Source organism: Ochlerotatus camptorhynchus, unplaced genomic scaffold (assembly GCF_037179485.1).
Source record: "Ochlerotatus camptorhynchus isolate MF236.1 unplaced genomic scaffold, CSIRO-AGI_Acam_v1.1 ptg000428l, whole genome shotgun sequence".
Classification (NCBI taxonomy): Eukaryota; Metazoa; Arthropoda; class Insecta; order Diptera; family Culicidae; genus Ochlerotatus; species Ochlerotatus camptorhynchus.
Window position 1 is genome coordinate 527,430 of NW_027040914.1, and position 62,224 is coordinate 589,653.

General features: G+C 42.0%; 3 protein-coding genes across 3 annotated transcripts; 1 reads left to right on the top strand and 2 right to left on the bottom strand.

Annotated features, from left to right (window-relative positions):
• Positions 1-29,743: 29,743 nt before the first annotated feature.
• lin (protein lines homolog) lies at positions 29,744-46,891 on the bottom strand. Its single transcript, XM_065234016.1, has 2 exons — positions 45,956-46,891; positions 29,744-33,757 (listed from the first exon to the last, which is right to left on the bottom strand). Exon 2 carries the CDS (start codon positions 33,599-33,601, stop codon positions 30,833-30,835), a length of 2,769 nt encoding a protein of 922 aa, XP_065090088.1. The 5' UTR covers positions 33,602-33,757; positions 45,956-46,891; the 3' UTR covers positions 29,744-30,832.
• A 9,203-nt stretch (positions 46,892-56,094) lies between these two features.
• wash (washout) lies at positions 56,095-57,829 on the top strand. The gene is made up of 2 exons (XM_065234002.1): positions 56,095-57,450; positions 57,513-57,829. The coding sequence occupies exons 1-2, from the start codon at positions 56,272-56,274 to the stop codon at positions 57,711-57,713; spliced, it is 1,380 nt and encodes a 459-aa protein (XP_065090074.1). The 5' UTR covers positions 56,095-56,271; the 3' UTR covers positions 57,714-57,829.
• Positions 57,766-58,497, bottom strand: mago (mago, exon junction complex subunit). Its single transcript, XM_065234003.1, has 2 exons — positions 58,113-58,497; positions 57,766-58,052 (listed from the first exon to the last, which is right to left on the bottom strand). Exons 1-2 carry the CDS (start codon positions 58,377-58,379, stop codon positions 57,870-57,872), a joined length of 450 nt encoding a protein of 149 aa, XP_065090075.1. The 5' UTR covers positions 58,380-58,497; the 3' UTR covers positions 57,766-57,869.
• Between the last annotated feature and the right edge of the window lie 3,727 nt (positions 58,498-62,224).

Here is a 62,224-nt window from a genome sequence, read left to right on the forward strand (position 1 = left end):
ATAGTGTACAGTTCATCTTTGTAAGCAACATTTCTTGCAAGATGTTTAATGCTTAATCAACCACTTTAAGGGAACGTTAAATTAATTTAAACAAAATTAAAAGGCCGACAGGCAAATTTGATTAACAAAGCACAAAACATGAAAAAAAAAATTTTTGTCTTGAATTTACGCTGAAAGCGTTTTTGATCCGATTAAACTCGCGAAAAGGCAAGATAATAGCAATATCCATAATTTAATAAGGGACTGAGAAACAGTCGCATTTCTACTCGTTTGCTTCGAAAAACAAACAAAAAATGGCAGAGTTCCCAACTGAAAGAGCTATTCAATGCATTCCAGAGTTCAGAGGCGCGGCCTCAGAATTACCATCGTTTCTATACCAGTGTGATTTCTTCGCTAAGAAATTGCCAGTAGAAGAATCGCATGAACCTTTAATTCAGGTAATTTTGATGAAATTGAAAGATCCGGCATCAGGGTATTTCAAACGCATTTATGCGGAAACATGGCCCGAAGTGAGAACCAATCTCGAAAGAGAATTTGGGACAAATGTTAAACTGGAAGAAATTTTGAATATGCTATTTTTGAGCTTGACACTTGCAAGAAAAACTATAAAGAAGACGAGTGTAAAGATTTTACACAAGTCCATACATTCAATGGAATGGAAATAGATGACCCGTTGGAAAATGATTTTTATCATGAAGAATATAATGAAGAAGGAAGTGAATATGACAACAGAGAAATGTTGGACTTAAATGCTGACATAGACTACGATATTGTCAAATACAAAAATATTAAAATGCTTCAATGACACGAACGATATAATAAAATCTTCGAACAGATCAAACTTGACCATTCATTCGCGACTGCTTCCTACCACCGATGGCGTTTTGCAGATCACCTAGGAATTCACGTACACTGCACGAAAAGGTGGGGAATTTACTTTTCATCCCAATAACCAGTCTCTAGGCTTATTACCCTGGTTGCTTGGAGTTGATTCAGGAACTTTTCACGGCCTTTTACACAATTAACTGTGGGGAGCAGCGAACGAAGTAGAACGAATAATGAACTTCTACTCTGCTGGCACCGCAGAAATCAGAATTCTCTTGGTAAGAATGTTCGAGAGCGCGAGAGTATTCCGTGCTGCCAGATGCTAGGTAGATTTTAGCTCATGGTGTTGTCTTGTGTTGTGCTCTATTTTATAGCTTCCAAGATGATTCAACATAGTAAGGTGTAACACAGCTTTCAAAGAATGATGACGATAGCAATGGCAGGCTTAACACCTGAAATGGCTTCCGTCTACATAGATGATATTATTGTGGTAGAATGTTCGAGCCACATTTATCAAAAGTTCTAACCAATTTTCCAAAAGCTCCAAACAGAAGATATGTAAGAGACACTTTAACAACAACAAAAAAATAAAAGAAGCAAAAGATACATACGAACATATCCTTTACTTAATTGAGGAATACGAACTGCATAATCAGAAAGCACTGTTGAGAGATGCTAGAAACATTTTTGGTTAAATCAAAATGGACACAAGATTAGATTGTGGCAAACATTTAGTTACGTTTAGAACACTAAGCAATGTAGTAGTTGCTGTCGTAAATTTGTACACAAAAGCCAAAAAAAAAATGCAATTTGACTTTAAAACAGCTACGGCTTTGATGCAACCCTATGATGGTTCACCAGGTGGTTTGGAGGCATTCTTAGATGCATCGAATCTGCTGTTAGACCTCACCGAGGCAGAAAATGCTGCAAAAATCCATATAAGAGTGTGTAATGGCAAACTTTATAGTTTATTTCGCAGTGCTGTGATAAATATTCGATTAATTAAGTGTGAAATTGTGCTTTTGCCGCGGTAGAATTGATCCTACGCGTGCCCCGTTTGGATCATGTAGTGGATAAGTAGGAGAGCTTCGCGAAAGGTCAAAGTAAACATTAAACATTAAGCATCTTACATAGCCGTTCCTACCGCGGGGAGCATCAATTCTTGGAAAAAAGCAGACACCGACTTTCCAAGAGAAAAACTATCTGTCTCGCTTTATATGTACATACTGGAGAAAAACTATTGTGTAGAGTTTAAGTAACAAATTCATGTATAATAGGTTTCCAAGAATAAAGAATTGGGGCAGTTGGTCTGATGAGTTATTATTCGAGGTTTGCTAGGTGCGGACGAGCACAGTTCCAACCTCAGGATAAATGATTCATCAAAGAGCTTTTTCCATACAGTAGAAATGGAATTGCACTGTCTTTCATTTTATGAAAAAAAGAAAGACCACGCGAGTTGTTGCTCTACGTTGGGCGCTTCAACACGGGAGTGAAACATGGATGCGCAACGGAGTAGGGCACTTCACTAGGTCCTGAACACTAAAGAACTTGATTGCAAATGCACTACACTTATGCGGACTAAGGCAAAGCTTATCACGGACAATACAAATGTTCTATTCAAGTGTGATTAGTGAGAAATGGAATACGATGACTACTTCTTGTTTTGAAATTAGTACGGAAAAGAAATTAGCTGCAACGAATGGTGCATCTAGGATGATTCATTCTGAATCGGACCGAAATCCCAGACGCGAAAAACGTAAATTTTCTAAATAGTGACAACGATTCGATTGATGGTGTTTTTCAAGAAAATGTGAGTTTTGCGGATGTTGTAAAAAGATCTAGTCGTGCTTAGTACAAGTACAGATAAAAAATATTAGTAACCGTACCAAACCGAATAATCGTAAAACTCGCCCGGTCATTGTAAGTAAACGGAAAAATCCAAACAAGCTTGCGAAGATACTCGTAGGTTTTTGAAAACTCAGTTAAATCCAAAAACAAACAAAATCAGTAATTTTAGAAATGGTAAAGATGACCCCGTCTCTCGATGAGGTCAGGCTAATGGTTTTATCGTTGTACCACTCGATCTAATGGAGGGAGTCGAACCGACCTATGCGTCTCAATATTTCGCTGCAGATAAGGTGTTTGGAAGTGATCAAGAGGCGGAATGGGTGGTCACCCTATCTCTGAAAGAAATATGATGGTTGCACTTTGGTTAGCCATCAACAAAAAACAACCAACGGAAATTATGGCGACGGGATTCTCACCAAGAAGTCCCAACGTAGCAGAAAATATGATCGTCGAAGAAAACTTCATCGGCAAAACTTGTTCCCAACCGACGAGCTTGGCGAACACCACATAGCACCAAATCGAGAGCGCATTGTCAGCAGAAAATGTGCACCCATCCACTTGGACTTGGCGAAGAGTCAACTTCGATCGCACCACGACTGAGTGGTATCATTGTTCAATCCACCAGCGCTACAACAAAGTATCGAAAATGTGGCCCTTCGGAGACGAGGAGACGGTAGAACACAGCAATATCACAACGCACGATGTGATTTCATATTCGGTGGACGGTGGCTTCATCCTAATAGCCATCGTCATCATCATCGCCTGGAAGTGGCGACGTAACACGAGCCGCCTCAAATCCCTGGAGGCAGCATCGAGGCGCAACAACCTCAACGTTTGAGCGGGCGTCATCCGACGCCGCCGAGTCAGCGAGTTTGGTGCACCCGGCACCAAGAAGGACTGCATCGGATCGGTGCGCACGGCACCAAAGGTTTGGATATATAAATATTAGAACTTTGTACAAAAGCGAAATAAATAGCCCCAGTCTTGTTCAGAATCTCAAGTGAGTCGGGTGATTAATCCTATCACAACTCCTGATACGGAATAGGGGTCGGACCTATTCCTCCTAAGTTCTTTGCCAACTCTAGTCTTGTATCCAACGGCCCTTGCGGAAGCGGGGCTAGCAGCGACTAGGTTGTTGCAAAATCAGTGTTAATCTAGCATGCCGATTCCTATGGTCTTGCCTTGAGCATTTCCGCGCTCAGTTAGGTGAAGAACCGTGGGTCTCCCACAACATGCACATTGGTGCTGCCACCCCTCGTAATCTCCTAACGGTAGAAACAGGTCCACAAATGCCAGCCGTAGCAGGGACAATGATTGGATGATTGCCCTGGCTCTTGTCCTTAGCGCCTTGCGCCTAAACCCCAAACTCAGGCGAGAGTATCTGGATACTCTCACAGCCGCCTACAAGACCTCGATCGAGGAATTGATCGGCCGCCGCATCGCCGAGCCATCACGAACAATCCAAATGTTCTATTTAAGTGTGATTAGTGAGAAATGGAATACGATGACTACTTCTTGTTTTGAAATCAGTACGGAAAAGAAATTAGCTGCCCCGAATGGTGCATCTAGGACGATTCATTCTGAATCGGACCGAAATCCCAGACGCAAAAAACGTAAATTTTCTAAATAGTGACAACTGTAATAGGAATTACAAATTATCAGAAGAGGTCGTTTAACCCCAAATAATTATTTACACTTCAAGTGCATTGCACTCTTCAAGTGGCACAACATTGCAATTCGACTCTTTTACCCAGGCGCTTAACGCAACATCATCAAAATACAGATATCAGATTACAAGCATTGCGCAATGTCACTTCGCAACTGCTTGACCCAATCCTTTTCACAGAGTATTAAACTATAAGTGGGACATGCCCACACAGCAATTCTTTTCCCTTTCCACTGACCTTATATACCACACTGATCTAGATATCTGTGTAGAGTTTAAGAATATAAATAGTTCAATTCATTTTCGCCTCGTTAGGGAACCTAGTTATCATAAGAATAAAAATAGTCTTTATCCATCAGTTAGTTGCATCGGTTTCTTTTTAAAAACGTATTCGCGATCCCCGCACTTATAATTAATATATGTATAAAACTACCCTAAAATTTTGGTTTGATTCTAAACATTATAAGAAAATTGGCATGACATTTTCGGTGTCGCAATAATTTCGTGTTCGCCCTTTATATTCTTTCCTTTTTACTCCTGATCTAACCCAACAGTGCATAGTTTGAACGTACCAGTATCGTGATCGCGTACACGTATTGGTATTTGTCTTTATGTTTTGCTTTCTCCTGATTGGTTAATTAGTAAATGGTTGTTCCAGGATTCTCCCACCAGCTAGGAAAAACTTGAAGTAGTACTAGATTAAAGAAGGTTAACTTTAAGTTAGATTCACAATAAACTCACATTATTGGTTTAACATCCAAACTGAATAGTTTTACTACACGATGATGACCGGCGACCAACAAGAAGTTTATATGGCGAATCGTGACAGTGGAAGTCTTTGACTTCATGTGATAGTGAAAAATGAGATTTTTCAGTAGTGACGAGCTACACTGATAATAATAGTGATCGTTGTAATTCTATTCATGTTCGCTAAAATGTACTCCAAATACGTCAAGAGTGACATTAGTGAGGCAGCGCGTCGCGAAGTGCAACTAAACACTCTCCGTCAAGTGTAGTATTTGATTTGCTAACTACAAAAAATGAACTAAAGTGCTATAGAACAACAATGAGTGATTTATGGAATGACATTCTCGAGCGTGTTCGAGTCGAGAGAATTATCGACGAATCTGTAGCAAGATTTAAGAACACAAATGCATACGAAGAATTCATAAAATCAAACATATTGTTTCATGACTTGAGTGTAGACTATGTTGATAACGAAGGTAATGGTGCACAAACGAGAGTAAGAATCTCAAAAATTTACGAAAACAAGAACTCGCGCATAAATAAATCAAAAAAGCTACAACGTTTGAAAAAACTGCTCCGCGCAGAAAACTTGTTACTGGACTGAATGCAAATATAATATTTTGACGCGTGCGAAACCGGTGTACGGTGAAAGATGAACAGCAACCAGAGTGAATGCAATTTAATCCTGAAAAACGATGCGACGTGCGAACCATTAATGGTGTTAAGTGAGCGTATAGTTTTTTTTTCTACACGCTTGTTTGACTGATTTAATTGATAATTAGATTAAAGTTGAAACATTGATTGATGAATTAATATCAGAAATTATTATTAATGAATGACTATGAAAACCTAAAACATTTACATACTTACTTTAAGAAGTCAATTAACACAACTTTAAGAGAGAATACATTAAGGGATAAACTAAAGCAATGTAATGATCTATATAGAAATTTAGAGATTGAATTTTATAAAAACTCGGATCAATTCTCAGACACTGGTTTAAATCTACTTGCAAATAATGCCAACCAATGGTACTTGGAAATCAAAAACATTATTAAATGTAAGTTAGAGAAAATTACATTTAAAACATACATTAATTTCTAAAAACACATTTAATAATTGCGGTGGTGACAATGTCGAACAAATAAGAAGAACAAAGGAGGGTAAATGTCTAATCAAGACGAAGAACGATAGACAAGCTCAAGTTCTGCTTAAGCTAAAAACTATCTCTAGTGATATAAACGTTAAGATCTACGAACACAGAATACTAAACTCGTGCAGAAAAGTTATCACGAATCGCGACCCTTACGTAGTTACGGAAGACGAAATGCTTGAAGTGCTAAAAAATCAAAACGTGACAAAGGTAGAACAGATTAAAACGAAGCGCAACGGCGTGGTAAGTGCAACAAACTCGTTCATCATAACGTTCAACAGTGTAAATGCCCCCAAGTATGTGAAGGTGCTTCGTACGAATTGCTACTAGGCCGTTTTACCCTCGGCCAATGCGATGCTTTCAGTGTTTTCAATTCGGACACATCGGCAAAGCATGCAAAGGAGAAAAAAGGTGCTACAACTGCAGTAAATCGTTCCATGGGGATTCATGTGACAACACTCCCCAATGCATAAATTGTGCTGACAAAGAGCAACAACAACAACAACACCGGCCTACAAGTAACAGCTGCCCAGTATGGAAAAGGGAAAGTGCCATAATGAAGATCAAGGTTGATCAGAACCTAACATACAGAGAAGCAAAACAAAAAGTGGAAAAATCGGAAAAAAAATGATTACTCTGAAGGGCTTAAGAAGAATCTGGAGACCAAATTTGAAGATACATTGAAGAAGAGGGAAGAATGGTTTCTCGCTGAATTGAAGAAACGAGATGAAAAAGAGAAGGAAAGGTTGGACCAATACAAAAATCACTTCAAAAAAATGGAAAAACAGATGAACGAGTACAAAATGGAGTTAGAAAAGATCAAAAGTCAATATCAAGCTGAGCATGAAAAAAGGGCAGAACTTGAGGATCAAAATAAAGCCCAAGATTTGACTATTCAAAAACTTCAAAAAAAACTTAAACTATACGCCGATTACGGGGACTACAAAAGCAGTCGAAAAACCAAGCAACATGAAAGTATCGACCTAGGACACCTAGGAAACGAGGAAGTAAGCGAGGCAAAGAAGATAAACAAATTGAACAAGAGGAAAATAGTGACATGGAAGTTCAACAAATATCGGAAGAAGAGGATCAAAGCGATGAACAACACTGCGAACAAATTAATACAAGACACAGAGTAAACAGCAGGTAACCCCTCAACAAAAAAAAAACAAAATGCAAAGACCCAAAAAAACAAGTATCATAACATGGAATATTCAAGGATTACGCACCAGTAAACAGGAGCTAACAATGCTAAACAATGAAATTGAACCACTAATAATATGTTTACAAGAAACCATGTGTAAAACTGACGCACTGGCAACCATTGGAGGATACAATGTAATACACCGAAAAAGGCAAACCAATAACAGAGCAGCCGGAGGAATAATAACTGCCATCAAAGAAGGTATAGATTATAAAGAAATAGCAATCGACACACAGATGGAAATAACTGCTGTTAAAGTAGAACATCCCATTAACGCCACTGTAATAAACGTATACTTACCGCCAAACACAGTTATAGATAAAAATGAAGTCGTACGAATCCTATCGAAGGTACAAAAGCCGTATATCATGCTAGGAGACATGAATGCACACCACTACTTATGGGGAAGCGAATTTATTAACGCTAAAGGGAAAGTTCTAGAAGAAGTATTCGACGAAATGGAACTAACAGTGTTAAATGACGGAGAATATACATATATAAATAACGCAACAGGGAAAGGATCATGTATCGACTTAATCAGCTGTACTAACAACTTAGCAGGAATAATAGACTTCGAGGTACACGAAGATACGCAGGGAAGTGATCATTTTCCGCTCGTGATCACCCTACCAGCAAACTCAGAAATCAGTAGCAGCACACAAAACTGGAAAATAGACGAAGCTGACTGGGTTCAGTTTACAAATACAGTCTTTTTTAGAAGCAGAACAACAGTAGAAGAACAAATTGAAGAAATTACAAAACAAATTATTAAAGCAGCTGACAAATCCATACCGAAATCAAAAGGATTCCCGGGTAGAAAAAGAGTCCCGTGGTGGAATGCTGAAGTCAGACGAAAAACACTCAGAAAATTAAAAAAACATAAATACTCTCGGAGAAGAAAGACAACTCGCATTACAAAAGTTTCAGACCAGAAGACAGGAAGCGCGAGACCTAATCAGCAAAGCCCAAAAACAATCATGGGAGGAATTTGCAAATAGTTTCACAGCAAGCACCCCTATAAAAGAAATTTGGACCAATCTCAGAAAGATACAGGGCAAATACAGTAAACCAACCATCAGACAAATCAAATTTAATGGTCAGGTAGCAAACGAGAACAAAGGAATTGCTGACCTTCTAGCCAAGGCCTTCAAAACTGTATCTAGTAACGAAACGTATGATAAAGAATTCATTGAATATAAAAATAAAATGGAAGAAATACCTTTAAACGTACCTGAAAATCCAGCTGATGAGTATAACAAACCCTTCAATCAAACTGAACTAGAAGCAGCAATGGAAAACCTCAAAGGAACATCACCAGGACCTGACAACATTCATAACATGATGATCAAAAACCTTCCACCAGACTGTAAACGGATCCTTATAAATACCTTCAACAGGATGTGGAACGAAGCTTACTATCCAACCCTTTGGAAAACAGCAACGGTAGTACCCATTTACAAAGGCAAGGGCGAAAGATCAAACCCAAATAATTATAGACCAATATACCTAAATAGCTGCTTAGGCAAAATCTTTGAAAGGATGATAAACAATCGTCTGGTCCATATCTTAGAGTCCCAAAACCACCTGTATGAACATCAATATGCTTTTCGAAAAGGCAAATCGACTACGGACCATCTAACTATGACCGAAGAATTCATTAGAACGGCTATGAGCAAAAAAATGATTACGCAAGCAGTTTTCTTGGACATCAAAAAGGCCTATGATACAACCTGGAGACGATTAGTCTTGAACGAGCTATCCCAAAAAGGGGTTGGAGGAAAATTACTGGCTTATATCCACGAAATTCTCAAAACAAAACATTTCAAAGTTAGAATCAATGGACAATACTCTGACGAAGTAGAAATGGAAACTGGACTATGCCAAGGATCGGTCTTGAGTGTTACACTGTTCTTAATTGCTATAAACACGATAACCAGCTTCATCCCAGACGGAGTAAAAATACTAATCTATGCAGATGATGTCATCCTTCTACAAATCAACCAATATGCGTCAACATTCATACAACAGAGGTAATTTCCGAGGAAATGGTTTCAACAGAAACCAAAATTTCAGAAATTATTCTAGAGGAGGTTTCACTCCAAGAAACCAAACAAATTATAACTATCAATCCCAGCGTGGAAGATAGCATCGTGGAGGCTATAATAATCGCGGACGATACAACGACAATCAATCACGATTTGATAATCGCCCACGATTTGAAGGTGGGAACAGGATGTACATAGCAAACGTTGATCAACCAGTTGGTCAACCACAATCGACACACCGTGAAGTAAATACTGGAATGCCTCTTAGAGCAATTCCACAATCGAACCAACAACAATCACAAAGAAATGTTTTAGATCAGTATTAACGATGAATATAAGTGCCTCAAACTTTATTAAAGTTGGAGTGCGTATGGCAAATTCAATTTGCACCTTGCTTGTAGAATCGGGTGCAGATATTTCAATTTTTAAATCAAATAAAGTACTTGAATATCTACAGATAAATAACAACTTTAAAACTAAATTGACAGGGATTACTGAAGGAGAAATTGAAACACTGGCTATAACTGAAACAGTTTTAGATTTCGGAGATGGTTTACATGTGAAACATATCTTTCATTTAGTTAAACCAGATTTCCCAATAATAACAGATGGCATTTTAGGGAGAGATTCAAGATTCAATTCAAGATACAGTGAATGAAAATTATATCAATTATACCACAAAGATGTGAAGTGGTTCGAAGAATTAAAAACTTAAACATCACAGAAGACATGGTTTTATTTTCGCAAGAAATTAAACCTGGTCTTTTCTGTGGTAATACAATAATTTCACCTGATAATCAATACTTAAAATTCATGAATACATCGTTACAACCAATTAACGTATCAAATGTTGACTTAAATCTAAAAATAGAACCATTGAGATAAATTCAAATTTTAAACATTAAAGTTATCAGCAAATCAAAAGCCACACAATCAAGAAACTTTAAAATTTTGAATCAAGTTGACTTGACAAATGTTCCTGAAATAAATAATTATTATTCAAACAACACTCAAACGAATCCCGTATTCGTAAAGAGAATTCCCTGTGTTTTTAGGGACTTCAAAGTGATGCAAAGAAGTCCAAAAATCGTAGTTACATGCTTATGCATAGTCGTGGATGAAAGGGTGATTGTTCGTTCTCCTCCCCCGAACATCGCCTGATTACATCTCGAACTCGACTACGATTTCAAGTGTGCAGAAAAGTAGCGTAATGGTCGCTACAGTATGGAAATACGTAAGGTATTTCCGTGATTTTAGGGACCTGTTTGTGGTTTCATTGGTTTGCTTCATCTCAAACCATTTGAAAAACCTGTACTCTAAGAAGGATTTGTCCCAACGTGGTGTAGTGTACCATAAAAGTAACCGTAATCATTTCTCACCATAAACACCAAACCATGTGTTACCATTTCAAATAATTTCCCATGACCGACGTTTCTCGTAAGGGTAGCATGTTGCATTTCAAAAAGTAGTTCGACGTTTCCCGTAAGGCAAACATCTCATAAATTTCCTCATTGCGATGTGTAAGATGGTTGAGAACCACTGACATAAAACAGAATCATAAATTAACCTAAAGGCCATCCGCCTCAAAATATGCTTCGCATCCAATATGCATAACAGACAACTCAATTACAAACATGTGACACTGCAATAGCTATCGTTCAATTCTTTCACTCGTCACCTCCCGCGTAGGCTCCGTCCTCGGTGCACTCGAACAAAAGGGTTTCAAATTGCACTATCGAGTAGGGCCAATGCCATCCAAATTTCTCTGACTTTGCAGTCTTGTAATTGGTTCTCCAGCCGTCTCTTTTTCTCTTACTGTTAATATAGATAGGCAAACATTGTATGAATCATATATAAGTAAGAATCATAAAGTAAACACACTTCAAACTTACTTCTTGACAAGCAATCTACTGCGAGTCATTAGGTCCGTTCTGGTGGATACCGCTCTGGTCCACCATAGTCCGGATACCTATTCGTCTCCGAAAAGACCTTCTCCAAGCAAAGTAAATGAGAACTTGCAACATGGCTGACCGTTGACAGCTCATGGCGCGAGAAGTTAAAACCGCGATATTTTAAATCGATATAACCGTCATACGAAAAGTGTTAGCGCATTACAATGGGGAAACCAAATTCAAAAAACTCAATAAACAGTGAAAATCCCCAAGTGCAAGTACTAAACCAGCTAGAGTGGCACGAAGAGCTGCACAAAGAACATGATTTTAAAATCACAATTATATTGGTGCTAGTGGCAATACAGTTGTGCATCACAATTTTCAGACTGTACAAAGACCACACGAAGGTCCAAGCGCTGAAAGCAGCCAAATCAGTAGCTCACATAGACACAGTTTAGTGAAGAAAAACATAACATGTTACAGTGCGACTATCTCATTGTCATTGACCTTCGCGTTTACGTGCGGCCATGGGAGCAAAACAATTAGTGGATACTTTGAAAAGACTACAAGTAGCCCACGCAGTGAACGTACCAGTGTATGTGGACACTACAATAAAAATAAAAAGCATTCTTAATTTATTGAATATGCTAGAAACTGAAAAGTGTGCGACGATAACAAAGAAACATAAAACATACCACCTAGTGACGAACGAAGTAACAAAAATAGAAGTATTCCCACAGTTTATTCACTCAAAAGCACACAAGTTAAACAAATACGCTAAAGAATTCCTGAACGGTAAAAATGGACAATTAATAGTTTCAACTAGCCAAGGCTTTATGTCGCATGAAAAAGCAATGAAGAAGAAAATTGGTGGACAAATTATAGCATATATCTGGAGAAAACAGTGATTAGTGATCGATGCGCGAGTTTGTCGATCATCATCAGCAGCTTGTCGTACAACAGTAGCTGAACTTATGCAGTAACGCTGAATGGTGTTGAGGAGTGTGCCTCCACCAAATAGCGAGTAGGCTCCGTCCTCGGGTGCACTCGAACAAAAGGGTTTCAAATTGCACTATCGAGTAGGGCCAATGCCATCCAAATTTCTCTGACTTTGCAGTCTTGTAATTGGTTCTCCAGCCGTCTCTTTTTCTCTTACTGTTAATATAGATAGGCAAACATTGTACGAATCATATATAAGTAAGAATCTTTCAATAAAAAAAAGACACTTCAAACTTACTTCTTGACAAGCAATCTACTGCGAGTCATTAGGTCCGTTCTGGTGGATACCGCTCTGGTCAACCATAGTCCGGATACCTATTCGTCTCCGAAAAGACCTTCTCCAAGCAAAGTAAATGAGAACTTGCAACAGATGTGACAATTATTATTTTTAGTTACATCGAAACCACTTCAGTTAACGTTTCCTCAAAACATGTTTTCCAAGTCAAACCCAAAACGATTCCACGCATCCGCGTTGTGGATCAAATTCCAAACCTTTTCAAACATCCTTTCCAAAACGACCGCGTGTTTAACAACACCAGCTACATGAAATTAAACACCACCGCTCAACAACGCGTGAGGCAAATGTTGACCGGCAGTGACATACTTCTTGATGCATAGTGTGTGTTAAGTGCGTTTACATATTTGGCGACGCCCGTTCTTAAGTATAGTCTTTTTTATCCAATAAGACAGTCCAGGCTCCACCCATAGGAAAACTCTGTAAGTTAGTTGGTAAGATTTCTATTTCAATAAAATCAATCTCAAATTGGAAGTTGTTGAGTATACTTCAATCCGAAAACCTAGATTGCGTCCGGTAGACACCTCAGTGGATCCATTCTACCACATGGCGACCTGTGTCAGTCTGTCGGCAAATGCAGCGAAAAAACCAGTTAAATTAAAATGCAGTACAGTGTAGCGAACAAACTTTTCTGATGAACCAAAAACAAAAGAAAGAATGTGCCGAGTGACTAAGAATTTTTTTTCAAATAAGAAATATCATCATCATATGGTACCAAAGGAAATTTCAAGTCCGAAATGGGGAAATCAGAAAGGAAAGAAGTGAAAGTATCCGGCGATCCTCAAGTGAACATAGTTAACCAGTTAGAGGATCACAGTGCGCGGCATGATGCTCATGAACTAAAGCTATGGTTCTTAATTATGTGCAATCTGCTACAAGTCGCTTGGGCGTATACCGGTGGAACGAAAGGCGAATTAAGCGGAAAGCTTTTCATAAGGGAATGAAATCCCAAGAAAATTTAAACACTGTATAAAAACTTAGTGATAATAAAATAAGGAAAGAAAGAGTGTCTAATATTCAGGCATACCATGGCCTAGTGTTGAACGAAGTAGAAGACAAAAAACAGTTGCACGAAAGAGAGACAATTTAAATAAACGTTCAACAGAAAAGTGCACAAACAGTGAACAAACGTTGCACCCAGTTGAGCAAAAAAAATAGACAGTTATCCGTATCTGATCGAACGGGCATCAGAAAACGTTCGACAGTGGGGCATCCGTGCAAAGTCAAGGAACTAGCGACCACTTTACGAGAAAGTGCACTGTCAAGAAAACCGTTACGACAAAAGAAAATTAGAGCTGCATGACTAGAACAACACCACCCGGAGGAATACATTGTCAGCAGCACTACGAAAATGAACAAACCCAGGAGGCAACCAGGCAACACGACACCAACGCAATGCACGACGAGTAAGTGCAACAACACCGATCAGCTGTTGTAACGTGTCACATTTCCGACAGTTATATTTTGTATATGAGTGAGTAATCTACTATATCTTTAATTAAGAATTTTCCACCTGATGGAAACAGAAATAGATAATCTAGTGTACAAGTTAAACAGAATACAAAAAAAAAACTTGAAAAAAGCACCAAATCGAAAATTTTTGAAGGAAACATTAATAATTAAAGCAAAAAAAAAGCAAACATATATATAACAAGTTATTAGATTTATTAGAAAATATAGGACGCGAAAAAAAAATTTACTCATTCTCATTTGCAATTTAGTATTTGATTGATAACTACCAGAAATCAATTGATGAAAAGATAATAAAATGAATAAGTGAATATAGATAATGTATTAAATTAATTTGCAGTATACATTCTCCAACAACTTTTAATAGCTAAGATATAGAAACAATTAATTCATATATGTTTCTTTGGTCATTAATAATTGAGTTAGTAACATTCAATTGAATAATGATGACTGAAAAAAAGAGTTATCAGTATAAAAAAAAATCATAATTTTAGTCAGCAATTAATAATGTTAAAATTACTTTCGACGAAATAATTATATTTGCATATATTTTAATAATCCTAAAAATTCAAATTTCAAATTATTCTTTGGTTTAAAAGTAATTAAATATAGATATATAATTAATCACATTTTAATTAAATTCCACATAGAAAAAAAATATATAAGTTATCAACATCATCCTATACAAAGGGTGACTCATCATCAGTATCTTCCCATAAATTGCCATTGACCAACAAATTCACGTTTCCAACTCTCAAAGTATCAACATCCTCCTCCTAAGGAAATAAGAATCATCAAACAGCTCATACCTCTTAAGAAAGTATGAATCATCATCAATACGCATCGTCCAGATCGCACCCGCAACATTGAACTTAAAAAAGCAGCAGCGAACTTGACTGATCCTGTATCACCAAACATAAACCATCATTAATACGCACTATCCAGATCACACGATCAACATTGAACTTGAAACAACACGAATCAACGATCAGCGAACGACGCAACTTCAACCATCCAAGCATCAACAGGAAATGTTTGCATAAACAATCATAATCTGCAGAGCCGACAAAAGCACATCGAAGTCACCAATGCCTAGTGAAATAAACAGAAGCGCATCGTGGAAACATCGAGAACATCGAGGTTGCTTTCATGATGGAACATTGCGAAATTATGATGCAATAGCTCTTAATATAAAACTGTTTTGATAGGGAAATAAAGAGTTCTGGTTTTGGTCTTCAACCGATTCACATCTTAGTTTTAATTTTTAAAAACGACATCCTTGTTAGGAAGTTGTTAACTTATATAATATGCACAATGTAGCGCAACATAGGGCCACCTATTTAAGGCCAACGAAATTGATTAATAAAGCAGTTGTGTTCTGAAGTCTATTCAGTACAAGTACTCATAGCCAATACGCTCTTATTAGGGATCCCTCTGGGTTTCCTATCTAACTGTCTATTTGGCGGACAGTCTCTCTCTCTCTGGAGACTGTTTAAAATGACAGTCTAGTCAGTCCGCCGGAAGTCCACTGCCGTCGATGCCGATCTACGTGAAGACGGATATATATAAACAGACCTTCTACCACACGGATATATAGTTATGTACGGACCTGGCCACCACTCCTAGCAACCCAAACCCGAACCAACAAAGACACCCAGTACATATCAACCAACAAGAAGCTGACGCAGCACAGCGCATCCGGCCGTTCCCCTGATCCATCGCACCAGCTACCCACGAGGCGCCAACCGGCGGGCATCGAGGCACCAGACGACGAGTCAGCAGTCATCGAGCACCTATGGCCAGCACGTATACATGTCGTCTTGCTTAGATAGCACATTCTAGTTAGGACCTTACGAGGTAGTTCGGTTCAGTAGGCAGTCAGGGAATTTCAGTCTTAATTCAATCGTGTAACAGTGAACTTCGCGAAAAAATCTATCCTCTAGGACTAAGTGAATCTTTTTTAAAAAGTGACTTATGTGAAACCATCCATAATTATATATAAACAGACCTTCTACCACACGTTTGCGAATGAGGCTGCCATAAGTAATATCGTGGAACCCATAGCAGTAGGTCCTTTTATTGGTGGACTAAAAAATCCATCAACGAGGTTCTTCTTGAAAGCTAGGAACCCAACAACATTAAACAAGGCAATATCAGATGCGCGAAAAAGTATCCATACCCATTGAGGACAACTTTAAGAATGGCTGTATTCTTCCACAGAAGAGTGAAACCATTCGCAGATTTACTAACAAGACCTTTTCAAGAGAAATGTTTGTACAGGCACAATAAATTCAGTCAGCAAAGTTCATCAATACCACAAATGAACCCGTATACATAAGTTATGCTTAAATTAATCTCACAATAGAGCCACTTGACAATTATCATGTCCTTAAGACTGCAAGGACTCAAACAGAAAATCGAAAAGAAAAACGACGAGAAAACATTTTGAATGAAATTAACTTAACAGATGTACCTACTTATGCACAAATTACAGACCATTTAGACAGTTTCTGCTTAAAAGACGATGTCCTATCAACAAACAATTTGTGGTGGATGCGGCCCTTAGACAAAACGATCAGCATAAAGCGCACTCGTTTCAAAGTATCAATAACGAGCGATTGCGATTTATGCTGACATCGATAAATATAAAACAAACAGCATGAGCCGCGTCCGGTCCAAAGTATAACAAAGGAACGATCCCGACTTATGCTGATCCAGCAAAAAGGGTCACGCAAAGCGAGGCCTCAGGGTAGATTAAGATATATGGAATAAAGTTAGTCTAGATGCAACCGCGGGTCAGAGCGTTACACAATTCATATCACAGCCAGTACCCAGAGTTTGGTACAGTTATTACATGGCGATCCTGTCAGGACATTGAATAGAGCGATCTCGGATGCTCTAGAGGTTCTGCCAGTAAACAAGGAAGAAGTTAACTGGTACCAACCTTCATCATCCAGAGGTCAAGGATATCGGGGAAGATTCTCTAGGGGTAATCATAATTCGCGTGGCTACAACAAAGGGAATCAATACCAGAATAACAACAATTACCATGCACCCAGAGGAAATCAGTTTGGCAGAGGAAGAATAATAACAATAATAGTAGAAATCTGTGCTGTGCATTGTCTTTCAACACCAGTATTAGTCATAAAAGTCTTTACATCGTTCCCAAGACAACTTTCCCATCCTCAATTCTAGCATGTCGTTAAGCAATATATTTCACCAGTGCTTGAAGTGTCAAACCTTACAACATCCTTTCCATACCCATATCAAACAGGCCAAGAAGTACAACGTCTCACCTTTCATATAGCATTGCTAACCCACATTCTTATTATTACGAACAACACTCACCATACTTAAGAACTCAAGTGCACAGCGCAGCTCGCAACACTATCTCTCTCTACGATACAAATATAGTTAGCTCTTTCTCGTACCATAGGCTAATGATAACCAATTTCTATTGGAATGATAGCTTAAACGCAATTACAATAGAACCGATATATAGTTACATTGGTACCTTCATCAAGTATTGCTGACGGCACATGACGCTCTCAGCAACAGGAATGGAATCTAGATTAGCAAGCACTCCGAAAAGTGCTGAACGACAGACAACACCGTTGGTGGTTTGCGTTTGGGTCGAATTGAAATGTAACCTAGTTTATAAGTTAGATGGTAAGCAAGAATACAGAGCTCAGTTCAAAACGACACTTCACCGAGTAGCCTCGTGTGTTCATCCGAAAATGCCCATCAAATTGTTATTCATGGCTACCTTAAGACGGGCTCGAATCGTAAAAAATAATGTTCGAAGTTGTTGATCTGCTGCTGTTTTAAAACTAGTTAGTGCATTGCAGTGAAAATACCCCACAATGGGTAACACGAATAACACGAGTATCAAAGTCTAGTGACATCGAAATAGTTGAACATTTTACATCAAGTTAATTACAACGTCAAGCTGATCAATCATCAATGAAGCTAGAATAGTATACGTTGTAGTGCATAAATTATCTTAGCTGCATATGGCCAACCGATGTGGCACAGCAACAATATTTCCCATCGTCAAGGTCTCGCAACGTGGGCAAGAACAACCAAGTTCAATAGCACATGTTGCAACCGCCAACGATGCATAGTCCCAGGTTCAATTTTAACCTTTCTCCAATTACACAATTATCGGCAGTTCTCGACACTTTGTCAACTGCAATAAATTCTCAACACATTTGGTTACCAGGCACCTCCAAATCTCTCTTGCGCTCTTTTTCGTTTTAAGCACATTATGTAAAACTTTTACGAATAGGTCTCAATAAAGCATTAATGAATAAACCGACACATTCGGAACGTAACACTCAACGAGTAAGGTCTGATTATATTCGGAATGATGACAACCATCATTACATGGCGACCGTGACAGGCATACGAATCAAAGTGTTTAAGTGAACACGTTCGACGCGATCTACCCGCGACTTATATCTGATAGGCTACCGCCGTAGCTGTGTGTAACCAACTTATCGAAAAAGTGAAAAATTGAAACCATGGGGAAACCCAACTCGAAAACGGTAAACAATAGTGGTGACCCGCAAGTGGTGATCTTAAATGAACTTGAGGCACATGAAGAAATGCACGCCAGTCACGATCTGAAACTAAAAATAATAATGATCGTAGTGATCCTTCATTTAACAATTTCAATGTACGTATTATACAAGAAACACACTCGGAAGCAGGCTCTCAAGGCTGCAAAATCTATGGCAAGTTTACCAGTGTAAAACGTTCGGACGACCTACATCAACAGTCGGTAAAGAACCTTACCTGATGGACAGTGAAAAGTATAAACTCGAACTATGACAAAATGTGAAGTAAACAAGAATCAAGTGACCGTAATCGTGAAGCCCACAATACTCAGGTTTCAAACACCAATGAACTAGTGACGAAAGTGCAACGATAAATTGCTACAGTGCTCTGGTTGCGGACCACAAACGGGCCGAGGCTGTACCATAGCGTGAAAAGTGAAACCCCTTCTGCAATCAGGTGAATCAGCTAGGATCAACATTAGGAGATCAGAACGAGCGTGTAGGAAAGCACCTACACCGTGTCCACAGTGAGCAGCGAGTGTAGAGGAGCGCGCCTCCACTCCACCTAAACCAGGTGTCAACGAACGATGGAACAAGGCAATCAATAAGGTAATCTAACTCACGACTCACACCCTCCCCATTTGGACAAACTGTTAGAGCTATGGAAAAGTTTCACTGAAAGTGTTTCATCAGTGCTATTATCTTAATTATAATCGGAATGATTCAATTATTAATTTCCGCTTTAGTGTATAATAAACGAGTGAAAAAGACCCCACAATGGGTAAAACGAGTTCGAAATCGGCGGTAGACCACAACGCGGAACCGCAGATCCGAATTATAAACAATCAAGAATTACACAGTGAGCAACTTGAACAACATGAACTTCTAATTTTTCGTAATATTGGCAGTGGTAGTGGTACATCTATTAATTACGCTGTACACGCTGCAAAAGAAATGAGAACGCAAGCTAGCTTTCAGCAAATAAATATTTTGTTATATTTCGCCCTGGCCGTCGGTGTTTTAGCCGACCACTTCTTTCACAATCCAGAGTTCAAGTCATGCTAAATAACACCCATATTATAAACATGCTGAAGGTAGCCCAGGTATCGACCATAACTTTTGAATACGACTACGTGGACTCAATCATTAAGTCAATGAAACGTATCTCACTTGACAAGAACTACATCCTAAGAAATGCGACGCATGTCTTCAAAATGGACCAACCATGCGAAGGGCAGAACGACTATTTTTTGGGTGAGAACTCGCAACTCGAACACGTCAATGAGTGTATACTGTTCTAGTGCAAGAATATAAGCTTTAAACCCGGAGCATCAACGCAAAAGGCAAAAGTTAAAAAAACAACAGTGGCGACTCAATTAACATGGAAAACACTCAGAAAACAGTGGCTAGTTAAGCACAGAGAAAGGGGACACCAGAGAAAGATGGCGGAAATATTTGCATTTGCAATCATCATTGTGTGATGTGCATCCCTACATCTTCAACCCATAAATAAGTACAAGTCAAAAACCTCCATGTAAGCACAGCAAGTCATTCCACTTGAACCAAAACTCACAGGTCATATTACGCATAGCCAAACGCGACCAAATGTGCCGGTTGCGCCACGGCGTTAGAACACAATTATTTACACTCTCTCTCTCTTCTCGTGTTCGACCGTTCGACCCATGCCAATGCAGTCTCGATACCGATAGGCGTCATATTGCACAACTGGGTAGGACCACCGGGCACCGAAATTGCCGACCTAGCGAAGATGCATTTTCCAGGCACGCTACTCCAGTTGTCTCACTCTGACTAATAGGTTAATTACGTTAAGCCAAGAACTGTAAAAAATTGTAAACCCTATATAAACAAAACCGAAACACAAAAATAAAGATTCATAACCAATCACTTGAAGACTCTTGACTGTAGTCCTTACTGGTGATAGCTTTTCAGCTCACCATAGTTTGGATACTACTAAGAAAGAAAGTCCTTCACCATTGGAATGATAGAACCTGTCACATGGCTGACCGTGACAGCTAAAGTGAACAGTACATAGTTCAAAGTAAAACTTATAAAATCCGCGATAAATCGTTAAAGCCGATTAGTGAAATCGCCGTCAGAAATTGTTTCGCGAAAATCCCCCAGTCAACCAGTGTAAAAAGAAGAAGAAACATCATGGGGTGGTTCAGTTCAGATGAAATTATTGTGGAAAGTAATACTAACGAAGCGCTTCAAACAGTAGCATTGCTAGTTTTAGCCGTTGTGTTTTTGGGCTACGGCCTCATAAAAATCTTTAATAACCACCATCGGAGTCAGTCCGAAAGAGTGGCCGAAGCTGCAGTGAGAATGCGTGCGGCAGCTATTTGAACAATGAATTGCGAAGCTATGGTTACTACGAATAGCCTAGCGTATAGTGAAAAAAAGGGACAATGGCAGCAATTGCAGATGTTTTAAAAAAGACTGAATAAAAGTTTAAAAATTAATGTGCCAATAATTGTCAATTACAACCAAAAAAGTGTAGAAGACTTAATTAAATTGCTCGCCAAGGAAAAAACGGTGATTACAAAAAAAAAAATATGAAGCATCATATTTAGTAAAAGTAGCAAAAGACATTACATCCCTAGAAGCGCTACCAAAATGTAAAAGTGTGAAAAAAGTGAAAATTAACAAAACCGCAAACGAAATGGTGCAAACGGACAAAGGATATTTAATAATCTCTACATCAAAAGGGATAATGACTAATAAACAGGCACTGGAAAAACAACTAGGAGGAATTATCCTAGGAATAATAAACTAAGAGTGATGCGGTTGATGTGGAAGTGAAAAATCATCGCCGATGATGCGACGATACGTTGATATGAAGAAATGAAGAGGCTACCATAAACGAAAAGACTCTCACACCGTGGGACGCCCAGCCGAAGAAGAATCGAAGATATCAACACCTACCGAATGATATCTCGCACCGAGGGAAGCCCAGCAGGTTAGCCAAATGAATCAAGGTAAATGGAGGAATGTGGCATCTTAATTCACAAGCTCAATAGTATACTAGATAATTTGAAAAAGAACCCTAATACAAAGTATAAACTTGCTACATTAAAGAAAAAGTTGCACGACTCTAAAGCAATTTATAACGATATAATCAAAAATATTGAAATAATTGATAACAAAGAGAAAATATTTTTATTTAAAGCAACTAAGGACACTTTTGGGGAGATAAAAACTCTCTTAGATTACAAATTGAACTTCCCTAAACTAATTTCATTAAAAACCATTTCATTGATTATATTAAATTTAGTAAAATTGTATAAAAAACACAAGATGACTTCGCATATCGAAATCATAAAAACAATCCCTTTGCTGGTACCGCAATTCAGCGGCGAGGGAGAAAAGTTAAACAGCATCATTGCGGCGCTTAATGCGTGCAAGACACTAATAACTGACGCCAACCGCGCAGTAGCTATCCAAGTTATTCTTTCTCGCCTGGACGGCAAGGCAAGATCAGCAGTGGGTGATAACCCTCTAACCATAGATGAGGTTATCCAAAATTTGAATAATAAGTGCAGAGTTAAAATTGCCCCAGAAACAGTGGTCGCTAAGCTAAATGCAACCAAACAAAATGGTGAAATTGGCAAATTCACCGAACAAATAGAAAAACTTACGCTAGAACTCGAACGTGCTTACATTAGCGAAAACGTTCCATTAGAGAAAGCATTAAGAATGGCTGTAAAAGCCGGAGTAAAAGCTCTTGCCAACGGCGTAAAAAATAACGAATCCAAACTCTTACTCAACGCCGGACAATTTTCTACTGTTTCATTAGCGGTAGAAAAATTGACGGAAAACGAACCAGCGAATAATGGTTCAAATAGTGTATTTCACTACCGTTCACAAAATCCCAGAAATTATAATTACAACTACACCCGGTACGCGAATAATAATCCCAGGAACCGAGGAAACGGAAACCGCCAAAATAATCATGGACGAAACGAAAGATACCAGAGACAGTATCAAAATTCAAATTCAAATTATAGAAGAAATCATTCAAATAATTCTAATCGTTATCATAGAAACGAACAAAGGGGCTCAGGTTCCCGTGTCTACGTGGCACACTCGGGAAACCTGCCAGCCCCCCAACAAATAATAGTTGGGGGTCAAAGACAAAGCCCAGATCAAGAACAAAATCAGGAACAACCGAACAGACCTCAACAGCAAGTGCGAGGACAGGCGATGCACTATGTACAAAGGCATCAGTAACTGAACGCTGTATGCAAGTTAATCCATCTTGCAGTAATTTTATTTACTTAAACTTAGAATTCTCATCACCTCAGTCTAATTTGTTAGTCGACTCCGGTGCTGAAATTTCAATTTTTAAAATAAACATAATCAAACCTACACAAGAAATAAATATAGCAGAAAAATGCCGAATAACAGGTATAAATGACTTACACATTGAAACCATTGGAACATCATCAACAAAAATCATGCTTCCAAATGGAACATCTATCGAACACAAGTTCCATCTCGTTGATACAAATTTTCAAATACCTACTGATGGAATTCTCGGGAGAGATTTCCTAACAAAATTTAATTGCTCCATTAGTTACGATACATGGGTTTTAACAGTAGTTAACAATGGTGAAATATCTGAATTACCTATCGAAGACAATCTTAATGGTGAATTTATTCTACCACCAAGATGTGAAGTTTTTAAACAAATTTTTACAGACTCAATCAATAATGATTACGTTTTATTGTCATAAGAAATCAAACCAGGAGTATTTTGCTCCAATACACTGATCAACTCTAAACATCACGTAATAAAGTTAATCAATACAAACAATGAACCCGTACGTATAAACAAAGACTTCGAAAGAAGATACATCTCTCTTCAAAATTACGATATTTTCAAATTCAATAAAACTAACAACCATAACCGAAATGAGAAACTTTTCAATGAGTTAAAATTAGACAATACTCCTGAAACACATAAACAAAAACTCTTGAGTTTATGTTCAAAATTTAAAGATATTTTTCCGTTAGAAGGAGACAAATTATCAAGCAACAATTTGTACAAGCAAAATATCAATTTATCTGACAACACACCAGTCTATATAAAAAACTATCGTTCACCAGAAGTTCATCGACAAGAAATTAATAAGCAAGTTGAAAAATTACTTGACGAGAAAATCATACAGCCCTCTGTATCACCTTATAATGCTCCAATACTATTGGTTCCAAAGAAGTCTACGACAGACTCTAAAAAATGGCGTCTAGTCGTTGATTTCAGGCAACTGAATAAAAAAATAGTTGCTGACAAATTCCCTCTACCTAGGATAGACGACATCCTCGATCAACTAGGTAGAGCAAAATACTTTTCGACACTGGATTTGATGTCCGGTTTCCATCAAGTCGAACTTGATAAAAATTCTAAACTGCTTTCTCCACACCAACAGGTCATTATGAATTTAACAGATTACCGTTTGGTCTGAACATATCGCCAAACAGTTTTCAGAGAATGATGACCATTGCTCTGAGCGGATTGCCTCCAGAGAGCGCATTTCTTTACATAGATGATATAATTGTAGTTGGATGCTCAATCAATCATCATTTGTCAAACCTTGAAAAAGTTTTTGAAAAATTGCGGAAATTCAATTTGAAGTTGAACCCCGCGAAATGTATATTTTTTTTTCCGTGCAGATGTAACCTATTTAGGACATCATATTTCCGAACAGGGTATTCAACCCGATAAAAGCAAATATTCTACTATATTGAATTATCCCGAGCCAAAATCAGCAGACGAAGCAAGAAGATTCGTCGCGTTCTGTAGTTATTATAGACGATTCATCCCTTATTTCGCCGATATTGCAGCTCCACTAAATACATTGTTGAGGAAAAACACAAAATTCGTTTGGTGCGAAAATTGTAAACAAGCTTTCAAGATACTCAAAGATAAGCTTTTATCTCCTCAGATTCTGAAATTCCCAGATTTCAGTAAAACATTTATTCTCAGCACAGACGCATCTAAAATTGCATGCGGTGCTGTATTGTCACAAAGGTATGGCGACATAGACTTACCAGTCGCATATGCTAGTCGATCATTTACAAAAGGAGAAAGTAATAAATCGACTATTGAACAGGAACTAACAGCTATTCATTGGGCTATCATGTATTTTAGACCATACTTATATGGTAGAAAATTCGTGATCAGAACAGACCACCGCCCACTAGTTTATTTATTTTCAATGACTAATCCATCTTCTAAACTGACTCGAATGAGAGTAGATTTAGAGGAATTCACGTTCGAGGTTGAATACGTGAAAGGTAAAGAAAATGTCGGACCTGACGCTTTATCACGTATCACTACGGACTCCGAAGAACTCAAAAATCTGCATGTATTGTCAGTACAAACCAGATCTATGACTAAAACACCTCAACAAATGGCAAGTAGAACTCAAAATGCTGATGAGATTGATCACCTCATGGCATACGATTATATAAACAACATCGACGCGTTTAATTTGCCAAAACTCATTTTTTCAACCCAAGGAAACGACCTACATGCGACAATTTATACAAAAAATGTGAAAAAGGTAATTGTTCAAGCACAATTTCCTTATGCACTGAAAGAACCGAATATCGAAAGGTACCTTCATATCATAAACGATGTGGCCAATGAATCACGAATCAAGCAAATAGCAATTGCAAAAACGGATATTATATTCTCGCTAACCAATGCGCAACACTTTAAGAAGATATGTAACGAAGTGCTAACGAACGTTCAATTTATATTCTACCAGCCAGCACAAATAATTAAAGACGAGAATGAAATTTTAAGAATTATTGAAGAAAACCACGTGACACCCTTAGGAGGACATGTCGGTATCAATAAATTAATCCAAAGACTGAGAAGAAACTTTTACTGGACAAACATGAAGTCCATAATTTCCAAATTCATAAAATCATGTGTATTCTGTAAACAGAATAAGCATACGATCAAGACAAAAGAACAATTTACCCATACATATACACCAGAAAGAACATTTCAAACAATTTCAATGGATACAATTGGTCCATTTACTAAATCCTTAAAAGGTAATCGATATGCATTGACGGTCCAATGCGAATTATCTAAATATGTTATAGTAGCTCCAATAGTTGATAAGCAGGCGAATACTCTTGCTAAAGCATTCGTCGAAAATGTAATTTTAAAATATGGTTCACCTTCCATAATTAAAACGGATATGGGAACCGAATATAGAAATGAAATATTTCAGCATGATGGTAACAGTTTACTTACTGTTCGTGTTTTTTAAAAGAAGAATGGAGCGGAATACAAGTTTTGCAGTGAGAGTGGGCAGTGACCCAGAAGAAGCAACATATGACCCTTTCCATACAGTACACCACGGCAGCAGATTAACGAAGTCATCCGGCTACCGAATGGGAGAGGGAGTTAACGCCGGTGCCAACCGCACTTGGCAAATTCCATCGTCGGTGCTTTCGTCAGCATCTAGGACGGATGCACAGAACGGCAACAGCAGCGAGCTTCATCAGCATTCCGCAATCGGGCGATCGATTGGACTCCGGACTTGCATAGTGGACACTTTTCGCGAGTGCTAGGTTCCCTGTAGTGATTGAATAAAGTAGTCTTTAGGTGGCAGCAGTAGTGAGAAGATCTTTTTTTTTAAAGAACTTCCGACGTTCAAAACTTTAACTGGCGCTCGAATAGGGACCTGCCGAAGTGGAAATCGTATAAGTTCCGCGGTAACATCCTTAAAAGTGGAATATCACAGATTCCAGCGATTGGTCCGAGGAGCCAAGCACATATCAACCAAAGCAGAAATCAGGACACCGTAGCCATCCGGCTCGATCGTCATCAGGACCCCTAGTAGCACCGCAGCAAACAGGACAACCCCGAAGTGACTGCCTGGTTTCTCTCCACAGACAGAAGTTCCCAGCGAAGACCATCTCAAATTCATAAGAGGGTTGGATAAACCTCTAAGCATACTGTTAAAAAGTACAAGTCCAGCAACGTTAAAAGCCTACCATTGCTGTGTAGAATACCATAACATGGACATTCGCTTCGCACCATGCACAGAAACGAATTTTCTGGACAACCCGTACCAAAACCGCGAGTTCTCCCAGAATTACCATCTAGAGTGCAAAATCAACCTAGGATGCTTTTACCTCCTCTTCCCCCAAGGACACCCTATGAATCAGTCCCAAAATTATTTTCCATCACCCAGAATGGTTTCAACTAATCCATTCAGACCGAATCCATTTCCCCAAAATGCATTCCAACCAAATCCATTCAGAACACAACAACAGCCCTCAAAGGTGGAGCCAATGGAAGTTGCGCTTTCATCGAAACATTCCAACTTCAAATTAAAACGAATGAAATCATACTAAGAGCAACACGACTATACCCTAGAGTATAAACCCGGTGTGGTGGATACCCCTAGCTACGCTTATGTCAGAGCATTAGTCGTTCGTTGACGAAACGGTGCAGTTGTTTATGCTACGCAAGCATAAGCGTACTGTACCCGATATCGAACGTGGGACTGTGCTGACTCAGCTGATAAGCTGCGGGTCGACACCAACCGTTTAGCTGTAAGCAACAAATATGACGAAATATACAATTATTCTCGAACCAACCACTGGAGTGATCAGTCATATCACACTGCTACAGGTCAAACCGACCGACAGGAAGAGGAAAAAACGCTGGGACTCACTGGGATGAGCATGGAAATGGCTGGCAGGCAACCCCGATGCAGATGACCTTCGCATCATAAACAAAATGTAGCATACTATAAATCAACCAAATTGAATCTACAAAGTCGAGCCACTTGTAAACCAAACAAAATTGCCATCCGCACTTGTTGTTCCACAGAAATATAAACAGTCAAATTATTGCAACCACATGTTTTCCTTTTGCGCTATGACCCAGAATGCACGCACAGAATAATAAACGCAGTGACAACGACAGCGACCCGGAAAACAACAGACCCAAATTCTTTCCTCATATCTTTTCGACAACCTTCGTCTATGGAATCGCGTAACTGGTCACCATCACCTACGACGAACATACAACATGGTCTGATGGTTTGTAATAGATGGTACTACGATGACTTGCTTGCAAGTTTGAGAGTATCGGGATCCTGAACCGGTGTGTATTGCAGTTAACAGCCAATCTTGTGGTGCATTCCAAGGCGGTTTGCACGCAAAGGTGAATTCCTCCGGTCCGAGCACGTAAGGTGTGTCGAGGAACAGAATTCCAAAATGGAAGATTGGCAGTTGTGTAATTGTGACGAGGCAACTAATCCTATGGTGCAACCTCATGGTGGGTTGCACGCAAATCTCCCAGCCCAACCACGTGGAGTGCGTTGCGGGAAGTGTGATTCGTTAATTCTGTGGTACAGCGGTTGTAGCTGCACGCGAAAGTGCTTGACTTCAAGCAAATTGAAGAAATGCGAGAAGAGACAAACTGAGCGGAGAATTGGCGAGTCCGGTGTTAGTAGTGATGATGTATCGTACGTTGAGTTCGTAGTAATGTGGCTTCAGGATCTTCTCTGCTGATTCTAAGTGAGTCGGAGTGTGTACGTGTCCAATGCAAGTTCGTAACGATGACAGACGTAACACATGATGCAACATAGTCGGAATCCTGGTTGACAGGGTGCGAGAAACAGGGTTTGCTTTGGGTGTCTTCGTCATCGTAGGTTGTGCTTGAACAAGGCACTCAATCTGATGGAGCTTGTAATCTACCATATTGCACCAGCTACAAGACAGATCAAGGCTGGACAGGATTCTGATAAACACTGAAATATGAGATCATATCATGTTTACACAAAGCTACAGCTTGAAAAAATGGCAACTGATGCAGTAACATTGTACAATTCGACTGTACCAGATGACAAGAAAATCACAGCTGCCAACAAAAATGAACATTTTTATGGCAAGAAGTTTGAAGCCATGATGAACTTTTGGTCAAGAAATATAACCGAACCTGAAGATAAGTACCATATTAAAGGCACTATCACTTGTGCAACATTCAAAAGTGTTGCAGCACCACTTGATGCCCCCAAAGTTTCAGTGAACAGAGGAATCACTCTTACAATGAAACAAATTTCCTTGGTTGCCATTCATATTTTGAACACATACACACCTATTGCAGTCGAGGCTAATTACATTGTCCTGACTCCACTTGCTGGCGCAATTTTCTCCCGCAAATCTATTGACGATATGCATAATGATGCATTGATTCAGGGTGTTTATGCCAGGAAAGAGGATTTAATTATTGCAATTAACTCTTCTGCTCAATCTAAAGGCCAACATCTACCTCACTCAAGAATGGATATTGCACTGCTCTGTGCATATACTGCCACATATGCACTAACTGATGATAAGCTGAAGAAGTCAATCAGCAACAAGACCACAAAACAATATGTTTCAGCACACAAACCATATGCAAAGGATCTGTTTAGGAAGATGGCAGAGTTCGCAACAGGTGGAGTCCCACAAGAGTGGGCATATGATGTTATTGACAAGGAGGTCCAAGCAGTTCAAGCCATGGTATCAGCACATTTGGCTCAAAAAAAACTAAATCCTGTCTTGGGTGAATTTTCGGGCATTGATTGTGCAAGGCATGAACATTGCACAATGGTTAAGGAAGTTTGTTCTTGTGATAGTGACATACCTATTGTTAATGGCAGATCCATTGGCAAAATCCCTGGTTGGGTAGTTCTTTCCTTTATTTAACGTCGGTCTCTGTTCCGCAATCTAGTGCCAATCACCGACGGACATCGATTGCCATCCATTGACGGCAATCGAATGTGCAGGAAGGCAGCTTTCCACACCTGCGTAGGATATCGCACCCATTCAACACACATGGGCCGGGACCAACGGCTTTACTTCCCTTCCGAAGGAAGACGTGACCAGAGATTTTTATGCCTCAGAAAAATCCCACCGACCTCGGCTGGGATTGAACCCAGACCCATCGGGGTGTTAGAAAGCAGTCACGCTTACCACTACACCACCGGCGCCGGCTGGTTGGGTAGTTGGCTACATAAGTACATTGCCTGGTCCATCAATGTCTAAACTTCAGGCCAAGACACTCAAATCTGCTGACGAGAATATTAAAGTGCTGTATGATTCCAATCTCACCCATGCTGAGGTTATTTTACTTATTAAATTGGCATGTGGTAAAATGCCCTCAACAATACGCATTATGTTATACTCAAAATATGGTTGTGAAGTGCTGAATGCAGTAATTAAAAACAATATTCTAACTCTATTGATTAATTGATCTTAGTTGGTTAACTAATGGCACCAAGAAATATGCAAAATATTGCGATGCACTCTATTATTATTTTGCACGTAAATTAAATCAAAAGTAAAAGTCATGTGATATGCTAGCTTCTAGCAAGGGTTGCAAGATAATTTAGGTACAAATCCCTGCTGCCGAATTGTATTTTGTTTTATCCGCCCATCTCTCCCCCTCTGAGTATTTCTACTGACTACCTAATGGCAGATTGACAAACAAAGAGACAAACCCAAAACGTTATGGATCCCCTGTGCTATCATGGAAAGGCGCGGGTTAAGGCGGTCGAAGCCTGGTCATTCCAAATGCTACTTCCTTGGAAACAGAGTTTTGTACGAACTGGGGCAAAATCTGACCGTACGGAAACGATGGAAAATCAGAAGGATTTGGGCTTCGGCCTTCCATAGAATTAGACTAAAGATGGACTTGGCTTACAACTATTGATTGGATAAACCTACCCACAGGTGCCACGGAAACAGAGCTATCGCTTGCTTATCCAAGTCTCCATTCCAAAATCGAGCTCAATGAACCACCATTATCAATTTGCCATCTAAACTAAATGCGTTACAGACATACCCTCTACTAGCGCCGATTGGGAAGTCAGCGTATTTCTTTCCCAGCCATTCTCTAAAATTCAAACCGATATTCATCGTTTAAAAAAGTTTCATTATATTGAAATTGTTTTCCGCACCAAACATTGTAATTCGCTAACAAACTAATATGAATAAATACACACTGGAGAATAACGGAGCCGTTCCCCTCCCTCTTCTGCGCGTTTCTTCTGGGCGGGCAAAACAACAAGCAGTAATCGGGTACTCACCTCAACTTAACTCATTACCCTCGTACAGACTCTCGCAGTTCTCGATCAACCTCAGGATGGGCCCGATGTTGTACGGGAAGATGGCGTCAGCAACCTGGCGGCTGATCTGCAACCGCAAACTGATCAGCACCGTCATCACGCTGTCCAGGATCACGTTCTGGCTGTTCGGGTTGATTACGATGTTGGTGTTTCGGATACTCTGCAGTAGCGTGCTCGCGTTGCTGTAGTTGTTGTGCTGCGAGTAGGTCAGGCAGCTCTGCGTAAACATGGACCAATTCTGGCGGACGTACTTCAGCAAGCGCAGCAGGTACAACAAGAAACACGTCTCCGTGCTGATGAGCAGATCCAGGAACAGATGGGTGATGTTCGGTCCCAGGTTGGAAAACTCGATGAAGGTATAAACCGGATTCAGGATGGCGATCAGCTCCGGGAAGGCATTGTTCCGGAACGAAATTCCGGACGTGACGTCCAGCGTACACACCATTGCCTCCACCAGGTAGTCGTCCTGATCGTCGAACAGGTGAATCAGCACCTTGCTGAAGTGATTGTCCGGGTGGAACTCGAGCTGAATTTTCAGGAACGTTTCCAGCTTCCGCACCACGTCCCGAATACTGCGTTCGATCATCTGGATTTCTTGCATGTCGAAATCGCTACTATCGACGCTGGAGTCGCTCGAATCGCATCGGATTTCCTTGACTATGACGGCGACCGCCTTCAGCACCAGCAGAGCCATTTTCTGCATCAAAGTACGATCGTAGCCGCAGGTGACAACGGTTGCGACACCCCTACTACTACTACTACTACTACTACTACTACTACTGCTGCTGCTGTGACTGGTACTTCCGGGACCACCACTGTTTCCAGCAGCAAGACATTCACCTGAGGAGGGAACGCGACCATTCTGATCGGACACCGGAGATAACCTGCTGTCATGATACCGTATCAACTCTCCTTTGTACCCGATGAGTCCCAACGGACTGGTGTACGTCGACTTGGGCATCTTGTCCAATATCCGATGGTCTTTGACGCAACGGACCACATTATGGGCCAAACTGCCCACTTCATCCGGGATGAAATCTTGCAGCGCCAGCGTACTTCCGTAGCAGAGAGCTTCATTGAACAGGGTCAGCATCTGTTTGTAGATGACCGAGTTCTTGGTGGAGAGCAGAAGCAACTGGAAGTGATCCAATTGTGAGTGGAACGGTTGCGTTTCGACCACGGAAAGATTCGCCTTCACGCTGATGATGCTTTCCCATAGCCGCAGGAATGTTAGAATACAGGTTTCGGTAGCGATCGCCGTTAGGCTTTGAGGGTTTTGCGACTGCGACCCGGACAGGGCTTTGATCATCCGGCTGACAACCTCCACCAGCGCTGGCCACTTTTTCCCAAGCTTGTTGACCGTCTCGCACTTGATTCGGGTCGTGTCGAAACTTTCCGAATCCGTTAGGGTGATAATATGGCATACCTGACCGGAAGACGACAGCGGATGGGGGACGGAGGGATGACTTATTAAACTACTGTGATGCACTGGTGCAGGATGTACTGACGACGACGAAGGACTAAAAATACTACTCACTGACGGTTCGCTACCGTACTGTTGCGAACCGTAATGTGTCGCAAAGTAATTGCTTTCCAACGATGGAACAGCAGCAGGCAGAGAGTGATGATATCCCATCGAGCTGGACGCCCCCGCACCGCTGCTACCAGCTTCCTGTCCCGGAATGTAATCATCCAGCGGATGTTCTGTCTCGTCCTTCCACTCCACTATCCTCTGGATGACGTCCAAACTAAAGTTAACCTTCTTCACTGCCAGTATGTCCAGCTGATTGAAATCGAACAGATTGGCCACAATTTTCTCCAACCAGCGATCATCCAAATCGTCCTTCACTATTATCAGGAACGACGACAATATCCGTCCGGACAGGTAGTTGATAAACTTGTTATTGTAGTTACATAATCCTATAATCTCATCGATGTTCATCCCGACAAACTCGCCGTCCGGATGTAAATGCTCGCTCCTCACCAAATAGTTACACAGATCCATCACCCCGGAGCAGATGGTTCCCTTGATGTTCTGCTTCAAGTACGTATCGAACAGCAGCTGCACGTTGGAGAGGAACTTCAGCAGGTACTCGAACGGCCACTCAATCATCGGCAGCAGCTGCCGATGCACCCCCCGGGAACTGTTCCCGGAGCAAACGTAGTACGATTGAAACGACATCAGTAGCACCTCGGTTTCCAACCCGCAGAGACATTGCTTCGCAATTGCCCCCTGGAACAGCGTCTGGTAGTCCTGAACCTGCTTGAGCAGCACGTCTTCATCTGATCCCGCACCGATGCTGCTGCGGCTGCTGCTACTACTACTACTATTGCTACTGTCCAAGATTTTCGAAGACGATCCCGACGTCGATGATGCCGCCGACGATGACGACGTCGTTGGAGGCGATGACGACAGGGACGTGGAACTGGAACAGGCGGATGCGACCAGTGATGATCCATTCGACGAATTCCCACTGGAACTGGCCGCACAGTTGACACTGGTGTTACTGCTATCCACGACGTCGGATTCCTTTTCGATCCGTTGCCGTTTGATGACCGGTTGCTCATTGTTGTGGTGCACCGACGACGACGAAGCAGGTGACGACATTATGGCGACTGCATCGGAAGGGCTAGCCCCACTGCCGGTTACGGCTACCGCCGATGCTGCCGGTCCGGTTGGCAGTGAAGGCCCCAGGCCCTTTCTTGGTTCCTTCTCCTTCTGGAGAACCATGGAATGTTGTTTGTGATGCGGGCGCGATGTGCAGTGGTACGCTTTTCCCTGGATGACGATAAAGGAACTTGCTATTGTTTGTGTTCAGTCACACGTCACCATGTGCCTTGCGTGTCCGGGAAGTATTGCTGCCGTGTCTAGATGCATTATTGAAACCTGTTCGGGAGAAAGAATAAAAAAAAATCGAAAAGGGACCATTAGAATCTAGGTGAATACAGTATTTGGTGGAAGTTAATTATTACACAGCCACCCAAACTCAAGCAATATAGTATGGCAACATGATTTGTTTTGTTTACAAAAGCTGCCAACACTTGCCGCGGAGCAAAATGTTCCAGCTTTGTGCGTGACTTTATCGTTGTACCTATATGATATGAGTTTGTTTTTTACGTCGTTTGAATTCTCAGTGAACTGGTGAACTATTTTTCCCGAAATTTTTCCTTAAATTTCGAATAACGTTTATTGAACATTACTGAAAATCTCTATAATAAAGACAACCAACCAACCAACCATTTATTGAACACGAAGTGCATTGCCATGTTTTGCCCCAAACCGCGGTCGTGCAAGTGCAACAAAATGTAACAAAGTGAGTTTTGTTCCCGGTTTCTGAAAAACGCTGAACTTCGCAGCAAAAAGCTGGAGTTTTGCGGACTACGGGTTATAGTGGTCGGTTAATGCTGGGTAATGCGCAACAGGATCCCATTGAGATCACTAGCCTCTTCCCAGCAACTCCTATCCCTACCTCCCCGTGGTACCGGCCGGGAACTGTGAGCAACCTTAGGGGGGAACTTTGGTCATAGGCTGACAGGAAAGGGGGGGGGGGGGTAGGGGGTTTGCTTCGACAAGCCTGAGCGTCTGTTCTCCAGGAGGAGCGGCTCACAACAGCGTCTGTTTCGCATGTTAGGGGCGGCTGATCTACGTCCGAGTGCACCCCTGGCTGATCCTGTAAGCACAACTGTGCACCCTGGTCCTCCGGAAAGTTAGAAGGTTGGCGTCAGGCCCTGCGAGCCAGCCGTAAAAAAGCATTGCTACGGAAAATCAGCAACAGAGGAATACGAACCGAGACCAACGGCAACGACCCCAGCGACGAAATAGGACTTGCGATTGGAAACTCGGCACGTGGAACTGTCGATCTTTCAATTTCATCGGGAGCACCCGAATACTCGCCAGTCTACTGAAGGACCGCGGATTCGGCATCGTAGCGCTGCTGGAGGTGTGTTGGACAGGATCCATGGTGCGAACGTTTAGAGGTAATCATACCATCTACCAGAGTTGCGGCAACACACGCGAGCTGGGCACAGATTTCAGCGTGATGGGCGAAATGCAGAAGTGCGTGATCGGTTGGTGGCCGATCGACGAAAGAATGTGCAGGTTGAGGATCAAGGGCCGATTCTTCAACTTTAGCATAATCAACGTGCACAGCCCTCACTCCGGAAGCACTGATGATGACAAGGACACATTTTACGCGCAGCTCGACCGCGAGTACGATCGCTGCCCAAGATCATCATAGGAGACCTAAACGCTAAACCAGCTGACGAACGGGAACGGCCTACGACTCATCGATTTCGCCACCTCCAAGAACATGGCCATACGTAGCACCTTCTTCCAACACAGCCTCCCCTATCGTTACACCTGTAGATCACCACAGCAGACGGAATCGCAAATCGACCACGTTCTGATTGATGGACGGCACTTCACCGACATTATCGACGTCAGGACCTATCGTGGCGCTAACATCGACTCTGACCACAGACAGAAGTAGTCGTCTTTGCATAACTCTCTGCTATCACAACAGGTTATGGGCCCAGCCATCCTGTAAATCTTGGAAACGGAAGATTGTTAGTCGATTTTTTTTTTTCATGAAGAACCGGAAGAATGCAAGCGGAACAGAAGCCCTACCTTTTCGACGGAAAGAACTTCCCTAACAGGAGTTTCCGGGAGGAGACGTTATTGGAGGAGCGGCAGCTGGTCGATTGCATCCGGCGAGAAGCGGACGAAATTCCGGAGATCCAAGCGGCTGAAACGGATACGGCACAGGTAAAGGCGCAGAAGGAGACCAAGCTGGCGGAGCGGAAACTTCTGGAAGCTCGTTGCAAGTCGTTGCTGGTGGAGAAGATCGCAGATTCGCAGCTGGAGTACATCAAGGTCAAGTCTACTCCGAAGTCGATCTGGGCAACGTTGCAGAACTTGTTCGCGAAGAAGCAACTGACCGTAATGAAGTACAGCGAAGCGGAACCAATGGAAGAGCACCTGCTGCGGTTCGAGAGGATCATCCGGGAGCTGGCCTCGGCGGACATCGTGATGCACGAGCGGCTGGTGATGTTCAATTTGCTGCAAACCATGCCGAAATCGTTCCAGCAGCTGGTGACAGTCCTCGAAACCCTGCCGGCGGATCAGTGCACACTCGAATTTGTGAAGGCCAGGTTGCTGAGTGAAAACGTGAAGCGTCAGAACAACTGCGAACCAGAAGGCACTCTGGATGGTAAGTCGGCGTTTTTCAGTGAGCGGCCCAAGATGAAGTGTTTTTCCTGTGCCAAAGTGGGTCACAAACGCGTAAACTACCCCATGAAGAAGGACTTGGACCAACGGAAGTCGTCCGGGAAGCCGAAGAGGAAGGAAAAGGCCAACGTCGCTGGGTCCGGAGTGGCGTTTGTAACGGAGTCGGACGGTGAAGCGAAGCGTGACGGTGGGAATCTGAGTCAGTTCTGGTGGATTCTCGATTCAGGCGCCTCTGAACACATGGTGCAGTCAGCGGATTGCCTTCAAGACGTGGTGAAGCTGGACAATCCGGTGCCAATCGTGGTGGCCTCCACAAAGGTCGTGTACAGCTATCACTCTGGCACGGTAAGCATGGTCTCGATGGTCGGAAAGCGTCAAATCAACAGCGTGGTGAATGACGTCCTGTACGTGCCGGAACTGCAGTACAACCTGTTTACCATTCGGCGCATCGGCAAGCTTGGGATGCGTGTGACGTTTGGAGGTGATGCTGTGGAAATCAAGCACGGCAGCTAAGTGGTTGCCACTGGTAAATTGTCCGGCAAGCTGTACGTGCTGAACGCCACCGTGAAGCGTGGACCAGTGGATGGAGCGCTGGTAGTCTTGCCGGTGAACGAGTACGAGCTGTGGCATCGGAGGTTCGGCCACATTGGCAAGAGTGGTCTGAAGACTCTGGTGCGCAACGAGATGGTGAACTACATGGTGCTGAGGAAGGACGCATTTCAAGACAACGAAGTGTGCGAACCTTGTGTGCTTGGGAAGCATGCGAGACAGCCTTTTGGAGACGTACCAGTTCCGAGATGCAACAAGCCGTTGGAGCTGGTACATAGTGACGTGTGCGGTTTCCTGACCCCGACAGCCTGGAACGGAAAAAAGTATTTCGTTACATTCACCGACGATTTTACCCATTTTAGCGCCGTATACATCCTTGCGGCGAAAAATTAGGTACTGGAGGTCTTCAAGCAGTACGCGAGCATGGCTGAGGGGCATTTCGACAGCAAGATCCGTCGCCTTAGGTGCGACAACGGCGGAGACTACGTCGGCAACGAGTTCCAGCAGTACTGCCGAGACCGTGGAATGCTAGTGGAGTACACCGTTCCATACACGCCACAGCAAAACGGCGTAAGCGAGCGTTTGAACCGGATGATCCTGGATAAAGCGAGGACGATGGTTCAAGATTCTGGCCTACCGAAGAAGCTTTGGGGCGAAGCAGTTCAAGCGGCGGTGTACATCGTCAATAGGAGCCCGACGATGGCGTTGAACAAGAAGACGCCGTACGAGATGTGGTACAGGCACAAACCAGACGTGTCCAAACTCCGAATCTGGGGGAGCAAGGCCTACAGCTTCATTCCCAAGGAGAAGCGATCGAAGCTAGACGCGCGTAGCCAGGTATGTTACTTCGTGGGCTACGATACGAACGGGTATCGTTTGTGGGACAGCCACAAGCAGAAGGTGTTTCTTGCTCGTGACGTCATCGTGAATGAATCAAGGTATACGTCGACCAGCGAAGAACCTGTGAAAAATGTCAAAGACGACGAAGCGCAACCGGTTTGGACCCGACCGGAATCGCAGGCGGTGGTCCCAGATGAACCAGTAGTTGCAATTGAGCCAGCAAATGAACAAGTTGACCCTCCAAGAACGACCAGGATGACGACAACGCTGAAACACTGGTGGAAGAAGAGGTTAACCCGAGAAGAAGCGTACGTGTACGGAAGGCCCCGGCAAAGTTGGGCGACTACTCATGCCTGGCGTACGCGATGAATGCGGAGAACTACGTGCAGAACCTACCGGACACCATTGAAAGGATGAAGTCGCGAGAGGATTGGCCGCGGTGGCGTGAAGCCATTAAGGACGAACTGAAATCACTAGCTGAAAACAATACCTGGGAGCTGGTGGATCTACCGTCGGGACGAAAACCGGTGGATTGCAAATGGGTGTTCAAGCTAAAGGATTCACGCAGCGGTATGGATATGATTACTCTGAAACCTACGCTCCGGTGGTGAAGATGTCGACGGTTCGAATGGTGCTGGGATTGGCAAACCAGGAGAATTTGCTGATCCACCAGATGGACGTCCGGACGGCGTTCTTGAACGGTCATCTATCGGAGGAGATCTACATGCGTCAACCTCCAGGATTTGAGGAGGGGGATCGAGTCTGTAAGCTAAACAAATCCATCTACGGTTTGAAGCAGGCATCGAAGGCGTGGAACGACTATTTTCACGAGTTTGCAACCCAGATCGGCTTTCGCAGATCCGAGAGTGACAGCTGCCTGTACGTATGTGAGCGTGATGGTGAGAAGGTGTTCCTGCTGCTGTATGTCGATGATATTCTCGTCGTCTCTCGTTCCTTGGGTGTCATCGGTACCATCAAGAAACTGCTGAAGTCGGAGTTCTCGATGCAGGACATGGGCGAACACTACACGAAATCGATCCTGAAGCGATTCGAAATGGAGAAGTGCAAGCCCGTATCAACTCCCATGGAAGCGGGTCTGCAACTTGTGAAGAACGACACGGACGAGAAGCTGGAGAAGCCATATCGTGAGCTGATAGGTTACCTCACCTATTTGATGGTGACGTCCAGATCAGATCTCAGCGCAGCGGTGAATTACTTCAGTCAGTTCCAGAGCAATCCATCCGAACATCACTGGGTGCACGCCAAGCGGATTTGGCGGTATCTGCAGGAGACAGCTTCCATTCCGCAGCATTCGTGTTTTCCAATATTTCTCGAAGGGCATGAAATTACGAGGGTCCGATCGTATCCAGTGCCACAGTACGCGTTTCAACTCTGCCGACGAAGCGGCCAAATGGGGATGCGGTCCGTATTTTTCGGACGAGAGCAAGTGGTATGACGGACCAAAGTTCTTACATAGACCTGAGCAGGACTGGCCAAGTACATTACCATCGTCCATGAACACCATAGAAGAGATTCGAACATCGATGTTGCACCATACTGCGGTCGAGCGGATCATTAATTACGAAAGGTTACTGGAGTACTGTGGTAGAGTCTGTCCATAGAACTCCCGAATCGTGTGGTTTTCCTGCAGAAATTTCAAAACGTGTGTTCCGAGAACAGGCTTGAAGCTCAAGCCTCGGAATCGACATGGGCTAGAGAGGGGCAACTTTAGCTTTACCAGCAACCAGTGCACAGCATATCACTCCGTCTCCATATACGCTGTAGGGCTTGCATCGACGAAAACATGTAATTGCACTTCTCGATAGGTATCTTCGGTAGCTCGTGGAAAGTAGCATCTCGGGACTTTGACAGTCGATACAAATTTAATCATCTCCACCGGTCGTAGGCAGCATCCCCAATAGCTTCGTCCCAATCGGTTCCCGCTCACCACAAATCCTGAATCAGGACTTTGTCGTGTATCAGGAACGGAGCAAGTAGCCCGAGCGGATCGAACAGCGTCATTACGCAGCGAAGTACCTGTCGTTTGGTTGGCACGTTACCACTTGCGATGAGATCTCGCATCGCGTCGCTCATACGAGTAGAAAAGCACGCACAAGTCGTCCGTAGAAGGCTTCCACAGCATGCCCAAGACCCGTTCCGTTGATTCGCCAACGCCCATGTACAGATTCTTGCCTTGGTCTTTCCCAGATGTCGTAAGATTTCATCTCAGTTAGAGTTCCAGTTACGTAGGTGGAACCCTCCGTTCCGGTGTACATGTCGCACTTCTTCCGCTACCTTCTTCGCTTCTTCAACGGTTCCGAAACTATCTAAATAATTCTCAACGTAGTGACTGCGCAGGATACCTTCTGCGGCACGTGGGAACTGATGTGCATGCTCCTTTGCGTTCAAGTTCTTGACGAACGGCGCCGATGCAGGTGAACAGGTTGCACCAAAAAATTTCAATCTGTCAGTTTGTTTTGATAGTAACACTGCTCATTCGCAGCCGGTTTCTGATTGTTTTAGTCCATTCAAAGACACTTCACTGAAGTTATTCGTGTACCTCTGTAAACTCTAGTTTTGTGAATTTACGTGGAAAGTGGAAATCAGTTGATTCGTTTTGACTTTATTTAGTTTTACCGTATATTTGGTGTTGTGAAATTCCAAGTCATCCATGGAATTTTCTGTTTGTTGTGCTAGTGGTGTTGCAAAAACCACCTTTCGATCGTTCGCCTAACATTCGACGCGCCACCTACATCTGGATTTAGTAATCTGCTTATTGGGCATTTTACGCGTATAGGGCATTAATTCCGTTCTTGAACTTGCCGTTCGTCAGGATTCTTCACGAGAAAATCAATATGTTCTGGATGTGTGATGAATGTAGCAAGTTGATGAAGTACGCCCAATTCAGAAACACTGTTTCATCCCTCGGTAACGTAATTTCGACGGTGATAGGCAGTCAGCTGACCGGCTATCCGAGCTGAAAACCGAAATGGCCAAAAACAACAATCAGGTCGCTCAACTCACTCACATAGTTAATGCTGCTAGCACAGGTACATCTGCTAGACCGAATCATGATCGCCCCTCAAAACGCCGTCGAGGTGATCTTCACCCCAGTGTTAAGAGAGATGTGGTTGAGAAACTTGTTCGTGATGGACTGCGAACGACTGAACCAGTTAAAGTTGTCTCTTTAGTGAAAAAAGGCACCGACCCACTATCGATGAACTTCATCTCCTACAAGGTCGACATTCCAATGAAACTAAAAGAGAACGCTTTGAACACTGAAACTTGGCCACAGGGGATTGTATACAGAGAATTCGAGGATACTCAGGCGAAAAACAATGTGTGGCTACCTCCTGATATCCTAGCACTCCCTGCTGTTCCAGAGACTATTCCGGGTGGCTCTCCAACGGGCACACCGTTTGGGACACCAGCACCTCTCGATATGCCAGCCCCTTTAGGTACACCCAGTATAATAGTCACCCCTTAATCCCCTCATCTGACGAATCAACAATGCCCCCGAGACGCACCGTAGAAAGTCTGATGGAAGCCCCCGATCGCCCCAGTACGGCATTTTAGTTTTGACCGAAACATGGCTCAATTATCGAACCATTTCAAACTATGTCTTTGGTGCTGGCTACGAAATATTTCGCTGCGATCGAAACACGAATAATTGTAGGAAAACTACTGGGGGAGGCGTCCTTAACGCAGTTAATTCCAAGCTGAAAGCAGAAGTTTCCTGGAACAGGGTTGAACAAATGTGGGTGACTATTCAACTTGGTGATCGTCAATTGCTTCTCTGTGCACTGTACATTCCTCCAGATCGAACCCGTGACTTGGAGCTTATTGACGCACATTGTCGATCCGTCTTGGCCACTTCAGACAAAGCAGGCCCTTCCGACGAAGTTATTGTTCTTAACGATTTTAACCTACCGGACATTGCATGGACTCCAACCCATAGTGGTTTCTTTTGTCCTGATCACGAGAGTTCATCTTTCGACGTAGGAACCATCCAGCTCCTGGACAGTTATAGTACCGCAATTCTGTCACAAATCAATGGCCTGTTGAATGAAAACAACCGCACCCTGGATCTCTGCTTTGTGAGTGCTCGTGATACAGCTCCTTTCCTCTCCACGGCACCCGAACCTTTAGTCAAGGAAGTGCATCATTACCCTGCTTTAGTTATCGTGATCGAAATAATATTGTCCATGATTTCACCAGCACTCCAAACGCTGTGTCATATGACTTCCGTAGAGCTGACCATCGCAGTATCGTCCATGTGCTGTCTAACCTAGATTGGGAGCATATTCTAGATCCTGTAGACGTCAACATTGCTGCACAAACCTTTTCTCACGTCTTGGCATATGTCATTGACAGACACGTTTCCAAAAAGATCATCCATATCGACTCTCGCGTCCCGTGGATGACGAAAGATCTTCGCTCGTTGAAAAGAACTAAGAAGGCTGCTCTCAGAAGATTTACTAAACTCCGCACACTGCCGCTGAAATGCTACTATGTCAGACTCAACCACGAGTATAAGCGGTTAAGTCGTCTCTGTTTTCAACGCTATCAAAGGAGGATTCAACGGCGGCTAAAATCACACCCGAAATCCTTCTGGAACTTCGTAAATGAGCGACGCAGGGAAGTTGGCTTACCCTCTTCCATGATTTTTAATGGTGAAACTGCTGGAAATCAACAAGACATTTGCAACCTGTTCTCAGCCAAATTTGCTAGTGTGTTTGAAGACGAGCAATTCTCCGCTAATATCATTACTTCCGCGGCCAGTAATCTTCCTTTGATCAACCAAACGCTCAGCATGGTCGAAGCCACTACAGATACGATTTCTAGAGCAGCATCTAAACTTAAGACTTCAACTAAGGCTGGACCCGATGGTGTTCCGTCGATTATTCTTAAAAAGAACATCACTTGTCTTTTAGATCCACTGCGCCGCATATTCCAGCTCTCTCTTTCCAGCGGCATCTTTCCGTCTTGCTGGAAGACTGCGGATATGTTTCCTGTTCATAAAAAGGGAAGCAAACGCGACGTAAACAACTACCGGGGAATCACGTCGCTGAGTGCTGTATCAAAACTTTTTGAATGCGCATTGCAAGCAATATCTAAGTACAGATCAACACGGATTCATAACTGGGCGCTCCACAACTACGAACTTGCTGTGCCTAACGTCTTACATCACAGACAGTTTGATTGCTCGGATCCAAACGGACATTATTTACAGACGTCATTTACGGCAGCCTTCGATAAGCTGAACCACGAAACTGCGATCGCTAAGCTTGATAGACTAGGGATCCGTGGGAATCTTTTGAGATGGTTTCGTTCATACCTCACGAAACGCCAATTGACAGTAACTTTGGGTACTTGTCGCTCAGCAAGCTTCTGCGCAAAGTCCGGTATACCTCAGGGTAGCCATCTGGGACCATTGGTATTTCTCCTACAGAGCGACGATTATCATTTGCAGACGATTTGAATGTTTTTCTGCGCATCCGCTCACTCGCCGACTGCCTTTCTCTCCAAAATCAGATTGACATCTTTGCTGACTGGTGTAGTCTAAACCGACTGGTGGTCAACCCAGCTAAGTGTACAGTTATTACTTTCTCACGCAAGAAACAACCGATTATTTTCAACTACAAACTACTAGGCACGACTATCGAACGGGTGCACTGCGTGAAAGACTTAGGCGTTTTTCTAGGCTCAAAGCTGACATACTCACACCACATATCGTATGTCGTCGACAAAGCGTCCAGAACGCTTGGCTTTGTCTTCAAGATTACTTAGAACTTCACGGACATTTACTGCTTGAAATCGCTCTATTGCTCTCTCGTACGATCTACGTTGGAATACTGCTCTGCTGTCTGGAGCCCGAACTACAATAATGGGGCCGAGCGAATTGAATCTGTTCAACGACGTTTTCTTCGCTTCGCGCTCCGTAAGCTGCCTTGGAGATACCCACTGCGTCTTCCAAGCTACGAGAATCGCTGCCAATTGATCAACGCCGAGCCCTTACGTATCCGAAGAGATGTTTTCAGAGCCTTAACCGTCGCCGATACTCTGCAAGGAAGAATCGACTGCGAAGCAATTCTGCAACAAGTGAACATTAATGTTCAACCTCGATCACTACGCAACAGTCTTATGCTGAGACTTCCACTTCTTCGAACTAATTATAGCATAGGGAGCGCTATTTACGGCTTGCAGCGAGTGGTTAACCGAGTAGCGTCGATGTTCGATTTCCACTTGACACGGAATATGCTTTGCCGAAGCTTCTCTGCCTTTTTTGCTGACCGAAGGCGCTTGATGCCTAACAGCTAAGTGAAAAATTTAAGACTTATAAATTTTTAGTAACTTCACAATGCTTTCCTAGTTATTTTCATTTGTAACTGTAGTATATGTATGTCGTCTGTATAATCTGTACTTTTTTTCCAACACATCATTGGGACTATTTCTAGTATGTTAATGCAACCATAACAAATAAATAAATAAACCAAAGGTCGCCAAGTCCAAGATAAAAACCTCCAGTGACTGCGTTTTATCCTTCCAGTACAAGAAGCAGAGTGCGCACTTATCTTCCTCTCGCATACATATTTGGTGGAACATCTCCTTAATATCTGCGTTTACCGCCACCCAAAACTGACGGAATCGATATAAAACCGCTGGCAACGCCGTGAGCTGATCCGGGCCCTTAAGCAGCATACTATTTAATGAGACGCCACCAGCCTTCGCCGAAGCATCCCAAATAACGCGCACTTTTTCGGGTTTTGTTAGGATTGGTTACCACACCCTAGAGGGTAGAAATGCACTTTTGATTCACGTCACCCCTGGCAACACTGCCGCACACCCGTTTGGGTAAAGCTCAAAATAAACCCTGAGACCTGGTAGTTTTCAATTAAACATTTTTCCCGGACCTTTTATAGGAGCGATGAAGACATTTGAGTACATATTTCGTCGATCTTATTGAAGACTTTTTATAATAAACCTGACATGCCTGATTCAAACGTTCATTTACGGAAATGTTACCGCAAATAAGGCAAAAATTGCCTTTGACAACCATAAATCTGGAAATGAGTTGGATTCAAAAAAGCTTACATAGTGGCACTTTTGCCACGGGTGACTTTCTTGCCCTTAGTTTCCCTAACAATTTATTTAGAACACTTTGCCGAGTACAACGAATACAATCACTTCACCAGCTGAACTTCTGTTATCAGTTGTCACTTGTTTACAATTCAGTGTGAAGGATGCAGTTGTGAGCATTTTCGAAACTGATACTACCCATTAAATGATTAAAAATGTTACTTATTTATGAGTATTTGCTACTCATAAATGAATGTTTACTACTCAGTTTGAAATTGTTATCATTTAATATGTAGTCCCAGTTTCCATCGAAAATTCTTACTTTGTAGTCATTATTGATAAATTTGCAGTTACTGCATTGTATAACACGAAAATCCGCCACAGATCCGTTTTGCTAGGCCCTATGTAAGACCAATCTATTTTTCTTAGTGCCATTCTGCCGAATTCCAGTGACAGAAGCAATTCCGACCTTTCGTGGCTCCCATCAACACATTCCTGAAGAACGCACGAGGGACGGTCCCCAATCATTAGTTATAGGCATCGCTCTGATTTGCCTCCCATTTTCGTACCTCCTCGTCCAACTATCATCATCTGCGCATAATAATTTATGCTTCATCCCGATCATATATCAAACCAATATAATCACACGCCGCAGCAGTATTGTACCACACGCAACGACGGCGACGACGATCGGTTCAGCCAAGAAATTTTCGAATCCTTCTTTCATCTTCACCTTCTCGTTCGAATGTATTCTTCGCTGAGAGCTCATCTTCCTATCTCTCCGCCGTCCCTGGCTGTGGCTGCGTCTGCTCTATCCCATTCTTACCGGAAGCTATCAAAATTCTTTCCCTTCTTTCTTCTTCTTTCCGGTGTGGTGTTTGGTGGTTACTGGTATACGAACACGAACGAGTCTACTACCCCCCAGGGCAAGTCTCGAATCTCTTAGTGAATTCGTTTATTATCGGGGTTGGAACCAGTTCCAACCCAGTGCGAAACCGAACTTTTTGTCAGTGCGAACCTCAACCTGAGCTGGGTTTTAAAAACAAACGATCAAACTGACGTTTGTCAGAAAACAAACAGACCCAATCTTGATACCCGATCCAGGTTGGAACTGAATAATAAACGAATTCGCTATCTCTTTTGGTCGACGCATACCTTAAGCTTAAGCTGCTTCGCAGAACCAGCAAACAAAACACACACACGAACCGTCATTGCATATTTCACAGTGTTCTAGAAATGCACGCTCCCGAGAAGCTTCGGTCCTTGATTGCGTGCGAAACTTTGATCACGTTTAGGAATTTAGACCGTGGCTCGAATCAACTACATCAACAGCGTACACTACACACTCATTCGGTTTATTCTTAAAACAAAAATCAAAATAATACTCACCGTCAAAATAAATTTCATTCAACAAGGCGTCCACAAAGGGGCAGCAAAAAATGTCTTGATCCCAACGCTGCGTTGTTGAGCTTCGATCGTGAAGAGCACAGAGAAGACACACGACGAACGATCAAAATCCAATCCAAAATCCACACCACCTCTGCTGCTCAATCGCCTCGCTCGTCGTCGGAAGATGAAAGAAGGGCGCCGCACCGCGCCGCGACGGCGGTATACGTGCGCGATTCAATAATGTGCTGCCTTCTCGGCCTATAACAACACACACGCTCGTTGTGTCCGTCTATGTGTATGTGTATGCGAGCGCGCGCATGAGTATGCTACTTTTATGCTGCACCAGCAGAACCAACCAATATCGAGGACGACGAAGCCAGTAGTTTACTGCGCTGGTAAATACAAAACGGACAACGAAAATAAAACTCGTTTGCCCTCTTTCGATGTATTGGTTTGCTGTGTAAGTGTCAAAACCAGTAGCACTTTTCAAAATAATCGCACTATTTCGCGCAATTCGAACTCAACATGCCTTAAAACTGCACATTTCCATGCACTTTTCACAACTTTAGCCCACCGCCGGGCGAATTTCCACACTTTCCACTGTTTTGGAGCAAAAAAATCCACCCAAATTCACTTGTTGCTTCCGAACTTGCGGGAATCTGGAAGCTTTCCGTGTGTAAACTGGTGTGCGACTGTTGCGAACGAAGCGCAGCTCCTGTTCATACGGGGTCCCCTTGTTTTTCGTCGCTTTTTAGCACTTTACACGACGCCGTGACCACACGAAACTGACATTCACGACCGAAGGAAACCGTTACCGTGCACTTAAACTCCTACTTGAATCGAAATTGCACAAAAATTACGTGAATTTCACACGAACCGCAGGAGACGACGGATTTTTGGTACACGATTTTTTTACTAAAATGGCGACCTTCAATGACGTGCGATGATTTGCTAGAGGGGCACTCGAATCCGCGAGCGGCGGCGGTTTTCGCCCACGAAGCCGCATCGGCCAAAGTATGTCATCAGCGTCAAGATATCTGGAGCAACAATAGAAAAGAGCCCATTCGCATTTGTAAAAAAAAGCGCACAAAGCAAAGACCGCCCACGCAAACCAACAGCATCATCATGTGTACAGAGATAAAATCCATGGTTGGAGCTGGTACTATGAAATCGTGCTCAAATTTACTGCACTTGCACTTAATAATTGTGATAACAATGAAAATTGGAGTTGGTTGGAAATGCTAACATGAAGCTTTAGTGTGATGATTTATTAGCTAGAGAATGATCTTTGGAAGAGGGTAGGTGGATAGTTCCGTTAGAGTACGGCAGTATGAAAATTGAATAGAAGTTGAAAATGAGCGAAGGGCCATTAAAGCGACAGTTTACAAGATGGACGCACATTTTTGCCTGTGGACTTGGAGACATACTTCAAGTCCCCGCGTACATCGTACGGGCTAGGCAAAAATGTGCGTCCATCTTGTAAACTGTCGCTTTAATGGCCCTTCGCTCATTTTCAACTTCTATTCAATTTTCATACTGCCGTACTCTAACGAAACTATCCACCTACCCTCTTCCAAAGATCATTCTCTAGCTAATAAATCATCACACTAAAGCTTCATGTTAGCATTTCCAACCAACTCTGAAAATCGTTAACTTCGCGTATGAAGTAACATAAAAAACACTTTGAATGTAACAACTCAAGGCGGGAGTAGCCGTCAACAATGCTGATGATGGTACAGCACGCAACAACCACCCTACTGCTTTCTCTCTGAGATGATCACGTTGGTCATGACGAGAGGAGCAACACAATAGTTGGGTAAAGAAGAACTGCATTATAACACACCATCGACTGGAAATGCTCTCGCAAACGTGGGGCTTTAGGTAGTGATGAAAACGTCGCTAGAACTATTCCACAGCCGCAGTCAGTTTATGAGCAACAGGAGGGACGCACATTTTTGCCTGTGGACTTGGAGACATACTTCAAGTCCCCGCGTACATCGTACGGGCTAGGCAAAAATGTGCGTCCATCTTGTAAACTGTCGCTTTAATGGCCCTTCGCTCATTTTCAACTTCTATTCAATTTTCATACTGCCGTACTCTAACGGAACTATCCACCTACCCTCTTCCAAAGATCATTCTCTAGCTAATAAATCATCACACTAAAGCTTCATGTTAGCATTTCCAACCAACTCTGAAAATCGTTAACTTCGCGTATGAAGTAACATAAAAAACACTTTGAAAATGAAAATTGTCTCATTTACCATGTGCATGACTTTACACGAAGATGAAAAACTAACCAAATTAAGTACTTTTCCCTCAATTTCCAGGTTCAGATCATTGATCTTCATGGATTCAAAGAGAACCTTCTGGACATTTTGGAACTTCTGATAAGTTAACCGAACCTCAAATCGAACAAATTCTGACGATTCTTGATGAGCTTTGATTAGTAGCTTCGTTCTGTGTATTATTCTGCCACCGTCTTTTCACCTTAGATGACACTGTCTTGGTCCCACGGATCGTCCTCAGGTTCGTTTGTGGAACGCCATCTGGTAATGCGACGATGTTTGTCGAAGAGGTCGAAATAAATTTGTTGCTGGAGCTGGAGCAAAATAAACATTCTGGAGCAACAAACCCATTCTAAATCACTTGTATCACGAAGCAAACACCGCCCACGCAAACCAACAGCATCATCGTGTAGAGGAAAAGGCTTGAGAATGGTTTGTTTGCAAATGCTGATGGGCCTTTTTCAGTTGTTGCTCCAGAAACAATCTGAAAAAATAAGAACCATACTGTTTTCCGGGACCGAATACACTCACACATAAACACTCTCTACAATACGATAGAGAATGATTGCGTGATTTCATAGTTTAATCACAGACAAACAGACATAACTCTTAGAAGAAAATTCTTCGAAAAATATCGTCAAGCGTATTTTGCATGCGCACTAGCACCATCTATCATCCAAATTCCCAAGCATTGTTTTGCAGCTGGAGCATCCCTCGTTCATGCAATTTTTTCAATAATTGCTTTTCCCTCGTTCTGTCAACGCGTCAGCTGTGTTGAATAAAAACAAAACAGATGGAAGTCAGTGATGTCGGTTCTACGAAATTTTCCGTATATCTATAGAATTGATTGAATTCTGCAGAAATACGGATCCGTAGGAAAAATTTACATAAGCTCAGACTTTTTTTTAGGGATCTGTTTTGTTTGTTTAGTGTGCTTTTTCTTTTACTGGAAACAAGTTTTTAAACGAGGTAATGCATCACTAATTATTGCCCTTTCAACCACCGCTTATCACTTTAATGTGTACACAGCAAAAATGTATAATATCATGTATCAATCAATGACATTCATGGTGAAGTATTGAACATCAATAACTGGTAAAAGTTGATATAATATTACAGACGTCAAAATGATTTGTTCTCGAATTCTGTGTACATCGTACAGCGTAATATTAGGAACGGAATGACTAATGTGCAGCAGTTTTGATGTAATATTCAACAACTTTTTTTCTGTATTCGTCAGATGTGGTATGCAGTGGAATGTCTTGACCACTTATCATTTTCAAGAGCTTACATCTACTAACTAGACGTGAAAAAGAACTGGCATCACTGATAAGTTCGAAATGTGGTGTCTTGCTCAATGCTTCAGTGGCCCCTAATAAAAATAACCATAAAAGAGAGCTTAACGACGTGTTCGGGGTATCATCCAAACCATTTGTGGGATAGTTTACCCATCCGGGATACAGTTCTTCGTTAATGGTATTTGTTTATTGGGGGTGCCACCATGACAAATGCAAGCACTTTCCCAACTAAAACATTATTTGCGATGAATGTGATTTTGAGCGTTATGTCTGTTTGTCTGTGGTTTAATCATATAGTTGGTGCCTCGGTTGGTGCATACTGAATCAAAGGTTAAGATTAAATCCATTTTTTTTTAAATCTGGATGAAAACGTCTTATTCTACTCGATGGAGCTTACCGCTATAAAGGTTTGTTTAGTTTTCTCGCGCCTTTTGGATTTACTTGTCAATGAACGTTACAAATAATGGGTTGTTAAAAACCATTACCATTCAAAATTCTTGTTTTCTCCATACATTTTCGGAAAGAAAATTATATTAGAACATTTTTACTTATGGTTTGATAACTTTAATGGCAATGGTTATGATAGTCAGTAAGTTCCATGGCTGATTTTGTAACAGCGATCAACTTTATGTGGAATATATCGCGAATGGACCTTTTTGACGTTTAATCGTCTTTCTCTATCTAGCACACATGGATGAATGAACGGTATTTTTCCCTCTGTTCGGGACCTAACACCACTGCGACCAGTAATTTGATCTATTGTAGTATATCCCGTGTCCTTAGTTTAGTGCATGTCGGATTACTCCATCAGTATTGAGAAATTATGAAGTATTCAAGTTTTTACCGTTGTCATCCTTGCATTTATCGCAAGGATCTGACTCTAATTGAAAGGTCCCGCTATTTATACCCTTTGGAGTTTTTAAACACTCTCCAAAGGCGCGCCCCTTTGTCAGTCAAAATTGGATTCCTTAGCAACAAAATTAAGGAATGACAGCAATGATGACCATGCATCAGAACCCTAGTCTTGACCACTTTAAACTAGGGAAGTGGAAGATTAGGAATCACATTGATGAAGACTAACTAACTCATTTTTTTTCTTGTTTCAAGATCATCTTCGGTGAGCAAAGCCGAGTCTTGTCATTATCAACAAGACATAAAAAGTAACAAGGACTAAGATGTGTTCCTTAGATTACTGAAAAATCCTGTTCCCCTAGTTTGAAGCAGTCATTGTAGTGTATGTGATATGGTTAATATCTCGGTTAATATAAAATAAAAATTAATTTACTTTAATTTCGTGTGAAGTTGACAAAGTGCATTTGGCAACACTGGGAGTCGACACACATGACATAACTAGACGATTTATACGCGCCGAGAGCTGGGGGGGGGGGACGTGCTGTCAAATCAGCCTACTGATCATCTTGTATGAAACTGGTTCCAAACGTAAACAAACGCTGTAGGTTTCTTATGGCTTGTTTACGTTTGGAACCAGTTATGCGAGGTAGGCGACTATTGTTCGTATTTGACAGCCACCCTTGGCCGAGAGCAGTTGAGTATGAGCTTCGGAAAGCTCCGAATACACAAATGTGATTCGTGTCATGAAAAACGAAGATCGGCTTCGAGACGACATCAGACATCAGGGAGATAGAATAAATGATTGTTATGATGCTCTGGGATAGAAGAGTGCAAAAGGTTGCATGACTGGTTCAGGCTGGCTAGTCGCTCGTCTCGCATTCTTGTGTCTAATTTTAAAGTGGATGGACGTAGCTGATCAACGCGGGATGGTTTGGCTGGCGGCGTTCCAGTGACAAAAGATCGAGGCTTGCAACCTCGATCTGAGTTCACGACTAGGAATCAGTGTTAGATCTTACATCCCGTAACGTACCACGAAAAGGTGATCTAACCACGTTCCGGGGCGAATGAACGGTTTGTTTTCCCACTAATCTGTTTCCCTCTTGCTCGCACTCGTTCGATTTGAATGGTGCAGTAGTGTACGCCGATTGAACGTCAAAAAGCCCTATAGTTTGTCTGTAAATTAATGATTACCAGTTCGCGATATATTCCACGTAAAGTTGACCAACAATACAAAACCATTCACACTGTAACTGGAAAGTACCCATTAATGGGTGAAAAAGTGCCTATTTCGCGGTAAAGTAGGTAAACTCATAAAATGGGTAAAACATCATTACCCACTAATGGGTAAAGAGGTTGTACGTCAAATCATGGAGTACTTTTTACCCATTTCCAAATTTGATTGTATTTGGTAATTGGGTAAAAAGTACCCATTTTAAATAATATTTCAATGGGATATATTCGAAAATTTGTTTTTTGTATGGAAAATACGGTTCGAAAGTAAAGAAAATAAAAATGACTGATTACTAAACTTGGTTTTTATTGAACATAGACAATGAATTTAGAAATACAATAATCGTCAGAATCGTTTTCGTCAGCATTGATGGATTCCATAAACTTTTTTTTTTAAAGCTTTATTTAAGATATTGTTAGCCTTAGGCTAGTTCATCTCTAGGATTCCATAAACGATAAAACTAAACGATTGACCATCTGCCGGGTGCTGGTCGTTTTGATTCTGTAACACATGAACACAAAATCAATAATATTCTGCACTGCTGCTGGCGGACGAATGTTGAAAACAGTTAACACTTTGAATAGAGTGTCCAGCGCGCAGATGGAGTCAATTCCACCGTGGATGCGTCAACGAAGATGGATTAATTGTTGCCATTGAAATTCAGACGGGGCACCAACTTTTATTTTATTTTTAAACGAGACAAAAGCACTCCAAAAGACGCATTGAGAACAATGTATACCTAGTGATGAAACGTCACTAATATATTGTTATAATTATGTGTTTCGTTTCAGGTTTGCTGAGATCTTCGAAGAAGTTCACTTTCATAAAGAACCGAACCCATTCCATAGCAGCATCCATCACAAAGACTGTCCTTAAGAACATTAATTTATTGCTGATCATGCTGAGGAAACTGCATTAGCTGCAACCGACACATCGAAATCGAAATCGTGGAGGCCGTTGAGAGAATGTCCAGCACAACATTTCAATGAATTTTTCAGGGAGAAGCTGCCACCAGGTGAATTTTTTTTCAGTTACAGTCTTGAGGACGTGGATGGAACTCTGGAGAGGTCTTCCGCCCATTTAATCGTAAATTCAACAAGAAAATTGAATTGCAATCGTTGATGATCAATATAGGTGAAATGGCTCTAAGATTGGGCCCATCGCTAAAAATCTGCTATTAATCAATTTAATCTAGATGAACGCGTCATTGGGACGGTACTAACATAGAGGTAACTCTAAGACTAGTAGGTCCCGAAGAAACGTGCTCAACTTTTTGGCTCAACTCTGGTACTATCTTCGGTCCCAAGCTAATCGATTCACCCCTCGAAACATAGGAAAATCCACTAACGCCTCATTTTATCTGTCAAACTTTCATAGCGAATCAAAACTAGTGTAGTACTAGAATTTTGACTAGAATGGGGTACGTTAATCGATTTGCTTGGGACTAATAGGCTAGTCAAGTAGTGAGCCAATTTAAAATCGATAGTTTCGTATTGATTGTTGGTACTATTGGATATTTTTGGTCGCTATTGAAAATTTAGTCGAGTGCTGAATTTATTTATGGGCCCAAATTAGGGGCATTTATGTTGACATTACATTCATTTCCCCTACATTATAAAGAGTTTCAATCTTTTTAATTTGTTTTTTTTTTCACAATGTATTTATTGGTTATAGGGGAGTTTACGTATTCTCGGCAACCTATAGCCTTTTTATCTAAGAAACGTACACATATGCTGTATTGGTTTGTTTACAATCTTTTACTGTCAGCTGCTCTAACAATTTCAGTCGAAAGAATTGTCAAAAACTGTTTTGAAACGCTTTTACAAAGCTCCAATCTTCTCTAGTGAGAGTGACTATTGTAGGCAACATCTTTTTATTCGGCAACCTTTCTATTTGAACTGCGTGTTTCATCGGCAACTAGAAATCAGCAGCATTTTGTAGTGCGTGTGTTTCATTTCAAGAAAACTCTGCTAGATTGATTTTTCTTATTAGTTAAAATATAACCAATTGAAGCTGAAAGCCTAAAGAATCGTTTGAATGCATACAACGAAGTGTTTTCTTAAAAAATCCAGTGAAATCAGCGTTTCAATTTGAGTTGCCGAAAATAGTCTGTCATGCCGAAGCCATCATTTCCCCTATCTCTGATGACAGGGAACAATTTTTTTTTTTAAATAGGTACTTTCTACTCGTGTATAGAATAAACATGAAGGGTCCCATTTTTTTTAAGTATTCCTTAAATACTAATTAATTAGTAAAGCCGGTTTTACGCATGAAATAAGTTAAGCCACTTTTCTATAAAAATTGATGAATTTGTACTCATTAAGAGCGACCGTACCAATGAGTAAATAAGGCACATTTACCAACCTCTACCATAACGCTACTTGCGTACCGGGGGTTGCTATTCAGGTGGAGGGAATAGCAATCCGCACCTTGGGAAGTAGTGAGTTCCTAAATAGCGGTTGCTATTTTGAATAAACTCCAAAACTTTGTTTTGCCGGTGTGGAAAACGGTAACTTAAATTATGACTCTGATAGCAACAACCGGTGTGGAGAAGAATGATTAAGCCAAAATAGAAACGCTGTGCGTAAGTAAAATAGTGCCGCAAATGGCAACGACTGGTACGGTTGATCTAATGGACACTTTATTAGCGTTATAGTACGTTCAGACTACAGAGTTATAACATGTTACAGCGCTATCTTGATGGTGGTTTCTGTGTTGCAATTAGTTGACAACCGTTATAACATGTTATAACTCTCCAGTCTGGACAGCGTTTAAGATGAAACTGTCGGAAGAAAAACTTTCAATTTTAGTGTCCTCTTTCACGGTCCCTTTCATCCAATGAATACCCCCAGTATGCAAGGTAATTTTGTGGTGTTGCTGCCCCCTCGGTAGAGATGAAATTTTGCGCGCTTTTTTATCAAAAAAATCACACCAAAATCAGAGATGTCCCATTTTTTAATTACTCGATTAACAACTAATCGATTATTTTTTGTTCGCTGTTTTTTCATCAACGAGAGCGCAAAACTTGTTTTAAACGATCGGTGATGATCCTCTGCAGAAGTTAATGGTTATAGCAACAATCAATACGAAACTAACGATTTTAAATTGGCTTTAGTAGCCTATTGGTCCCAAGCAAACGATTAACGTACCCTATTCTAAAGCCCTACAGTAAAAGTATGGACGTCTGTCAAAAGTTGTTCCAATCGAAACGTCAAATGCACCGCTTTGCTCGATTGGAACAGCTTTTTTCAGTTTTGTGGTGACAGTCGTCCATACTTTTACTGTAGGGCTTTACCCTATTCTAGTTGAAATTCTATTACTACAATATGTTTGTTTTGATTCTCTATGAAAGTTTGACAGATAACATCAGGGGTGTGTGGATTCATGCAGAACATGCAGGGGTGAGTGAAATAGCTTGGGACTGCTTGGGACCGTTGTTCTGGTACTGAGTGAGCCAAAAATAATAATAATTTTCTTCGGGACCCAGTGGTCTTAGAGTTACCTCTATGCTTACAGTACGTTCAGACTACAGAGTTATAACATGTTATAGCGCTATCTTGATGGTGGTTTCTGTGTTGCAATTATTTGACAACCGTTATAACATGTTATAACTCTCCAGTCTGTACACAGCAAAAAAAAATGTAAAATCGATCAACGTAATTCAAGCTGATGTATGAAATAATGATGTAATAGCAAAAAGCAGATACAATATTACATCAATGGATGTAATTTTGTTCGCAAAATCGATGTACATCGTACAATGTGATATTACACAACCGATGGATTGACCTGGTTGCAGCAGTTTCGATGTAATATTCAACAACTTTTTTTGCTGTGTACAGCGTTTATCGGCATGATATAACCGATTACAAATATTTTACTGTTCGGTTCGTTAATCGACTAATCGATTATCCGAATGAAAATCGGCCATCACTAGATGAATGTGAAACGTCATTTCAAATATAAGGACCGTACATAAATAATGATACAATTTGAAAGGGACCGGGTCTAATCACAAATTACGTCCCCACGGTAACTGAAATAAATACGAGTGTTCACCGGTAACTCTCCAGTCTGGAGCGTTTATAATTCAGTGCCAACATTTCAAAGGGGCGTAATTGCATTTGTAAACAATGGTTTTAGTCGTCGATTTCTCGCGAATAAAAGCTCACTCATGAAAAATAATTACACCAGCAGCTAGAGGAATGTTTCCTCTATCAGCAAGCAATGTAATTTTGTTGAGGTAAGATTTCATTCGCGAGAAATTTACGGTTAAAGTCATTGTTTACAAAAGCAATTACGCCCCTTTGAAATGTTGGCACTGAATTGCTTAGCCTGAACGACCAAACGCATGTACAGTTTTGCGATGTTTTATTTTGAAGCGTTGCGCGTACTCAACCGCGACTGACGTATGCAACACTTTTGACAGGTAAACAAGCCCAACGCGACACTTTTATCGCTTCTGCTTGTTTGCTGATTGACGAGCGATTAGAACTTTTCTCCAGCTTAATAAAAAGTTGAACACGACCCTACTCATGATCCAGCTAAACAGATTTATTGTGTAATTTTACGATAAATTATTGCATTTTCGTATTACCCAAGTGATAATGATTCAGTGATAAGGAACCTCCTGAAGAGACCCGCACCAACATGCATTGCTACAACATTCCAACAATCGATCCGGATCTGCGTCACGAAGAAACCATCCTGCAGGCCATCAATGCATTCGAGTTCCTGAACGAGGTTATCGAGGACGTCTTCGGCAAGGTCAACAGACGGATCGAGTCCAATCGGGAGCGACTGTATCGACTCGACGCCCGCATCGAGAAGGTCAACGGAGATGTGGCAAAACTAAAGGAAACCAAGGAAGCGATCGTAATCTACTCACCGTGTCGCTATCCGGGGGCAGACCTGGAGACCACTGTGCTGCCAACCTTTACCAGTGCGAATGGAATTCGGATGAGGGATGGTGAGCCGGGAACCTTGCGAGACAGGTCGTATGTGCCGAGCCACTCGTACCAGGAGAAGATTCAATTTTATCATGTGAAGAGCTCGACGGATAGACATAGGATCTACTCATTTGAAGGCGCGAATGAAGTACAAGCAAGAAAAGAGGTTCAGTTTTTGGATTCGATTCTGCTGTTCAACAGCCGGGATTTTGCTGTGGATTTTAAGGGAGCAGCGGAAAAATCTAGATCCGGAAAGAAAACACCGGGTAAGATCCGTGAGGAGCGGATTCTTTCGTCTTCCTCGCCAATCATTCGGAATCGTTCGAAGCGAAAGGGACAGGAGATATTTTACACGCCGGTGCTGAACGATGCACCCAAGATTGACGTTCCAGTGGATCTGCCGGATTTGCCTGGAATTGTGAGCAATATTCAGTACGCCGGGAATAATACGCTGATCGCTCCGTCGCTGCAATTGGCAGCGATAGCCGATCAGTTACCGGAATTGGAAGATCTGTCGACAACGGAAGCGAAGGAAACAATTCCACTAGTGGCAAACATTCCACCGCCAGTGCCTTCATCCATACCCGTGGGCATAGCTACTGTTTCAACAGTTAGTCCAGCGACGGTTGCAGTAATTGCTCCACCTCCTCCACCGCCGCCTCCACCACCACCACCGCCAGCAGAAATCCTAGCACCTACCCAACAGAATAACGCAAAGAAACCCGACGAGAGCGACGGAAAACCAGTTAAGAAGAAAGAAGTTCCGAAAGCTGCTGCTGGTGATGCTCATTTCAATCTGATGGAAGCCATCCGCAAGGCTGGTGGCACAGAAAAGGCTAAATTGAGGCACAGCGAAATCAAGGAAGGCAGAACGGATCCGGTAAGATTTTTAAAGCTGGAGTTTCCAGAAATCAGTCAATTTTAACGTTGAGATTTTTTTAGACTAAGCCCTCCAAAGCAAAGCCGCAAAATTTCATCGACGACTTGCACAGCAAACTGCAGATGAGACGCAAAGGAATCTCCGGTGCGCGAGAAAACCAGGAACCCGGAAATGTAATTGATCGTCTTTCGGCGTTGATTCCTCCTCCGCCACCGAAGCTGGATGCCAGCGCAAGCGAGAGTAACGACGAGGATTGGGATTAGGCTTAAGAAGAGATTGTTTTTTTAATTGTTACAGTTTTGTGTATTATTATTATTCTCGTTAGTTCACACGTTTTGGAAAATGATTAAACTTACACTATTTTAGTAAATAATATGAATCGATGAGCGTGTTCATACCGTACCGTCCGAAAATCCAGCTTATATGGGCTTGATTTTGAAGTGCAAACCAATCAGTGAGAACACCAGACACTTTAGATCCTGTACCAGATAGTAGAAGCAGCGGAGTCCTTCCGGATCCTTGGACTGATTGACATCCACCAGCGAACCCGTTTTCGAGGTAGTAAACGAAATATGTTCGTCTCCGATGACGATTTCCAGCTCCTAAAAGCACACGATGTACTTCAAATATACCGCAAGCAATTATCGCACCTTAACACCTACCTGTCGTCCGACGCGATCCGGGGGTGGCCACAGCGAGTCATCTTCCTGCATGATTTCCGAATCGACGATGATCCGCTTCAGCTCCTCCATCACCGACTGGTGCACGTAGGCTTCCTTCCGGATCATGGTGTCGTTCTTGTAGTTGGAATTGTTGGCATATCGCAGCTTGCCGTCCGGGCGGAATTCGAACTCGAGAAATTCGTGCCCAAACTTACCCTTGTGACCGACGTAATATCGCAGGTAGAAATCTTCGGTGCTGGAGGCCATCCTTCTGGGGTGAGATTGCAGCTCGGAAAGCCGGAATTGGTCCGATTGAAGCGGTGAAAGCGGCTCACTTTTCTTCTACTGATGCCGACAACGAAAGAATACGAAAACGCGAGTGCGATGCGAAAACTTTCTCGCGTCACATTTGACAGCGGGGGGTTTTGACATTTTGCGGTTTGCGATGTTTTGTGTGAGTAGAAGTCGCGCGACAATTAAAATTTTATGACGTGTTGCACGTCTTATTGCGCCCATGAGCATACCTGTCGAACAGCCAGCGCGCAAATGAACCATTTCGTCAAGGTTATTTTTCACACAGATGGCGCCATGTCATGTGTTGATGACACTCGATTTGTGATTTCCCTCTCACAGACTTTAGAATAGAGAGCTGAAAAAGTTGTTGGTACCTAGGTTGGTACCCTTATTTATGTAATTAGATTAACATCCGTCCTTCGTTGTTTGCACACTGCAATACCTTCTAAGCCCTCCCGTAAAAAAAAAGAACGATAGAGGTACAATGAAATGTATTTTAACCCGAGTTGTACCCATACAATAGAATTTATTGTACTTAAAATAAATTGTATTGTCCACAACGGAATTAATAACCATAGAATTTATTGTTTGCACAATAGAAACTATGGTAAATGGGAACAAGGGGCTTGTTATGTATCTTAACCGTACAAAAATCACTTTCCCGAACCAACTAGAGCCATTTACCATTTTTTTTTGTTTTTCTATCATTGAAAATTCATACTAGGTATATGGGACGTATTGTAGATCTATTGTGATAATAATATTTTAAATTTACTTGTATGATATACATAAAATAAGATAGATTGTTGGCAATAGTTTTGTTGTGATTTTAGAGTTACCTCTATGGTATCAGTTTGCTCGAAGATCAATTGGTACGCTTTTGGGAACTAGAGTCGTGCCAATCTATCAGTACCCTATCCATCGAAGAAACGCTTTGCGAAGCGCATTTTGCAGCAGGCAGCAGGACGTTTCGTAGTTCGAAGAGATTGCCACTCGTCGTTTTCTCGCTCTGGAGCGACGCCTGAACGCTAATCCATTGCTTAAGAAAGCGTATTCAGACTTCATCGAGGAGTATCATCGGCTGGGGTATATGGAGGAAGTGATGGTCGGTCCCGTCGTTCAAGACGATCTGGTGTCGATCACTTTACGGTTTTGGGTCCCTCGGTTGTGTCGGATATTAGAAAATGTACCGGCAAATCCTACTTTTCCTGCTCGATCGGCGTTATCTCAAGATTCTTTGGCGAAATTCTCCATCGGAACCTTTGTGAACCTTCCAACTTACGGTCCTTCGTGCGCTACCTACCTGGCAACCTGGTGCCTCCAGGAAATCGCTAGAATTGGAGAAGCCACACATCCAGAAGCATCTAAAGTCGTATCCAAGGACTTCTACATGGATCACCTATTCACTGGCGTTGATGACGTCAGCGAAGGGCAGCAGCTTTGTTTCCAGTTGTTGAACCTGCTTCAGTCTGCTGGATTTTGTCTTCGGAAATGGTCTTCGAATTGTCCGGAGGTCCTCGAACACCTTCCAGCAGATCTACGAGACGAACGAACCGTTTTCGACCTTAATTCTTCCTCCGCTCCGATCAAAACGCTAGAACTGAAATGGCAGACTACGGCAGACGATTTTCCCTTCGACGTACCCAAATGGAACAATACAGCTACAATTACCAAAAGAATCGCGCTATCGGATGCTGCCAAACTTTTTGATCCTCTGGGACTGGACGGTCCGGTAATCGTACAGGCTAAATTCTACCTCCAAGACTTGTGGCGGTGCCACAAGAAATGGGATGAACCTCTCGACGATGAACTTCAGCAACGATGGCTTGAATTCCGGGAAAACCTCGAAGCTCTCCGGAATCTTTCTGTTCCTCGATGGGTTGTACCAGTTATCAAACCAGTGTTGATTGAAATGCATGGATTCTGCGATGCTTCAGAAAAGGCCTATGGCGCATGCATTTACCTTCGTGCTGTAGCTGATGACGGAACAGTCAAAGTAAACCTCCTCGTCGTAAAATCAAAAGTAGCACCCCTTGGAGACTCTCGAAAGCAGAGGAAGAGGTGACAATTGGCTTCATCCTCTTTTATTTCTATCTCTATCTCTATCTTTATCTATCTGTATCTCTATCTTTATCTCTATCTTACGCACATGAAATCGGCCAATCAGGAGCTGGTTCACGTTTGACAGAAAAGTGGTTCATTTTCACCCCCGTATTGTCACCTCTTCTCTTAGGGTCTGCTTACCTCGGCAGGAACTTTCGGCAGCACTGCTCCTCGCACACTTGTTCCAGAAGGTGCAAAACGCCATCACTCTCGATACTAAGTCGTTTTTCTGGTCAGACTCCACCATTGTCCTCCATTGGCTAGCCTCTACTCCGTCCCGGTGGAAGACGTTTATTGCAAACTGGGTCTCGGAGATACAACATGCAACGGCTGGTGGATTATGGGTTCATGTCTCGGGCACAGAGAACCCTGCAGATATAATTTCTCGGGGAATGGATCCTGAGCAACTCTCATCGAACAATGCTTGGTGGCACGGACCCGACTGGTTAGCGAATCCCTCTCGCTTTTGGCCTGCTTTCGTGCATACATCGGATGAAGATTTCGTCGTTGAAGACCTCGAAGAACGACCAGTTGCCCTAGCAATCCAGACTGTGCCACCAAATCCAATATTCGTTCTACGGTCATCGATGTACTTAGGTTTCCGACGTTTTTTCCAGGTTCTGATTTTCCACGATGATCGTTAGTGTTTGGCATCGTCTCTAGTTTGATATTTGTTGTTCTGCGGGAGAAAATGCTGAGGAAAATAATGATACCGATTATGGGGAGGATGGTTATCCCTCCAAAAAGGGACCAGTGTGGGAAATGCAGACTGTAGCTTTTTAAACGGAGTAAGTCCAAGTCTTTCCGTGTTTCTGTTTGCAGTTTGTGGAGATGTTCCATAGTAAGGTTCAATATATGACTGTCCTTGGAAATAGCTATTCCGTCCAGATGAAGGTGGACCGGATTTCCAGCAGTGGTTCGAGTTCTGCCGGCATACGAAATGTTGTTGATTCGTATGGTGCAGTTCTCGTATCGAATCAGATATGATCCAGTGAGAATTCTTTCATTGGTGCTGCAATCTGATGATAGGGTGAAATTGCTCATTGAATTCACCAGTAAATAATACTTATCTATGGGAACAATCTCCTGCTGTATGGGATTTGATGAATAGTTGCAAATGGCTGGTCTCGCATCTATTAGGTTTGGTATGCATGTAGACTCGGTTACTTCAATGTCCTCAATTCGATAAATGATGGGTTCTAGGTTCTTGACGATAAATTTCTGTGTCGGATGGATCAGGAAAGATCTCTCTGTGGTGTGGATTTGTTGTTGGTTGTGGAATGTTGGGAAAACATAGATTCTACGAAAAGTTCTGGGGTCTAACTTCGGCATCTTGATGAATAATACGATCTCCTTGCGGTTGGTGGCGATTGCTGTCTTGGCATAGATTACGACTTCGGAATTTGAGTGAACTGTAATATTTTCTCTCTCTAAATCTCTCCTAAACATTTCAATTTCATTTTTTGATAGAATTTTTTCATTTAATAATCCTACTTTTGCTAAGGCTATAGTATCAATAATGTTGTTTATTTTATCATTTAATTCCTTAAGGTTAAAAAGAATATTTATGGAATATAGTTCCGAAGTTTTTGAATTGAATAGTTGAATGGCATCTTTTGTTTTAAATACTGTCTCTTTTAACTGTAATGCCATTTCTCGGTTAATTTTTACTTGTATATTGTTATTTGCTACGAGATTGTTAATGGTTGAATTGA

What these genes read in the sequence shown, in the direction of transcription:
- wash (XM_065234002.1), top strand. Translation starts at nt 56,272, where the DNA reads ATGCATTGCTACAACATTCCAACAATCGATCCGGATCTGCGTCACGAA. An exon ending in AGGAAGGCAGAACGGATCCG is followed by an intron (nt 57,451 to 57,512) that starts GTAAGATTTTTA and finishes AGATTTTTTTAG; the next exon opens with ACTAAGCCCTCCAAAGCAAA.
- lin (XM_065234016.1), bottom strand. Translation starts at nt 33,601, where the DNA reads ATGGTTCTCCAGAAGGAGAAGGAACCAAGAAAGGGCCTGGGGCCTTCA.
- mago (XM_065234003.1), bottom strand. Translation starts at nt 58,379, where the DNA reads ATGGCCTCCAGCACCGAAGATTTCTACCTGCGATATTACGTCGGTCAC. An exon ending in CGGATCGCGTCGGACGACAG is followed by an intron (nt 58,053 to 58,112) that starts GTAGGTGTTAAG and finishes GTGTGCTTTTAG; the next exon opens with GAGCTGGAAATCGTCATCGG.